General features: G+C 32.3%; 7 protein-coding genes across 13 annotated transcripts; 2 read left to right on the plus strand and 5 right to left on the minus strand.

Annotated features, from left to right (window-relative positions):
* The first annotated feature begins 9,603 nt into the window (after nucleotides 1-9,603).
* Nucleotides 9,604-14,408, plus strand: LOC140974130 (receptor-like protein EIX2). 3 transcript variants are annotated; one of them, XM_073437397.1, is made up of 3 exons: nucleotides 9,604-12,732; nucleotides 12,848-12,898; nucleotides 13,783-14,408. In XM_073437397.1, the coding sequence occupies exons 1-3, from the start codon at nucleotides 9,694-9,696 to the stop codon at nucleotides 13,855-13,857; spliced, it is 3,165 nt and encodes a 1,054-aa protein (XP_073293498.1). In that variant the 5' UTR covers nucleotides 9,604-9,693; the 3' UTR covers nucleotides 13,858-14,408. The 3 variants fall into 3 exon arrangements, 2 of the variants coding, with proteins under 2 accessions (XP_073293498.1, XP_073293499.1); XR_012174734.1 differs by having other exon boundaries at nucleotides 9,605-12,732; nucleotides 12,830-12,898; XM_073437398.1 differs by having other exon boundaries at nucleotides 9,605-12,732; nucleotides 12,819-12,898.
* Nucleotides 14,409-16,934: 2,526 nt separating this feature from the next.
* LOC140972319 (uncharacterized) lies at nucleotides 16,935-17,830 on the minus strand. The gene has a single exon (XM_073434764.1). The coding sequence runs from the start codon at nucleotides 17,715-17,717 to the stop codon at nucleotides 17,226-17,228; it is 492 nt and encodes a 163-aa protein (XP_073290865.1). The 5' UTR covers nucleotides 17,718-17,830; the 3' UTR covers nucleotides 16,935-17,225.
* Nucleotides 17,831-20,568: 2,738 nt separating this feature from the next.
* On the minus strand, nucleotides 20,569-22,384 carry LOC140974131 (protein HYPER-SENSITIVITY-RELATED 4-like). The gene is made up of 2 exons (XM_073437400.1): nucleotides 22,362-22,384; nucleotides 20,569-22,320 (listed from the first exon to the last, which is right to left on the minus strand). Exon 2 carries the CDS (start codon nucleotides 22,246-22,248, stop codon nucleotides 20,827-20,829), a length of 1,422 nt encoding a protein of 473 aa, XP_073293501.1. The 5' UTR covers nucleotides 22,249-22,320; nucleotides 22,362-22,384; the 3' UTR covers nucleotides 20,569-20,826.
* A 9,383-nt stretch (nucleotides 22,385-31,767) lies between these two features.
* On the plus strand, nucleotides 31,768-36,456 carry LOC140974132 (acyl-coenzyme A oxidase 2, peroxisomal). Its single transcript, XM_073437401.1, has 7 exons — nucleotides 31,768-32,388; nucleotides 33,191-33,306; nucleotides 33,629-34,509; nucleotides 34,976-35,155; nucleotides 35,235-35,401; nucleotides 35,491-35,614; nucleotides 36,068-36,456. The coding sequence occupies exons 1-7, from the start codon at nucleotides 31,931-31,933 to the stop codon at nucleotides 36,233-36,235; spliced, it is 2,094 nt and encodes a 697-aa protein (XP_073293502.1). The 5' UTR covers nucleotides 31,768-31,930; the 3' UTR covers nucleotides 36,236-36,456.
* A 130-nt stretch (nucleotides 36,457-36,586) lies between these two features.
* LOC140974133 (type I inositol polyphosphate 5-phosphatase 5) lies at nucleotides 36,587-40,782 on the minus strand. The gene is made up of 10 exons (XM_073437402.1): nucleotides 40,678-40,782; nucleotides 40,489-40,576; nucleotides 40,285-40,362; nucleotides 39,603-39,690; nucleotides 39,418-39,522; nucleotides 37,991-38,531; nucleotides 37,676-37,869; nucleotides 37,431-37,539; nucleotides 37,173-37,321; nucleotides 36,587-37,037 (listed from the first exon to the last, which is right to left on the minus strand). Exons 1-10 carry the CDS (start codon nucleotides 40,756-40,758, stop codon nucleotides 36,806-36,808), a joined length of 1,665 nt encoding a protein of 554 aa, XP_073293503.1. The 5' UTR covers nucleotides 40,759-40,782; the 3' UTR covers nucleotides 36,587-36,805.
* Nucleotides 40,783-44,721: 3,939 nt separating this feature from the next.
* Nucleotides 44,722-48,146, minus strand: LOC140974134 (2,3-bisphosphoglycerate-dependent phosphoglycerate mutase 1-like). Of its 5 annotated transcripts, XM_073437404.1 has the most exons (9): nucleotides 47,907-48,146; nucleotides 47,680-47,788; nucleotides 47,316-47,586; nucleotides 47,003-47,226; nucleotides 46,397-46,515; nucleotides 46,151-46,307; nucleotides 45,972-46,073; nucleotides 45,773-45,892; nucleotides 44,722-45,210 (listed from the first exon to the last, which is right to left on the minus strand). In XM_073437404.1, exons 2-9 carry the CDS (start codon nucleotides 47,689-47,691, stop codon nucleotides 45,166-45,168), a joined length of 1,050 nt encoding a protein of 349 aa, XP_073293505.1. In that variant the 5' UTR covers nucleotides 47,692-47,788; nucleotides 47,907-48,146; the 3' UTR covers nucleotides 44,722-45,165. The 5 variants fall into 5 exon arrangements, with proteins under 5 accessions (XP_073293505.1, XP_073293504.1, XP_073293507.1 ...); XM_073437403.1 differs by having other exon boundaries at nucleotides 44,723-45,210; nucleotides 47,680-48,146; XM_073437406.1 differs by lacking the exon at nucleotides 47,680-47,788 and having other exon boundaries at nucleotides 44,723-45,210; nucleotides 47,907-48,145.
* A 1,734-nt stretch (nucleotides 48,147-49,880) lies between these two features.
* LOC140974135 (inositol-3-phosphate synthase) lies at nucleotides 49,881-54,089 on the minus strand. The gene is made up of 10 exons (XM_073437408.1): nucleotides 53,782-54,089; nucleotides 53,589-53,657; nucleotides 53,152-53,287; nucleotides 52,810-53,057; nucleotides 51,800-52,026; nucleotides 51,609-51,724; nucleotides 51,338-51,514; nucleotides 51,016-51,204; nucleotides 50,852-50,914; nucleotides 49,881-50,282 (listed from the first exon to the last, which is right to left on the minus strand). The coding sequence occupies exons 1-10, from the start codon at nucleotides 53,967-53,969 to the stop codon at nucleotides 50,163-50,165; spliced, it is 1,533 nt and encodes a 510-aa protein (XP_073293509.1). The 5' UTR covers nucleotides 53,970-54,089; the 3' UTR covers nucleotides 49,881-50,162.
* Between the last annotated feature and the right edge of the window lie 7,085 nt (nucleotides 54,090-61,174).

A 61,174-nucleotide genomic window follows, 5' to 3' on the forward strand; every position in this document is an offset into this window, starting at 1 on the left:
GTGCATACGAAAATAATGATCATTTGATAAATCTTAAGATAATACCCTAATGCTAACAACAATCATAATAATAGTAATAGTAATGATAACGATAAGAGTAATAACAATTGTGTGTTGTTCATAATTATTATAACAAAAATAATTACAATAAGAATATATTTTTTAAGAATCAATTTGTGTTCATCCACGGTAGATGAGGGAAGACTGAAGATAAACTGTCAAAGTATTACATAAACTTGAACCTCTTTATTTTTTTCTGTGCGAACCTGGAATATATATTGTTCTGAATCTTTTACATATTTCATTTAATGAATTCTATCATGTATCTTATCAAAAGATATGTGATAAACATATACTTAATGCACAATAGATATGTGAATTATCCATTCAGTAGTTGGATTGAAGTGTAGATTTTCACTGATTTCAAGGCTTGGCCTGCCGACCTTCTTGACGGGCATAGGAACAGCAGCAGCATCCGTCACAGCCATACGTACAGCCATCAAACCAAGGGTCTCCAATTCGACATATGAACAGCACGTGCATTTGTAAGGAAAAAAGATTAGCTGTGAGCATAGAATTTGACATTTTTTTTTTGTTAGGAACAATTTTTTTTTAAAAAAAATGACATGTATTTTTGTTTTTTAAAATAGGGAAAAATAACAAAATTGATCCTCGAGTAAATCTAATTGTGATATTGATCCGATTACTTGGCAAACTGTCGTATCAATCCAATAATTAGCTGAGAAAAATAGTATCAGTCTTTTTATTTTATTAGAAAGTTTGGGATTGGCCAACAAATTTTTAAAATAAAAAAGAAAAAATAGCTAATTTAGTCATCTACGCTGTCATGATTGTTTTTTGATCTTCTAACTCGCCAAAGTTGTGTTTTAATCCTTGAACTTTGCGTATTTTTTTTTATTTTTAGTCATATTTCACCAGAATGAAGGTATGACACCGAAAAATGTTGATGTGACACTGAAAAATGCAGACATGACATCAATAAAATAATTTAAAAGTAAATTAAAAGAATCGATTAGTAATTAGATATTAACATATAATTTTTTTGTGATCAATTATTAAAAATTGAAAAGGATAATATATTAATCCGATAATATAGAATTTTTTTAGAATAACGAGTATAATTCCGCATAAAATATCTTTGAGTTTTGGATACAATAATGAAAATTAAATTTATTTTTAAAATAAAAACAAAGAAAGAAATACCACAATTAAGTCCAAAAACCATATTTTTTAAATATGACTTTTTTTTAAACTCGGTCTAAACATTATTAATGAGTTTTTTTAAAACAAGTGGGAAAAAAAAACATTTTAATTTGATTTTTCACATGTGTTTACTATTATATTATTATCTATAGATATCTATTAATACATAAATTCCATTTATATATTAAATATTATAAGAATCTTTAGATTCGAGAAATAATTCTAAATTTTGATATTAAACTTTTTTATTCTCAAGTTCATAGCAATTGTCTCTCGTCATCGTCAATTTTTAAAAAATTAAAATTTCACACCATTTCATTTGAATTACCAAATATTTGTTTTATATCGTTTTCATATATATACAAACTGATTATCCTTTCAATTTTCAAACAATTGATCACAAATAAACTATACTTTAGACAATGAAAATCCATTTTATTACTTAATTCGTTTAATGGTTTATTTTAATTGACAAAATTGGCGGTTTAATTTTTATAATTTGGGGAAAGATTTCAATTGAAAATAATAATAAAAAAAAGGTGCAAAATGATTGTTTTAATTTGATTTGAGGGTGGAGTCTGCCAAAAAAAAAATAATTTAATTGTAGAAGAAATGGTTATTATCAAATAGTGCGAGTTGTCAAATATTCTAACAAAATAGTATACACATTTAAAGTAAATATTCTTACCTTTATTATCGGTAATGGGAGTCTCAGTCAATTCCCTTGCAGCTACCTCGGAGGAAATGAGAAGAAATGTGGCAATTAAAATGCCAAGAGGTAGAAGTCCCTTCAACCACATATTCGGTTTTATTTTCAATAAGAATTAATGTAGGCATATTCAAGCCTCTGATTTATATTTATAGATATACAAAATTTTGATATGGCCCTTGTTTATTTGGCTGTTGGGAAAATGTCTTTAATTAGCTTTGTAAACTTCTAATTTAGTTTAATTAACGACAATAACGTACAACTCCACAAATTGTTCACTTTACCTCGGTGCACGCCAGCATATAATATTCGATATTACTTTCGTTCATTTTTTTATGACGTAAGAATTCACACTGAATATTTTCTATGTGAATGAAGTAAACAATCGAGATAATACAACAGTCTGTAAATCATGATAACCATGTAAACTAAACCGGACAAGCCTTGTACGACAGACTCGCCCAAAAAAGTGTGAGTAGGGTAATCGAACTCATATCAATGTTCAATTGCTCATGACCTACACCAACTTGGACACCCCCTTGGGCCGGCGGGAACCGGCGGCTTTTCATTTATGTTATTTGATGGATATAAGAATCAACTATTATCTATTACTATCTGGTGACCGAGAGATCGAGTTTTACAGATAAGTTAATTTTAGTGTTGATGGTAAATACTATTGTTATTTAAACTTCCTCTCTTATTTTAAATGAGTAAAATTAATAATTATTTCAAAATTTTTCAAGATAATCCTTATAACTTATTATTGTATTTCATTTAGTTTATTTCTAATATATATATGGTTGTGTCTTTTTTTCCAATTTATTTTAGATAGTAAAAAATGAAACATGAATTTATTTATGTTACACCCACTGTATAATATGTTGTGCGTGTGTGTAAAATACTAGTAGATAAATAAGAAAATTTGTTATCTGATTCCTTCTAAAGCGAACTTCTTGGTACTTTCTTCGAAAAAATGATCAACTTGTAAACATTATTGAATGTAATGCGTAGTAGTCTTTAATTAGGTTAAATACTAAGATGTCGTGTTGGAAAAATAGTTTTAGTATCCATATAGAATTTATGAATAATGCGAACAAAAATCATAAAATTTTATTATAAATATTTATTGGACAAATGGAATCGATGTCGCAAATAGAATTTCGGAAAGTAATTCTTTTCCCATGGCCAATTAAATTGAACAAGAATTAATCATGTCTGTGAATTATTACTATTGTATTTGATTATATTTAAATTTTTTGAGTCTTTTATGCTTAAAATTCAAACTTGGTTTTATTTTGAGTAAGAATTAATATAGACACATTCGAATCTTAATTCAAAGATTTAAAATTGGATGGTATGACTGGGCTATTATTTAACTGGGGAAAATAATTTTTTTTGGTCAATTAACTTTTTTTAGTTTGAGTTTTAGTCCGCTAAGTTTTCGAAGTTTGTTTTGGTACACTAACTTTTATTTTTTTGTTTTTCAATCATATTTGATAAGAATGATGACTTATCACTGGAAAATACTAATATGAGTGACATCATACACAAGTCATCAGTTGGACAAAAATAGCCGAAAAATTTAAAACCCGTGTAAAAAAAAATTTAAAGAACTTAAAAAGGACCAAAACAAAAAAAAATTAGATAAATTAATATAAGAAGAAAAAAAAAATTCCCTATTCAGCTGGCTATTGAGAAAATGTCTTTAAATAGTTTGTCTGAGTCAAGCGTATATTTTACTTCAAAATTCATTTAATGTCTAAAATAACAAATACTTGTTTTATTCCCCCACATTATCATATCCGTGCTAGCCTTCTTTATAATCCTCCGGTCTTTATGGGCGGACTTCTACTTCATCGACTTTCTGGCAATGAGCAGTCGTGACGGAGATGGGTATGGATCGGAGGTGAATGAACCAGCTGTCACTGAACAAAAGATGAAACGAGTTCTAGTTGACAAGCAAGCACGGGCACCTGTATCTTTTGCCTCCGTTGCTCCTTCATGTACTAGCAGCTGATTAAATTGTTCATTGAAATTGTTGACTAAGAAATGAAATAGAAAACAGTACTCCCCGTGAGTTCAATATATGCAATAGACTTATATTTTTAGATCTTTTGTTTTATTTATTATATTTTATGAAATTAATAATATATAAATTTTAATAATATTATCTTTTATATCTATAAAATAAACATTAAATATAATCTGGATGATGATAAATAAAGAATTGAATCTTGAATTTGTAAGTGAATATAATAAATATACAATGTTTTTTGTTGGACAGTCAAAATAATACCAAATTCAATAAATGAGTTTTGACGAAAACCAAACTCCAGCAGAGACCAAATATCGTTTAAGTCTTTAAGATCGTGAATGCTGACCCCTCATTTTCCTAACTACACCACAAAAAAAATAGTAAAATCAACATTACAAAGAAATAGGAAAATCCATCCAATTTGCCAAAATATAATAAGTCAAGTCATTTTTGTTCCTACAGGTATATATTTTTTTTCAAAAGGAAAAGTTGTTTAAAAAATTTATATTTTATTATGGCTAATTTTGGTTCTAGTAAATTTTCATATATCCCAAATTTATATGAATATAATTTTTAAAGTAATTGATAAATTAATATATTAAATATATTACATAAATAATTTTGCAAAAAAATGGAACGAAATCATGCACGTGTCTGCAGCCAGTCCATCATCATTTGTTTTTTTTCACCATCACGTAATTCACACAAATTACAGGGAATGAAGTGTTAGTTAGTAAGGGTTTATTTTAAGTGATTTTAAATTTTTAGACAATTAAATCTTTAAAAATTATATGTAGAAGTTAGGAAACACTTAAAATAATTTCTTTAAAAAACTACATAAGTTAATATGATCGATTTTATTATTTTTTCCCAATTTTTTAACAAAATGAAAAGCACATGTCAAATTCTTTGCTCACAATTATATAGATATATGTCATAAAATCTTCACTAAATTTAATTCTCTCAATTTTATTACTTATGGATTCTTTTCTCAGGCCTCAGCAAACTGTTTGAGGCCTGATAGTAGGTGGCCTGGTAGCAGCTGTAAATGGGGCTGCTGTGGTTGGGTCAATGACGGATGCAGGTGTTGTTCCTATTTCAGTCAAGCAGGTCCGCATGCCAAGTTGCCTTGGATTCAATGAAAATATACTTTTCAAATCTACTATTACATCTCATTGTATGTCAATTATATCGTATTGAATGGATATTTTGTGATACCCTTATCCCACATCTTAAAAATTAAAGATTTAAAATAAGTTTACAATGGGCTTCTATAGCAACTTGGGTTAATCATTTTCGTAAAAGCGAGGACGAATACGAAGTAGTTGCTATAGGAGCCCATTGTGTAGTCACGCAGGCGCGGGCCTGGGCTCGGGGCGTGACAGAATGGTATCAGAGCCGGTCACCAACAAGGAACACCGGGAAATAAGTGCTATGCGGGGCAAAGTGCTACGTGCATAGGAGCCACCTCTTGAACCTGCGGGACAAAGTGCTACATGATGGGAGTCACCTCTTGAACCTGTAGGAGCCACCTCTAGATTCTCGGCGCTGGTGGATCGAGTGGTCAGGCCGCGACGAGGACTTCGCGCTCTGAATGAGGGATGATTGTGATACCATTGTCCCACATCTTAAATATTAAAGATTTAAAATGAGTTTATAATGGGTTTACAATAGACTTCTATAGCAACTTGGGTTAATTATTTTTGTAAAAGCGAGGACGAATACGAAGTAGTCGCTATAGGAGCCCATTGTGCAGTCACACAGGCGCGGGACCGAGCTCGGGGCGTGACAGAATGGTATCAGAGCCAGTCACCAGCAAAGAACACCGGGAAATAAATGCTATGCGGGGCAAAGTGCTACGTGAATGGGAGCCACCTCTTGAACCTGCGGGGCAAAGTGCTACATGACGGGAGCCACCTCTTGAACCTGTAGGAGCCACATCTAGATTCTCGACGCTGGTGGATCGAGTGGTCAGGCCGCGACGAGGACTTTGCGTTCTGAAGGAGGGGTGATTGTTATACCCTTGTCCCACATCTTAAAAATTAAAGATTTAAAATGAGTTTATAATGGGTTTACAATGAACTTCTATAGCAACTTGGGTTAATCATTTTCGTAAAAGCGAGGACGAATACGAAGTAGTTGCTATAGGAGCCCATTGTGCAGTCACGCAGGCGCGGGCCCGGGCTCGAGATGTGACATATTTGACATTCGTGTCGCATCGTCTGGTGCGAATGTATCTTTATCTTATTCAACATTTACTCAAATTCTATAAGGGTCAGATTTATAAGTTATTATATTATTCATATTATATTGCTTTATCATCTATATATTATGTATATTTTGTCATCACATCTTTCGAACCAAATGATAACTCATATATTTTATCACAATATTATGATACGATACATGATAGAATAATTCTTTCAATGAAATATGTATAAGACCCAGAACAAGTTACGATTCGAGGTTTGGACTAAAAAAATAATATTGTACGTTGAAATTTTGGTATGAACGTTCTTATTTTAAAATCTGAAATAACATAAATATAGATGCTCCAATTAAATATAAAGGAACAATTTAGAAATCAAGCATACGTGTCACGCCCCGAAACTCAGGGTTGACACCAACGTTGTTTAACAATCACACAATTGAAAAACAACCAGCCTCGTAGCACAGTATAAACCAAAATCAGTTTATATCATAATTCATATGAAATAACCATTGTCTTTACAATCCAACTAAATCGTAAATAATGCGAAAACGTCTTAAAATTTATTTAATCATAAAATTCGAAATATAAATCTATTATTGGTCTTGCACATCACCAGCCCCAAAAGTGCTCAGACTCTTCTTCCTCAACCTGCTCTTTGGTTTTATATGGGGAGAGGGTTGTAAGGGGGTGAGTATTTTGAGAAATACTTAGCAAGTAGGGGGCGTATCGAGCACAAATAAACAACATGCATAAATTTCAAAAAAAAACATGACTTGCGTTCATAATTCATAACACATGCATAACATTTACCAAGCACTGAGATTCATCTACTTTCTATGTTTACTAATATCAGTCCCTAATTTTTACTCCTCTAAGGGGGCAAGGCCGTATAGCGGTTATGTCTCCCACCGCGTAAGGGTACGTCATGATTGAGATTCACACCCATATACAGTCGACTACTCACAGTGCTTAAAACCGTATGACAATGAAAGAAAAGAGTAGAAGAAGAATTGTACTCGATCGAAATTTTTATCCAAAAACCGAAAAATCACATATGCATAAACCGAAATTTTAAATTTTAAAAACAGCCCACTTACAGTGTTTGAATGCTAAAAAACGTGGATGCTTGGCTTCGGGATTTAGGTCGCTTCTCGCTCCTCGTCCGGGCAGCGCTTCGGCTCTATTTTTAGGCTAACTTCAGGACGATTTTCGGGCAGAGTTTCGGCTAGGAGAGCTGCTGAATTTCGAGATTTTCAGCAAAGGATTTTCGAATTTTGTGGTGTGAACAATGCTAGGGGTGATGGGGTATTTATAGGAGGGGAGGATGGAGCTCAATATGGTAGTGCAATCATGCCCAAAATTTGCTTCAAATCTCTCAATATTTGACTCCAATATCCTTGCCATTTTTTTGAAAATTTAGCTACCTAAGTTGTGAGATATATATTCCCTAATCTATTGCTCTTGATTAATTCGAAATTTAGGTTGCTAGGTGGGAAGGATTTTGAGCAAACTTTGATGATTTTATTTCAATTACACTAGTATCTATCCATTACAATAATTAGGAATTAATCTAGGAGGAATTTTCAAAAATTCCTAGTAATAATCATGCCTCAATTCTTTTAATTTGCATGATACTCAAATCTTGCAAAATTTCCTTCCCAATTTCGAATCCTAGAATTTTCGAAAATTCCTAGTAATAATCATGCCTCAATTCTTTTAATTTGCATGATACTCAAATCTTGCAAAATTTCCTTCCCAATTTCGAAATTGCATGCCTTGGTATAAATATTATTGCCTTGATTATAAAGATTTCCAATCTACAAAATTTTCCAATATCTACATCTTATTCTAGTACAAGGATCCAATGATCCTAATTTCCTTGCAAATGATTAATTCTATGGGGAAAATCCGGTTCTTACAATACGTATGATGTCAAGTTTTAATATAATGGTGAAAAAAATTGTAGTTTTACCGAACTAATTATAGCAATTACTAAATAAAATTATTTAAATTATAATTAACCTACGGTAACAAGAGTAACTAAAAATAAATTTAAATAACTAAATTTCCAGACCACGCAAGTAAGATAGCAAATGATGTTAAAAGTATAACATTTATTGATTCAACCAAAATACATAAACAAAGTAAAGATAGTTGCTTGGATTCTTTTTTGTTGGCTGATCCCTTGCTTTTCTCCTGGACTTTCTTTCATTTTTCTGCACAAAAATTCTTCAAAGCAGCCATCCTCACTCTTCTTCCTTGTGTGTGTAGAGTTAGTTATTCATCCCTCGTGAAAGCTTCTCCTTTTTTCCATTGTTTTAAACATTGAGACACATTTCCATCACCAAATATGGCATGGCATGGCATGTTGGATTCTTTCTTCTCTTCTCGTGTGGCTCTCCTTTCCATCTTTACGTTCCTCTCAAAATTATTTTCTCTTCCTCCATGTGTCTTCTCTCGTTTATTCTCATCCATAATATATGATATGAATATGTATTTGATATAGTTAAAATAGTATAAAGCTGCGATAAATCAAAATTTTGAATTTCATTTGCTCAAGGATAATTCACTTCTTGTGATTTTTTCATTGATTATTCAAATTAAACACAAACATTTATAATATTGAAATAGAAACAAACATTAAAATTGCTTCTAAAAGTTCAGGCAATGCAAATATATAATTTAGTCCAAACGGGTTCTATTATTTTAACTTTTAAGAGCGGTTTGTTTATCTGATCTGTAGCTGAAAATGTTTAATAAAAATTGTTTTAAAACCAATTCTAAAATATAAAACCATTACTCCTAAATGATCAATTTTACTGTTACACATGCACAAAGATGCCGATTTATTATATACCATACATTTTCATTTTACGCTCAAGCATTCTCTACCGTTCATTACAAGGAGAAAAGTCTTCCAGACGGAGTACATTCCTACCATATATCTTAAGTCTTCTCCATCATTATTAGAAGACTTTGACTCTAACCAGGGACGACCTATAAATTTTTTAAAAAAAATTGTCAACAATAAAAAAAAATATTATAATTTTGTCCGCCAAAAAATATTATTTATTTTCTGTCCATCTAATTCAAAATCATAATTTCATCCATGCACATATTTTGAAATTTATTTATTATCGACCAGACATTTTTCTTATTTTTTTTTCTTTATATATTTTAACAATCATATATATGCCAACTATTTGATGAAAGATATAAAGAAATATTTTAAATTATGTTTTTTTAAATAAAAAATAATAATTTGTTTGAATGGTTAATATTGACTGAAATTTTTGGCCGAACTATATATGATACGATATTGAAACATCGTAATCTCTTGAAATTTAGAAAATTATTAATTATAGCTATAACATATATACCATCTACCAATATTAATTAATGAAGACGATGTGCATGTGCACCAATTTTTCCAATGTAAAATAAAAGGACATTTGATGGTGATATGCACTGTTTTATCTCTTCGATATCCTGCAAACAAAATGATATTAAATAATGGTGTTGATTTTTATAATCTCATGCATGCACTTAAAAAACATCATGGCTACTCGAAATAGAATCTCAACTAATTTTCTTGTATTAATTATTCTGGTTTTAGAGTGTTTGGGAAGTGTTTTCGGACAAAATTCTTCTGGTAACATCAGATGCTTTGAGAGGGAGAGACAAGCTCTTCTCAAGTTGAAAGACGAGGTTGTTGATGAAAATGGCAGACTCTCTTCTTGGGCTGTAGGAGGAAATCAAATGGAGTGCTGTAAGTGGATTGGTGTTCTGTGTGATAACAGAACTAATCACGTCACACAATTGAACTTGAGGGCTCCACCAGGATTCAATAATGATGGACCCAGTGTTGCTCCTCTCAAAGGTAAGATTAGCTCTTCATTGCTGGAATTGAGGCACTTGACTTACCTCGATCTGAGTTTAAATGATTTTGGGTATTCAAATATCCCGGAGTTCATTGGTTATTTAGAGAAATTACAGTATATCAATCTTTCCTTTGCTAATTTCCATGGATCCATTCCGCCGAGTGTTGGAAACCTTTCCGAGTTGATATATCTTGATTTTAGTTCGAATTCTGGGCTCTTTAGCGAAAATCTTGGTTGGGTCGCTCATCTTGGTTCACTGGAATATCTTGACCTCAGTTTTGTCGAGCTGAGCAAAGCATCCAACATTTGGTTACATGCAATTAGCAACTTAACATCTATAAAAGAATTACACTTGGCGAACTGTGGACTTCAAGGCATCCTCCCTTCTTCTCTTCCCTCTATCAATTCTTCTGCTCCTCTTTCTACCCTCGACTTGTCGATGAATCCCAGTATCTCATCTTCCACGTTTTTGTTTTTCTTAAGCTTCAGTAAAAGCCTAACCTCCATTGATTTCTCATCTAACAATATGACAATTCTCACTCCTGCTTATGCTTTTGACAACCAGATATTTCTTGAACATCTTGATCTCTCTAATAATAACCTTGAAGGTGGGATTCCTAAATTTTTCGGAAATATGAGCAGTTTAACACACTTGGATTTATCCCGGAACAGTTTTATGATGCCACTTTCTGAAATTATGATTAACTTTTCGGGGTCCGTAGAAAAGAATTTGAAGTATCTGGATTTGAGTGATAATATGATAACTGGTTCATTATCTGATTTTTCTAAGTTCTCATCCTTGAATGTGCTAGTACTCGGGGGGAATAAGTTGAATGGATCCATTACCAAGGATTACCCAAATATCCCAAGTCTTATTCATCTAGATTTGTCATCAAATAGTTTTACTGGTGAACTGCCCGATCTTACAATTTATCCGCTCCTCGAAAAATTGTATCTCAACAACAACATGTTCAATGGACCTTTGAGAGAAAGCATTGGATCCCTTTCAAAGATGGAGGTTTTAGTTCTGGCTTCAAATAACTTCGAAGGCATCGTTACCGAGTCCCATTTGTTCAATCTATCTCGTCTAACGATACTTGACTTTTCTTCTAACCCACTGCTGGCAGTAAATTGTAGCTCAGATTGGATTCCTCCATTTCAACTAACAGCAATAAAACTCTCCAAATGTAAAGTAGGACCACATTTTCCGCAATGGCTTCAATACCAGAAAAATTTAAAGTTTCTTGATATCTCGTTTTCTCAAATTACAGACACCATTCCTAGTTGGATTGGTGATTTAACTTCCGGGCCAATAAATCTGAATATATCAAATAACCAAATCCATGGCGTCTTTCCGAAGATTGGATTCTTTTCTTTCAACCTTACAGGCTATTCACGGTCTCTTGTACATGATAGTGTCTATGGAATGGTATTAGATCTGTCAAGAAATAAAATTACTGGTCAAGCAACTTTTTTGTGCCAAAGTGAAGAGTGGGTACTGATTGACCTCTCAAGTAACCTATTTTTCGGTAATCTACCGAATTGTTTCGCCAACTCTACTCGGTTAAGATTTCTTAATTTGGCCAACAATAATTTCTATGGGGAAATCCCAAGCTCATTTGGCTCGTTACCATTGCTATCTTTGTTGAATTTGAGAAACAACAGTTTCTCAGGGGGAATCCCAACATCTTTGAGAAGCTGCACTGGTTTAAAAATGATCGATCTTGGAGAAAATTGGCTAACAGGCATCATACCTACCTGGATAGGAGATGAGTTGCTTTCACTGATTGTTCTAAGCCTACGTTTCAACGAGTTTCGTGGTATAATACCTTCCAGCATTTGCAACCTACAAAATCTCCAAGTGCTAGACCTTTCTTTCAACAAGATATCTGGAGTCATACCAAAATGCTTGGATAATCTTACTGCCATGACCGATAGACCAGGATCCGAGCAGAAAATTTCTGATTTATTGGGTACACCCGCACTATACTATACCTTACTAGATGCTGCATATTTCACGTGGAAAGGAAAGGCGATCAACTACGTAAATAATAATATATTTGTCGAACTCATTGATTTGTCGAGCAATGCCTTAATTGGTGATATCCCATCAGAAATCACAAAACTTCTTGGCCTAGTTTCGTTGAATCTTTCAAGAAACATTTTAAGTGGACAAATTCCTGCAAACATCGGTCTCTTGAAATACTTGGATTCCCTAGATCTTTCAAGAAACCAGCTCTCTGGGGGTATTCCGGCCAGCCTTTCTGAATTGAGCCTTCTTGGAAACTTAGACTTGTCATACAACAACTTGTCGGGTAGAATTCCGCCTCTGAGCTTTGATGAATCTACCTTTGCTGGGAATCCTGGCCTTTGTGGGCTTCCTGTACTCAATAAATCTTGCCCCAACGACAATGAAAACACACATAAATCAGATGCGAACTTTAATGGCGATGCCAGTGTAACGGACAACTTGAAGCTCGACGAAGATGAGTTGATTACCAATGGATTTTATATCTGTATGGCATTCGGTTTTGTTTTTGGAGTTTGGGGGATCTTCGGAGTAATACTACTCAACAAGTCAGCAAGATCCGCTTATTTCAAGTTGTTGGATTCAATTGAAGACTCTGTATACATGAGAGGAGAGCTCAAAAAAGCCCATCTGAGAGAAGAGGTATTTAAAAATAGTTTGTATTGTTTATATCTTCTCACTTGATAATAATAATGTAAGACTAATTGGTGTAAGTTTTGTTGGTTCAGTCTCCCTCCAGCCTATATATGATTAACAGGCTTTAAGCTTCAGAATACAAAATCCTTGGCCGGCGCTTGTGGATTCAAGGGTACGTGTGCAAATTACTGATTAACATCTTATTCCGAATCCAAAATTTCAGTTCGGATGTACATAGATATATAAGTGAATTGAATATGGAAAGTGAAATGTTGTAAGATCAGTTTCATATTTAGACGACTATATATATGACTGGAACGAATAATGAAGGTTTAATATATAGAACTAAGAATTTTACTTAAGTTTCAAATACTGCACTTTGCTCATCAATTGTTATGACATCGCTTCTATAATGGTTATTTCTACAGGATTGATATCTGTTTAACATGGTGAATCTTACAAATTCAGTGTATCAATTGTCTGTTTTTTGTTCAGACACATCGATTGGATAAAGTTATTAGGAGTTGCATATATAAACTTGGACAATCCTATTTCTTGAGCTAGTTTTTGGGGCTGAATTAAGTTCAAGTTTCGATCTTAAAATGGTATCACCGCACATATTTGGGTCACCTGTTGACAATCCTCCCACTTGAGCTAGATTTTGGGGTTGTGTTAAGTCAAAGTCTCAATCTTAACGTGATATCAGAGCTTAGGCCCAGCGTTGTGTGTTGGACTGCTCGTATTCGAGTCACCCGTTAATGTCTCCACTCTCCAGTTTATTCTTGTGTGTGAGGGAAGTGTGTTAAGATCGATATCTCACGTCATTTTGTTGGAGTTCCTGGGAGTTGTATATATGGACTTGGACAATCTTCTTCTCTTGACTAACTTTTGAGATTGAGTTAAGTTCAAATCTCAATGTTAACAGTTTCTAAGATTCTACGTCGTTTCCTCGACCTTTGCTGCGTATGTTTTTCCTCTATTCAAAGATATGGTTTTATACACTTGATATACTGCTCCCTAGCTGATTCATTTCCCAATACTCATTCCTTTTAACAGTTTCAGATGAGAATGAGATCGAAGAGAAGGAGCAGACCTAGTCTTGAGGTTGGTGATTGTTGTACAATATTATAAACCATTTTAAACGTCCTTTTCTAAGGGACGAGGGATACCAAATTTTGTCACTACAGTTTCCCAATCATAAACATCCTAATTTAATTTTCATAGGTCACAAGTTGTGATGGTCCGAAGTTTCTGATAGTGTAATTAGCTAAACAACTCTTATGTGGTAAGATAATTTTTTTTCTAATTTTCAAATTCAGTTCCCACGTTGGGCAACTTAGACTCGGGGCCAGAAATTTAAATTAGGGGGGCTAAAATAAATTTTTTCAAATAAATAATTAATGAAATAAAATATAGCACGTATATATAAAATATTAATCATTATTACATTTGTATATTTATTCTAACAAAAATATGGTTATAAAAAAAAAACCATTCTTAATTTAGTATGATAAAAATAAAAAAAATATATAAACCGTGATTTTCAAATAGATAACCTAAAGTTAGGAGCAACAATTTATTCAATGATCCATATATAATATGATTGTAAAGTATAAAACAATAATATTTCCGTCATTATAATCCAATTAGTAATATAAAAATTTCAGTAACAATATATAGAGTGGGTCTCATGTGAGACCGTCTCACGGATCTTAATATGTNCTGAAAGTTTAATCAATCTCTTTCTCAATGTATATTAGTAATTAAATATTTTTGAAAAAATTTGTGTGAGACGGTCTCACGAGTAATATTTTGTGAGACGGATATTTTATTTGGATCATCCATGAAAAAGTATTACTTTTTATGTTAAGAGTATTACTTTTTATTGTGAATATCGGTAGGGTTGATCTGTCTCACAGATAAAAATTCGTGAGACATTTCACAAGAGACATACTCAATATTTTTAATAAGATTAATTTCAAAAAGAGGTGATCTGAGATATTGTAAAAATTTAAAACATTATCACCTCAAATATTGGAAGAAATGAATTAAACATAGTGTCGCGGATGAGAGAGAAGATATTTGAGAATTATGGAATTATAGGTAGGAAAATTGGGGTAAATTTGAAACAGCTGGGATTTGTATTGTGCTTTTATTTATTTGCATTTATCTCCCATATATTTTATGTCATTGACACTAATCTTTCTTGATATATTATAATTTTTATATTTGATTAAAAAAAAAATAAGTGTCAGGTGCATAAAATATAATTGGCTTGTATCACTTGCTGACCAAAGATATACTCTTGAATATGGGCTCGTTTTTCATTGATTTCATGCTACGATCTTTAAGTTGTTTTTCTCCAGATTTTTACCTAAACATGTTCTAAATATATTCAAGAATCAATACAACTCGACTTATTTTTCCCACGACTGGTGTTTTCCAACAAAAACCCTTTTCATTACAGTATTATTGAATCTAGAATCGGATCGCAAAAATAATACCAAAGGTATAGAATCCTCATGAATCTAAAATTAAATATGTTTAACAGTCAACCTATTTTGGAGACTCGTGATTTGTTTTTCTAAGAAAAATTATATTTTTTGTCATGCATGTTCGTCTCTTTTCGATTCTGTTATTCTATGTCATCGAAATTTTAGTATTAATCTGTTATTTTTTTTGACAATTTTGATAATTTTGTCCTATGTAATGCTGACGTGATATTAATATGGTGTTAATATGTGCAGTTGTGCATATAACTCCTAATAAAAGAAAAGGAATAAAATATCAAAAATAGAAAAATACATGATTAAGACATAAATTTGATAATATAGATAACCAAAAATACAGAGAAGATAACAAAGAGAATTATTTATATTGTCAAATGATTTTAATGTAAATCTATATGTACTTGAATAATTTTTGAATCAGTGCTTCATGAATCAGTTATGCATATGGTTTCGGGTACGACTTGTGTCAAAATAAAAACATCAAACGTGTCAGCGCTTTCGGTAAAGAGATGTCATTGTACTGAAATATTCAAATGTCAACTTAATTAATTTACTAAAATCAAATTTTTACTGCTTAAAAAAAACTGAAATCTTAAATTAGCTAAAAAAAAAAAAGTAAAATCTAATAACCTTAATTTTATGTTAACTGATAAATGACGAAAACTTTATTGCATTTTGACTATATATGAAATACATATAATTCGGTGTACAAAGAGGCAAGGGTTCTCGCGCAACCCTGCGCTACTGTTCACAGAAATTTCTTTTTTTTTTTTGCTTCTGTTTTCTTGTTCGGTCTTTCATTCTTTTATTTCAAAATTTAGTTTATTTCTTATTGGTTACAAGTTATGCGACAATGTTTGATTACTACAATAACATAAACAACAGCAAAAAACACGTAAATCAGCTCAATAATCGCACACTTTCATGTCATTTTTTGGATAATTTAAGTGCAAAACTTGCACTTATCACCAAACGTTAATCGCTAAAGGTAAATCATCTAACATCTTATGTATGAAATATATAAAAAGCATCTGTTTTTTTTTATGTTTTTTTTAAAAAAAAATTGCTTTAGTATAAAAAAAAAAAAGCATAATGTTTGGTTTGGTTAAAAGGCTGTTTTAAAATACACTTAAAATTTTTCTAAAAGCTAGAATTTCGGATTTTCTGTCTTATAATTCTACTTTTATTTTTCTTTAAAAAAAACAAAACATTTTTTTTAACATAAAAACAAAACATTTTTCAGCGTTTGGATCAAAACCGCTTCAATTTTCTAATAAACACTTAGAAATTTACACTTAGTGTTCAATAATCACTTTTTAACATGAGGTTTTTTTTTTTTCAAGCCATACAATTTCTGCATAGCTTTTTCTTTTTTTAAATCCTAACTTGCTAACCGTATACTAGTTTATTTAAAAAGTCAAATATTTTGTTATTGAATAATTATTTTAAGTGTTAAATAGTAATAAAATTTAAATTTTTTCAATCATAGATAAATAATCATAATCCTACTTACAATATTTATAACAAATCAACATTATTTTTAAATAAAAGTTCATACAATTTGTAAATGTTTATTATTCATAACTCTCGTGGCAAGTATAAAGAAAAGAGAATAATTTATTTCCCTACTAACGTGTTCCATTTTTAATTATAATCCATCAAAATTAATGACACTAATTTTTTACTATTATTAATTAACAGAAAATATAATTACAACGTTTGTAAACCAAAACAAAATGTTTTATTACACACGAGATTAGAAACACAAGTACCCCTCTATTCACCCAACCAAAGCACACATCTTTTCCAAACACAAATCACACACATATTTCGACTTCCTCGAGTAATCCCACTTCCGAGAATGCATCATTTTTATTTGGAGCAAACTAATCAAAATTTTTTTTTTTTCAAAAGTCAGATCGAAGTATTATATTATATTTAAACAAGAACAAGAATACATCATGCGCTATAGCATCGTAGCAAGCTTTTTCAAGTTGATTTGTTGTGCTGGTGGCCTGGCAACTTCTCTTTAATCTTCTCCATCATCCCCTTCTTCTCATGGTGCCCGCCCTGCGGACCGGCGGTGGTCCCAGTGGCTCTGTGATCAGGATCAATTTCACACGCCCCGGTGGTGCCCGTGGCTTTGTCAGGGTCGGTCTGATACGCCCCGGTGGAGCCGGTGGTTCCCTGAGCACCCGTTGGATGCGCCCCTGTGGCGGCATAAGGCTCCGCTCGTATTGCCCCGATCGTGGCGCTGGTCACATGCGGGCTGGTTACCTGCGGGCCCAATTGCTGCGTCCCGGTGGTTCCGTAAGGATCCGTTTGATGTTCACCGGTGGTGCCATACGTTCCTCCGGCGCCAGTGGTGCCGTAGTCTACTCCTGTAGGGCGGTGAACGGGGTCTCCGTATTCATCAGTCTTCCTGACGGGATCGCCGTACTCGTCCGTCCGTCTCCCGTGTTGATCGCCGTACTGTGCCATATTTCTCAAATAAATCTTGATTCTTGATCTGTATCTCTAGCTGTGCATAAATATATTCGGACACTCTTTGCAATTTTGGGACCTATATTATATATAGATAGATAGATAGATGCAGATGTATAGAAATGGCTTGAAATCGACACGTTAGGCTGTGAGAGTTCAGCATGGCAATGGTAGGTTAGAACAAGTGTCCATAGAATATCGATAAGAACATGTTAGATGATGCTTCTTCACCGCTTAGCTCCAGCACGTGTTTGTAAGTATGCATAAATAAATATTTATGTAAAAATTGGTGTTTTAAAAGTTAATTAATGTATAATTAATATAGTTTCCGAATTGGTTGGGAGTAACACGTGTCAAAAAGGGTATTTGGGTGAAAAAATATAAGATTTTTTTTAAAAAAAAACAATGAAATATATTATAGGTATATTTTAATTGACTAGAAAAATGTACGTGGATTACTAACGTTGTCATAATATTGAAAAGTTTGTTAACCTGTCAGTGGCTTTTTTTTTTCTACATTTTTGTTATTCGGTGGTCTTCGTTTTTTCTGACTATATGTTATATTTTTTAAATGATTCGTCGGTTTTTCACATTGTTCTTCATTTTTGTAGCATCGTTAGTCAATGACTACATGCATCTGACCATGGAATCTCCTTTGTTGTGTCTCTGACGTAATAATAAATAAAATAATAATGATTTCTAATGTATTTATTTTTCTGAATGAATAATTCTTTTCTTGTTGAAAAACAATTTAATATTTTGAAAATATTGACATTTATAGGACATCCATATATTATAAAATATGAATTAACATCATAATCACTGTATAACTTTTAAAGGTCTATACAACAATTTGTTGGATTAAAGGTATGTTCTTTTAAGTATATGGGCTTTCCATGTGTGTGAATAGAAATTTGAAAGGTGGGTTTATCCCACATTGAAAAAATGAAGTGGTATAGATAAATTTATATTGTGTTACATTTTATGAAGGTGTAACAATGATTGGTCAAGAGGCTCTCTCTCGTACACGCCGGCGCAGGGGGATGCAAATCATGGGCCTGATTTGCACTGGAAAAAGGCTTGACTTGTGTGCAAGCATACGAGGGCGACTTGGATGCGTCGAATGTCGGACCGATCAAGGCAAAAATCGCCTGGCAGTCTATGCCATCTTTTGTTATTTTATTTTTTTCAGTTGAGACCTTTCACATGCCCTTGAGACCTTTCACATGACTTGGCTTTTGGTGATTCACCTCCCCAATTCTTGGTGCTTCATCTACCATCTTTAAGGCAACCTTTGACCTTTCGTATGGGTGGTGTTGACATGTATAAATAGGGGATGTGCATAGCCAAGAAATACACACCGAAAATCCACTTTCTCCTGCATTTTGTTTCCGTTTTTCTGTTGTTTTGCGTTCTGCCAGACTTCTGCTACTGAATTTCTGCTTTTGCTTCCTCCACTGATAAAGTTCAGGTACTGCTTTTGTTCGCTAGCATAGTGCTTTGTGCTGCAACTCTACTAGTCTGTCCGTTGTATCCTGGGAAACAGACGTCCGCTGGAACCTCAGAACACATACCGGAGGGGGCGAATCTATTTTAAGGAAACTGTACAAGCTACAGGCCTCGGTTTGGTTTTAGTTTCTTTTACACGATACTCATGCTGTAAACAGCACGCTTGTTTCTGTTACTGCTTTATCTTTACGAGTTCAATTTTACGCTAATGTTGTTAGCACTTTTTTCCAACACAATTTCTCTTCATTGAGTTTCTTTGAAAGTTAAATATGGATCATTCTTAATCCTACTATTTTTTAATTTTATATCTATGTTTCCTAAAACTTTATTATATCTAACTTCAAAGATCCGTAAAGAATGTACCTAAATTATATTATACACAAATGTGGACTTAGGTATTAGTAATTATATCACAATGTTAATTTTCATTTAACATATCGATATTTTTCCAACCACTTTGTTTGCCTCGACCTTCAAGTTCAAAATGCGATGTGCTTTTCACACTATATGTATTAAGAATATGAAAATTATATAATTCACAAAAACCTTTTATTACCTTCTCCGTAAAATTAAAAAAAAAAGGGCAAACCATAAAATTTCGGAAACCAATTACCACCAACACTAACCAAAATATATAAATAAATAATCATAACACAAACAATCTAATTTAGAAAAATGAGAGCTCAAAGTTCAAGAAGCATTTATTAAATACAATTGCAATGCAATTGGAATTGATAGAAACAACCAAAATCAAATAACAATATTCTTGAGAGCCGAACATGAAATATATTGTTTGTAGTGGGTTTCTTATGAGACGATCCCCTATATCTGTATTCATTAGAAGAGTCAACTTTACTCATATTTACAATAAAAAGTAATATTTCGACATAAAAATAATATTTTTTCATGGGTGACTCAAATAAAATATATGTCTCACAAAATTGACCTGTAATATCGTCTCATATATGTTTTATTTGTATTGTTTGTGTTACATCAATAATTCAAAAAATATATATTTCTTTCAAAAAAAACTAATTTTTGGCACTCATTTTCCATGGAAAATGTGCGATTAACTTAAACAACACGCAATTTAAGCGCAAAGTAATAATTTAAAATGCAAAAACTTTGTCATCATGTTCACACTTTTACAAATAAAATAGATTGTCCGAGTCATTCATTATTCATGAATGGAACATTTCTTTTCATCATTAAAAAAATAATTCATTTTGGAATTGATGTAATTGAATTCTGTGATCAAATTTTTATCCAAAAGTGAAAATAATCAATTGTCTCCACTATATAATTTAGTTAACATTATTATCGGCAATCGGACAAAATGTATAGATAAGAAGAATTTTTATTGAAGTCGATACATATAAATTTTTCATCATTATCCAACGTTACATACAACTCAAAAAATTAAGATTATATGGTATGCATATATATTCTCAATATTTTTTTATGAACTTCCCTATGACTTGTCCCGCTTATACATTTTCTACCTCAAAAAAAAAAATTCTAGACATTTTCAGTTCATGCGGACAACCCAGAGGTCTCACCATTACCGGGAATTTTCAAATCCCTTTGACACAATCTCTCACAACTTTTCTTGTTCAAGATCAGCTGATTCTTCCTTTGGCTTTTTAGCTTCAGGCTCCTCATTTTCCTTAATCTTGGAATGTAGGAAATCAACTAATCCTTGAAGGGAAAGATTAGGATTATCATTCTTGAGAAGCTGCTCGGCTATTTCGGCCGGAGTGACTTTAGCGATAGCGACCAGATCCTCGATTTTCTTGAACAGAGCATGGTCCTGGATACCAAGGTAATTACCCGCCATGAGTTTGAAGCCACTAGGAGTGCAATATGACATGTTTATATGCACGTCCATACGGCCAGGTCGTAACAACGCTGGATCCAGCTTCTCGATGTGATTTGTCGTGAAAATTATGATCCTTTCGTCTCCACAACTCGACCATAAACCATCAACAAAGTTCAACAAACCAGATAGTGTCACCTTGCTTTCTTCCTCCCGAAAAGAAGAATCCTCTGTAGTGGACGACCTATCTTTCAAGTCAATGGTGCAATCAATATCCTCCACCACTAATATAGATTTATTTGCAGTACCAAGCAGCAATCTTCTCAACTCGGAATTCCTCCTTAAATCAGTCAACTCTAAATCATACACGTCGTAGTGCAAATAATTCGCAATTGCTGCAATCAAGCTCGATTTTCCTGTCCCCGGAGGACCATACAGCAAGTACCCTCTTTTCCAAGCCTTGCCCACTTTTCTATAATATTCTCTCCTCTTGACAAACAGTTCAAGATCATTCAAGATCATCTCCTTTTGATCTGAATCCATGGCCAAAGTCTGAAATGTAGATGGGTGATCGAGATTTACAGGAGTCCACATATCGTTTATGTTGTACATATTCTCGTAATCAACTGTGAAAATCTTGATTGTTTTCTTCTCCTGTTTCTTGTTTTCTGCCTCGTTTATGATGTATCTCAAGTAAGACTCGATCGCCAGATCTTTATTTTTCCTGTGGAATGTGAGCTGGAATGACCTGATTTCGGATTTCATAGTCGAATTCCCGTCTCTGGGATTGTAGAAGTGCTTTGTTTCAGTCTTTCTACAGATCCAAACCCACTTGAATTTCTCTCCTTTGTAAAAATCTATTACTTCTTCGTCACTCTCCACTGTGATATTGAGACTCTTTTCTTTTTCGGGCTTGCTGACTTTGAGTCGACGGGTGTTCGGGCTGGCTTTCGAACCCAGATAGGTTTCTGCAGCCTCGTAGATTTCGTTGCTTTCCAATCCGTCGAACTCCTCGATCACCAGAGTCAACTGGTTCGAGAATCTGCCGAAGAAATTCCGAACGCCGGAGAACACATAGTCCTGGAATTCGTAAGGGAGGAACTCTTGGATAACGCCGCGCACCACCACCGCGGTGGCGGCAATGGATCCGACGATGGAGAGGATGGTCTTGGCGGTAGCTAAATTGGATTCCGACAAAGCCATCTTAATTTGTTTTACGCAAGAAATCAAAGAGGAACAAATTTCGTATATTTCAGGATTTGAGCTGAAATTTCTCTCTCGAGAAATGTAAGACTAATGTCTTTGCTAATATTCACGTACACAATTTTATAGGCGCACTCGCGAGTATTTGAGTTTTTCGGGTCAACCCCCACATATGAGAACAAGTCGCTACAATTAATTCGATCCAAAAATAATGTATAAAAAATATATAATCTTAACTAAAAAAAATATCTCACTGTTTTACAATATAAGTTATGTTACTATTTAACTAATATATATATACATCCCAAATTGCTAAGTTGGCTTAACTATTTTATTAATATGTATATATCTGATGAACAGTTGTATTGAATATATTTGAGATTATTTTGTTATAGTTTTTTAAATGTTTTTTTTGCATAATGTTTACTTTTCCGAGGAAAAAAATAATGCATTTATATTAAAATATATGTAACTGTGAAGATAAGGTGTGAATCTTATATTTTGAAAAGTGGATATGGTCTGGTAGTTATCGGTAAATTATAGATTTCATAAAATAGTTTTATGATGCTTGTTACTAAATGAAAAAGTATACATTTTTAAGTCGACAAGGGAGGTTTTGTAAATCTAAATTTGTGTCACATAGTCATATCACGAGCCCTCGAACAACCCATGTAAAAGCTCGAGTTCGAGCTTGAACACACATCTGGTGGATTCGTTCACCTTAAACCGATATAAATTTTGAGAGGATTATTGAAAAATAAAAAAAATGTAGACAATTCAAATCTCTGGCTTACTTTTTTTCTCTTCATATTTTTACTTTTCGGAAAGGAAACGTTTTCCAGAAAGAAGAGTGCAGCACAAGTCTGGACCGGCCGTAGACCGCGTTTAGCTTTTGGCCTTTTCAAACCTGCAGGTGCTTATCAATTTCAAAGATATTTCCTAGCAGTTAAGTTGGTGGCTGAACGGGATAATTACATCATCTCTGTAAAATAAAAAAAATAAAAATAATAAAAATAAAAATCTCGTGAGAGTATTTTGATTAACATAATGATAAAGACTTGTATATATCAAATATAATTGTTGTCTTGAATGTTATAATATTTTGTCACAACGTGAAGTGAAATAATATAACACATAAATAAATAATTTTAATTAAAAGTAACACATAAATAGTGTATATTTGTGCGATGTCTCAGGACTAAATAATTACTAGAAAAAAAATGAGTTTACAAAACTAATATTAGTGAAGAAACGAAAAATTAGCTTGGTTAACAAGCCAATGAAGTAAATTGTATTCTAAAATATTAATAACAAAAATAAGCAAAACACGAGAATGCAATTCTATGTAGCCAAAATTTGAAGCAACAAAACAATTCTTCAACCAACATTTTATATGATTGTTGTCTTCAAATGTGTCCAACGCGTCACGTCAACACAGTGAAATAGGTATACTTCGTCTTTGCAAGTTTTTCAGAAAATTCTCTATTTGTTCTCTTGTATCTCGCTTCACTCTGTTGCAACAATTATTTTTCAATATATATAGAATTATGTTAATCTTGATAGGATTTTTTGAATAGATTCCTATTGTAGGACCGAGCGCTTGCTTATTTACCAAGAATAATAGTTTATGGTAACAGTGCAACTCAAATATTTTAAACCGCACATCAGCTCAATCACCATGATTCGATTGTTCTTCCAACAAAGACAATTATTCTACCCAACAACGTCTCTCCTAATAGTTACACTCTTTGCAATCAATGAGAATCGAACCCGTGACCTTTGCTCTCATTCCAATTGTAGGATCGAGCGTTTGCCTCTTTACGAAGAGCTATAGCTAGTGATAATAGTGTGACTCAAATCTTTTAAACTGCACAACAGCTTAACTACCAGGGTTCAATCGTTATTCCAACAAAGACAATTATCATACTCAACACCTACAAGATACAAAAAATAGTCTTTCATATGAAACAAATTCTTTTAAATATTATAGATCAAATATAGAGTTTAAGAAACTCAACATTCTCAAAAGATAAAACTTTTATGCAAAATCTTATAAAAAAAAATAATTTAGGAGATAAATTGTGTCTTGATTTCCTTTGACATCATATATAAAAATATTGTATTTTAGATCTCGTTTTTTAAAAATCAAATATAAAATACTCTACCAGAGAGGTAAATGTGTCATGGTTTTTATAACATATAGGTTAAATGTGTTTGATTTTTTTAAAAATAAGAATATTTTAGCATATTAATATTTTATTACTATGTTTTATGATTTTTAAACTTTTCACAAATGAATTGGTATAATTAACCCGTGGATGAACTAATTTTGTATATAATTAAAAAAAAGAATAAATTATATGGAATCTATGTATTTGTTCTATATATATAACTGTACAGTACTCGGATGCATGTGGCTGAACTAATTTTGTACATAAAACATGGGCTTTGAAACATATGATATTCAAATTTCCTCTCATTTATTATTATCTTTTTTATTATTATACATTGAGAGTTTGTTTGGACTATTTTGACTCGGCGGGATTTTAAAAATCATTTCAATTATAAATTTCACATTTATTCAATAAATACCAAATCAAATGATAACTGATTTGCACGAAAACCTCGGCGAGAGAATCTCAGGGATTCAATTTTGTAAAACAAAAACTGAATTACAAAAAATATTATTTTTTATGTTCAATTTATTTTTTGTTCAATACAAAAGTATCCATTTTTATTAATTGCGTTAAAAAAATATTGTATAATAAATGTTGATTTGAGTGAAAACTGAAAAGTATTATTTTTTTAGTCAAAATATCAATTTTTTTTACTAATAATCGAGAATAGATCCGTAAAATTGTTGCACAAAAACTTACCCATCGAGTTGAATTTAAAAAAAAAAGAATTTTAAAAAAAAGGGGAAATAGTCAAATAGCTTATAATATTAATGATCATAGTATGCTGTTTCGTTCAAGCTTCCCTCTTGGGGTCCCCAAATATGCACGTGAATAATTTCGTATATATATATATATTTTTTAAAAAAAATCGTATAACATTTGTATATATGTTATTTGATATTTTAAACTTGAAAACAGAGGGTTTAAAATTATCTTCAACCATTAATCAATACGAGGTTAATTCAACTACAAATGATATTGAATTTCATAGTGTCATTTTAGGTGAAATCTGGAATTTATTCGCTCTGAATACATTTTTTTTAATCTAAATTTGTGTAGAATTATGTGAGTTGTCGATTAAAAACAAATCTATTAATTCCATAATCAGATTGAACAATAAATTAGATAATTTTATCATAATAAGTCAAAAATTTTAAAATGTTAACATGTAATCATGTCGCAACTCCAACTAATTTAAATGAAAAATTACACCAAAATGATTTTTTTTAAAAATTACAACAGTACTAGTTTATGTTCTTGGATGATCTTAATTTTGAGCTACAAATTTTGTTTGTTCATGAAACTTTCTGTCTTCTGCTGATGATATCATTTTGTATCTTTTTTCGCATACCGGATTTTCAAAATTTCAAGTTCAGGGTTTGATTCTTGAACAAAGTCAACCTTTTCCAAATAATCTCTTGAATATTTCATCTGTAAGTTGTATAAACTTCTATTTACACTGTATGATGAAATCCATGTTACACTTTTCCATCCTTCCACAGCAGGAATGAAACAATTTACATCAAACTGGAATGAGCGATTATGTATTCGAAATGTACGGCATGATAAAAACTCGGAAATGTTGAGCACAAAACCATATTAACTAAGCTTTCTCGTCGGAACTCTGACCGGCACGTCTCTCCGACTCTCTTTTCTTTGTCCTCAGAATTTCCTTAATATGAGCCTCTTTCCTATCAATAAAACCAATCAATTATGAATCATCATCAATGGCGGAGCTAGCTAGATTTTTTATTCCATCCGAGTTAGAATTTTCTAAGCCCTCTCGTATTATACCCAACAAAAAAAGATCATCGTGTTGAGCTAGTTAAATAAATATTGGCATATGAAATGAATTTATACATTATATTTGAAATTTTGTAAGCCATGAATTAGTTTTCGAATATAGATTTACGATTTTTTCAAGTTTAGCTCATCCAAATACAAAATTCTGGTTGTGTCAATGATTCAAACTCATTCAAAAGCGATGAAAATTACATATAATTAAACATAAAAGACCCGTTGATTGTTAAAATGATGGATTTTTATCTTGGTATTTATACTCCCATTTTGTAATTAAAATTTTATGGGCTACAATAAACCTTTTAAATAATCACAAAAATTTCGTGAGACGATCTCACGATTCAATTTCGTGATACAGATCTTCTACTTGGGTCATTCATGTAAAAATATTAATTTTTATAACAAAAGTATTATTTATTATTGTAAATATGATCATGGTTGACTCGTCTCACATATAATGATTTGTTATATCGTATCACTAGAGACCTACTATTAAATAATTCATCAATTTATTTTTATTTATTAAACACAAAAACTTATGTGAGACGATCTCACGAGTCAATTTTATGAGAAATATATTTTATTTAAGTCATCCATAAAAAAATATATTATTTTTATGTCAAAATTATTTTTTTTATAAAAATATAAAAAAATTGACATATATGACGAATAAATATCAACAATACTGTGTCACAAAGTATCTACAATTTATCAAATGCTTAATTTATGGTTTATAAGGTCTTAATTTAATATCTGGATAAGGATAAGGATGTTCGCACGATCCTATAAGGGCAAATTTGAAAAAAAATACATCTGTATAACTTTCATTTAAGATTCAGTACTTAAAAGATTTTTTTTTCAAATCAATACCTGACAATACTACAAACTTAATTTTAGCTCCCTACAGAGATAAATTTACATTTTTGCCCTTTTATTATTTAAATTAATATATAATTTTATCCATCAAATTAATTGTGTTTTCCATCTACCAAAATATTAGTACCTATTATGAGGTTTCAAATACTTGATTTTGTTATTTGAATACTCCAAATGTGTAAAAAAACAAATATTATATTTTCGAACAATCACCATAAATTCAGTCGTTGTTGGTTTTTCATTAAAAGTGCATTATGGTGACTTATTCATGTCATTTTATTTTTTAAAAAATATAGTTCATCACTCATCATGAAATAAGATTAAGTACTTATTTTGACATAAAAGTATCTGTTTTGAAGTTCCAGATACTTGATTTGGCTCTTTAAATACTTCAAATGTGTAAGAAAATACTGGATCTTGAACGATCACCATAAATTCAGTCATTGTTTGTCTTTTCATGAAATATAAATGGATGACAGATTCATCTCATTTAATATTTTTTTGTAAAAAAATCAAATTCCTAATTGAGCATGTAAATTTTAAAGTACTTAGTCTTACTTGAGAAATGTCTATTTTGAGTTTTCAAATACTTGATTTCGTAAATAAGATACTCACAATATATATTAAAATATTTGATATTCGAATAGACAATGTAAATTCACCAAGTATTGGTATTTCAATAGAAAATACATTTAGATGACATATTCATCTCATTTAATATTTTTTTGTAAAAAAAAACAAATTCTCAAATAAACATGAAAAATTTTAAAGTACTTAGTTTTACTTGAGAAGTACCTAATTTGAGTTGTCAAATACTTGATTTCCTAAATGAGATACTCACAATATGTATTAAAATACTGGATATTCGAATAGGCAACGTAAATTCTCCCAGTATTGGTATTATCATGGAATATGCATGCATTTGGATGAGAAGTACCTAATTTGAGTTTGCAAATACTCGATTTGGTACAAGAGATACTCATAATATGTAATAGAGTAATTGATATTCAAATATGCAACGTAAGTTCACCATTCGTTTGGATGACATATTTATCTCATTTAATATATTTTTTGTAAAGAAAAAAAAACAAATTCTCAAATAAGCATGAAAATTTTAAAGTACTTAGTTTTACTTGAGAAGTACATAATTTCATATTTCAAATACTTGATTTGGTACATGACATACTCATAATATGTAATAGAATACTGAATATTCGAATATGCAACGTAAGTTCACCAAATGTTGGTCTTTCTGTGGAAGATGTATTTGGATAACATATTCATCTCATTTAATTATTTTTTGTAAAAAAAAAAAAACAATTTCCAAAATAAGCATGAATATTTAAAAGTACATAATTTTACTTGAGAAGTACCTAATTTCATATTGCAAATACTTGATTTTGTACACGAGATACTCATAATATGTAATAGACTACTGGATATTTGAATATGCAACGTAAGTTCACCAAGTATTGGTCTTTCGATGGAAGATGCATTTAGATTACATATTCATCTTATTTAATATTTTTTTGATAAAAAATATTCTCAAATAAGCATTAAAATTTTAAAGTACTTAGTTTTACTTGAGAAGTACCTAATTTGAGTTTGCAAATACTTGATTTCGTAAATGAGATACTCACAATATGCATAAAAATACTGGATATTCGAATAGGCAATCTTTCCATGAAAAATTCATTAGGATATTTATTCATGTCATTTAAATAAATAAACATAATTCATTATTCATCATGGACTAATTGGGATATGCATTATGAACATAGTTCGTAAATGAGCTTGACGTTTGTACTTTAAGCATACTATCGATTCTAAGATTAATTATTTATAAAATACTCATCAATATTAATTTACAATATTTTTTGATATTCATTGAATGAATTATTTGACAATTATACTTATTTGACATAATACTTATTGGTAATTATTCATTATACTTATTAGTATTTTTTTCTTTATACTTATGAGTATTAATTTATAATATCATTAATATTCATTCACAATACTTGTTGGGATTCATTAAATGACAAGGCAATACTTCATTTGATATCATCTTCATTAGTATTCATTCATAATATTTATTGGTAATCATTCATTATATGTATCAATATTCTTTCATTATACTTATTATCAAATTTGAGTTTGTAAATGGTAAAATCAATTATCAGTGGAATCTAATTTTGTAATACTTGTAACAATTTAGGTATCACATTTTTATTTCACGGATCTCATCATCAAAGGCCACTCAATATTGACTTCAAATTAGATATTTTGACATCATCAAATAATCGAATTTGAGTATTTAAATAGTAAAGTCAAATATTTGTGGACTCGTATTAGGTATTATTTGTATTAATTTAGGTATCATATTTACTTCACGAATGTCATCATCAAAGACCACTCAATATTAACTTTAAACTATATAATTTGATATCCTCGAATAGTTGGATATAAGTATTTAGGGAGTAAAATCAAATATTTGCGAACTCGCATTAGATACTCTTTGTACCAATTTAGCTATCATATTTTAACTTCATCACTTTAGATACTCTTCGTAGCAATACATCTTCTATAGAAAAGATTAACACTTGATGATCTTTCGTTGTATATTCGAATATCCAGTATTTTAATACATATTGTGAGTATCTTATTCAAGACATCAAGTATTTGCAAACTCAAATTAGAAACTTCTCAAATAAAACTAAGTATTTTAAAGTTTCAATGCTTAGTTGAGAATTTATTTTTGTTTTTACAAAAAAAATATTAAATGAGATGAATATGTCATCCAAATGCATCTTCCAAGGAAAGATAAACACTTGGTGAGCTTACGTTGCCTATTCGAATATCCAGTATTTTAATACATATTGTGAGTATCTCATTTACAAAATCAAGTATTTGTGAACTCAAATTAGGTAATTCTCAATTAAAAATAAGTACTTGAAAATTCTCATGCTTAGTTGATAATTTATTTTTTTTAAAAAAATAAATATATTAAATGAGATGAATATGTCATCCAAACGTATCTTCCATAAAAATACCAACACTTGGTGAACTTACGTTGCTTATTCGAATATCCAGTATTTTAATACATATTGTGAGTATCTCATTTACGAAATAAAGTATTTGCAAACTCAAATTAAAGTACTTCTCATTTAAGGAGTAAAATTAAGTATTGATAGGCTCGAATTAGATACTTTTTATACTAATTTAGGTATCAAATTTTAATTTCAAAAATGACACATCAAAAGTCATTCAATATTACTTGAAATTATATTCTTTTATATCCCAAAATAATCAAATTTGAGTATTAAAAAGGTAAAATCAAGTATATGTGAAATCAAATTAGGTATTATTTGTATCAATTTAGGCAGCATGTTTTTTATTCACAAATATCATCATCAAATAACATTCAATATCATCTTCAAACTATATATTTTTAAATACTCAATCGAATTTAAGTATTTAAACGGTAAAATCAAGTATTTGTGGACTCGAATTATGTATTATTTGTATTAATTTAAGTATCACATTTTTACTTCACAAATATCATCATCGGTGTAATTTAATATTAACTTCAAATTATATTTTGGCATCCTCAAATAATTGGATATGAGTATTTATGGGGTAAAGTCATGTATTTATAGACTCTAATTAGATACTATTTGTACAATTTAAGTATCACATTTTAACTTCACAAATGACACCATCAAAAGTCACTTAATATTACTTGAAACTTAAGTATTTTCTTACACATTTGAAGTATTCAAATAGCCAAATCAAATATTTGGAACCCCAAAATAATTATGTTATCGATCAAAATAAGTATTTTTTCTAATTCAACAATGAGTGAGAAGCTATGTTTTTTCAAAAACTAGATGACATGAATAAGTCATCTAAATGTATTTTCAATGAAAAGATCAACAATTATTGAATTTATCGTGATAGCTCGAAGATCCAGTATTTTCTTATATATTTGGATAATTTAAAGAGTCAAATCAAGCATTTGAAACTCCAAAATAGGTATTTTGTAGGTCAAAATAAATACTTAATTTTATTTCAAGATGAGTGATGACCTATGTTTTTTTTAAAAATATAATGACATGAGTAAGTCATCCTAATGCATTTTTCATGAAAAGACTAATAATGACTGAATTTATGGTGAATGCTCGAAAATATAGTATTTTCCTATATATTTGGAGTATTCAAATAGCGAAATCAAGTATCTGAAACCCCATAATAGATACTTTATATGTCAAAATAAGTATTTATTTTTATTACATGATAATTGAGAAACAAAATTTTTTTAAAATTATATTTTAAATGGAGAAGACACATGTAATTATTGTGGCTCAAATAATATATTTATTTAAATAATAAAGGGTAAAAATGTAAAGTTTGGTTTGTGAGGTGTTAAAACTAAAAGTATAGATTTGTCAGGTATTGATTTCTAAAAAATTATGACTAAGCACTGAATCTTAATTGAAACATTGACAAATGTATTTTTTTAGAAATTTACCGATCCTATAAATAATTAAATAGTCAACAATTTTAAAAAATGTCAATTAAATGAAAATATATTTTTCTACAAATCCCATCTATATCACCATTACCTTGGAAGGCGCGCCAAAATTATGTACTTCCCTTGCTTTCATAAGCCAATCAAATCCCTCCACGTGGTTCTCTTTCATGGAATTACGTCACCTTTCTTCCCGTGCAAATCTTCCTGAGAACTTTCAGCGAACCTACTCATTTATCTGCAAAAAACCAATAAATTTCCCGAAGAATTTTGCACGTCGATTCTATCGATCGAAGGAATGGAATCCCAAGACGAAAACACCTCAATCTCAATGCCGCAAGATGGGTTTCAGGATCAATCAATCGTCACTCGACGCATCAAAAGATTGTTTTTTCACATACAACCCACGCCGGAATCGGCGTCCTCCGGTGACCTGGAGGTGCTGGAGTGCGCTGGCCGTGAGAAGATTGTAGTGAACAGGGATCGGTTGTCTGAGTACATGAGGGGGAAGCATAGGGACATACAACAAAGGGTTTATGATTACTTCAATTCGAGGCCTGAGCTGCAGACGCCGCTTGAGATATCGAAGGACGAACATCGGGAGCTTTGTATGAGGCAGCTGATGGGGTTGGTCAGAGAGGCTGGAATCAGGCCATTCGTGTATGCTTTGGAAGACCCGGGGAAGTATTTTGCTGTTGTTGAGGCTGTGGGAGGCGTGGACATGTCGTTGGGGATCAAGATGGGGGTGCAATACAGGTTATTGTTGCTACTTCAGACCTCTTTTATATATAAAATTGAATATTTGTTCATGGGAAATTGTGGTGTGTCGTTTATTAACGGGTATTGTTTAGCTAAAGTTTAAAATTTGAGGTTCTTTTCTAAGTGATTTGTGTGAGTAAGAAGAATGAATGGCTTGATGGATGTGTGATTTGTAGAACATGATCAGTGATTGGTGTTTTATATGCTTGGTTTCTGGAGGAAGATATTATGCTAGCGACCAACCAAAAGTTTAATCTGTGTCGGAGAAAAGTCTCTCAAGTTTATCATAATGCTTGTTTAATGTTCTGCGAAATCGATCGATGGTGGTGGCATTGCCAATAGATGTGAATGAATCTGGTCGCCTTTTGGGATTTGGTGCGTACCCTTACCCTTGTTGGCAAATTGATACCCCGTGGTGATCTCCTAGTAATGAGTATCGTTCACTTATTCTGCACCAATTGGATAAGGATACCTGATGACCTTGAGATTTGCTCAATCTCAGAAATAGGAAGAAAAGTAGAGCATAGAACAGAGTAGAAGGAAAGGTAGAAGAGAAATAGAAGGATCCTGAAATTTGTTATGATTTTATATCATTTTATCCTTTACACTGTAGAATTTATAAACATTAGGAATATCATTTTGCTATTGATGTATATGAGGTTTTTTTTCCCTTGATCGTATTACGATTGTGGGATATTATAAAAATAACACTATCTGGTTTGCTTTCTAGTGTTTCTACTATTTAACTCTCCACATAAATGATCCTAATCATGACCTTGAATTTATATGGATTCCTCAGCCTTTGGGGAGGCTCTGTACTTAACTTGGGGACCAAAAAGCATCGAGACAAGTTCTTTGAAGGAATTGACAACGTGGAGTATCCTGGGTGTTTTGCAATGACGGAGCTTCATCATGGTAGTTTCTCCTGCTTGGACTTGAGACCTAAGGCCATTTATCAACAATTCTCTATGGGTCAATATTTGTTAAGATTTCTTGAATGTCATTGGTACCATCTGTTCTCCATATTCTCAACCTATGCACTTAATCATGGTCGTTGTACATTCATATTTTCTTTTAGCCCTCGCCTTTTAGTGATCACCAGCATGGCGTGTATATGATCATTCAAGAAATATAGATATGCAAAAGATTAAGAAAATGCTATATGATTTTATAATTTGAACTGTGAAGATTTTGTTTTACGCTTTTCTTATTGCTTCTTTGAATGTTCCCTTTTAAGGCTCAAATGTTCAAGGCCTCCAAACAGTAGCAACTTTTGATCCACTCACAGACGAGTTCGTCATCGACACGCCCAATGATGGGGCCATTAAATGGTGGATTGGTAACGCTGCTGTCCATGGAAAGTTTGCAACAGTTTTTGCAAAGTTAATCTTGCCTACTCATGACGCAGAAGGCACTTCTGATATGGGTGTTCATGCATTTATTGTTCCGATTAGAGATATGAGGACCCATAAGACACTTCCTGGAGTTGAAATACATGATTGTGGTCATAAAGTCGGACTAAATGGAGTAGATAATGGCGCATTGAGATTTAGATCGGTAAGAATTCCTCGAGATAATCTTCTAAATCGATTTGGAGATGTCTCCAGAGATGGAAAATACACTAGCAGCTTGCCTTCTATCAGCAAAAGATTTGCTGCTACACTAGGTGAGCTTGTAGGAGGGAGAGTTGGTCTTGCATATTCTTCAGTTGGTGTCCTGAAGATTTCGGTCATAATAGCAGTCAGATTTTCTCTACTACGACAGCAATTTGGCCCTCCAAAGCAACCTGAAATCAGCATACTTGATTACCAATCTCAGCAGCATAAGCTGATGCCAATGTTGGCTTCAGCTTATGCTTACCATTTTGCCACATTGCACCTGATAGATAAATATTCCGAGATGAAGAAAACTCACGACGAGCAGTTGATAGGGGATGTCCATACACTTTCAGCAGGGCTGAAGGCCTATGTTACTTCATATACTGCAAAGTCATTGAGCATTTGTAGAGAAGCCTGTGGAGGTCATGGATATGCTGCTGTCAACAGATTTGGCAGCTTGAGGAATGACCATGACATCTTTCAGACATTTGAAGGAGACAATACCGTGCTTTTGCAACAGGTTTTCGTAAATTAGTCAGTAATAGATTTTTTATTCTTTTAACAAAATGTACATATGTTTGATGAATGAATTATGATAACAATAGCAAGTGGGCTCATAATTTTGCGGAATTATGTGACATTGGAGATACAACAGTAGCAGATGTGTTGTCTTGAGCTCTCGAGGCAGGAGTAACACCAGAATTTTTCACTGTTCTCTCTAAGAATAGAAATGAGTGGGATGTGGACTGCTTTATAGATTCTTGATGAACCTAGTCTGCCCTGATATCTTAATCTTAGAATGAGTTAGCTTCATTGGTTCTGTCATACAAGGGTAAAAGGGGCATTCTTTCTAACTAGTCTTGGATTATAAACAACAAAATTTCATTGAAGTTACCTGAACCGACACCAGACTTTTTTGCGTTCGAGAATATTGATGCAAGAATAATAGAGAACTCTTTTCTTTTCAATTTTTCTTTGTGATCCAGGTAGCAGGTTATCTTTTGAAACAGTACCAAGAGAAATTCCAAGGCGGAACGCTAACAGTCACATGGAACTACTTGAGAGTCTCCATGAACTCCTATCTCTCTCAGCCCAATCCCGTGACTGCTAGATGGGAAGGCAAAGATCACCTAAGGGATCCTAAGTTTCAGCTGGACGCCTTTAGGGTAATTATTATCAGGATGATTATATAAATGAGAAAACAATTAAATATCTTGCCATTCAATTTATTTTTTCCTGGTCCAGTACCGTACTTCCCGGTTACTTCAAAGTGTTGCTGTTCGACTTCGGAAACATTCAAAAACTCTTGGGAACTTTGGGGCTTGGAATAGATGTTTGAACCACCTTTTGACGCTTGCCGAGTCTCACATAGAATCCGTAATCCTAGAAAAATTTATTGACGCTGTACAAAGGTATATCCTAACCCTACACCTTTTTCTCCTAGTGGGAAAAAAATTTGGATGTATAAATCATAAGTTCATAACATATTCTTATCCTCCAGTTGTCCTGATCCAAGTTCCCGGGCGGCTCTGAAATTAGCCTGCGATTTATATGCTTTGGATCGGATCTGGAATGACATTGGAACTTACCGCAACGTAGATTATGTTGCTCCTAACAAAGCTAAGGTATATATGTTTATATTCTTGTGAAAAATCGAACTCTAGATTCTTCATGGGTAGATTTCCAAGATTTAAGGTTGTGTTTTGATGGAAGGATTTGGATTTCTTGTAGGTATTCAAATAAAAGGATTTGAGATTCATAGATTTAAAATCACTAGGTTTGGAGACTTTATTTGAAATTGTAGGGGAAAAAACATAATTGAGCAGCATTAAGGATCTCAAATCATTCGTTTTAGTTTTGAGCCAAATTAACACAATTGATTTGAGATGTAGATTTGTAATTAAATCCACTCAAATCCATCCATCCAAATGCAACCTAAATGACTCTATTACGTGATGTGTAACAGCAGTATAGATGTTGGTCACAGCCAATATAATCTTATGGTTTTGTTTGCTGAAAGTTGGTATTTTGAGTTTTGAATATAGGATTATCATTTGTTGGCATTTCTATATTTCCAGGCAATACACAAGTTGAGCGAATACCTAAGCTTTCAAGTAAAGAATGTTGCAAAGGAACTTGTGGATGCATTTGATATTCCAGATTATGTGACGCGGGCGCCGATTGGAATGCAGGCTACCGAAGAAGCTTATTCTCAATATACACAGTTCGCCGGTTTCGAAAACTAGAACAGTATGCTTCAATTTAGACAAAAAGAGGGGTATAATAATCGAAATGTATGTTACTAATTATATGTTGAAATGGGACGTATACTTGATCTGGCCATTAACAAGGGGCATTTTCCACTATTTTGGTTCAATTGTTGTACTTTAATAAGCCTTGTAAATGAATACTTAGCAGATTCTTCATTCTACCCTAATAAATATCAAATTTCATTGCTTATTGTTAATTGTATTTGCCACTGTTTTTAAAAAATGTACAATTCTAATATTATTCTTGTGATGAGAATGCCCAGGACACTACTATCTATAAAATAAAAACTAGTTGAAGCACTTATTTTTCAAAATGCGGGTCAACAATCCATGTTCTGATATACATAGACCTGAAAGACTGTTCGAATCATGAACTGAAACTGAAATGGCAACGCGAAATCTGGAACCACGAACAATTTTCCATTACGGTAAGAAGTTACTCAGTTACTAGAAGTTCGATACAGAAGTCTCGGCTGTTTCTCATGCTAGTTGCTAGGTCTGAACGTACTATATTTATTATAATTGTTATAAATAAGAATAATGCAACTAAAGCTCATAAAAGCTGTGCCTTTGGGGTATGCAGTCTTCGTATTCTAAATTTGTGGCTGTGCAGGAATAACCTTTTCTCAATAATTTCGAAATACTGTTTCTGTTAATCTTGGTCTCCACTTCCACAGCAAACACAGCACAAACTGGCCTATGATCGGAAAATCTCGATTCTCCTCGTACATAAGACAGTTGTTCTATGCCACTTCCACGCCATAAAATTCTGTCACACCTGAAATTCATGAACATCAATCAAGAGTTCAGAACGATGTACGGATAGCATTCGCATGACACTCTTACGTAATGACCCAAATCCATTGGATGATTGATCGTAATAAATAAAGGGTTTCGGAATGTATATTCATACCATGCAGGGGTTCTTCTTTTCTTCTTGGATTTGACAGTCTCTCCTGTGTATGAATCTGAGTTATGGGAGTATTTATAAGTAGGTGCGAATGAAATTTTACCCTCATTCCATCCACTGAACACTCTTCCACTTTCTCTCTCCGTATTCAGCTGTGTATCATCCATTCAGTTAGTCGGACGTATATGTAACTGATGAGTCATGAAAACCTTTTAAATAATTTGGTTGAGTTTAAAGTAAATAAGAACAGTGATAAACCACCTGATCTTTCTCCAGGAGTGAGTCCCAATCATTGTCCTCTAACAGGAGCCTCGTCTCTTCATAGCTCAAACCCACTCTATAATTCAAGTCCCCTAGCCAGATCATACGGCTGAAAAATTGAGACAGATTACCATTCATCAGTGGGGTTTTTATGTAAAATTACGTCCTATTTGCTCGTCGAAATATAGATATTAGAATGTATACTCGAGTTCTCGAAACGATATCATGCATGATGTAGTGCTTACTCGTGACCGATTATTCTTTGGGGCATTCGGCCAATAGGGGATTTGCAAATCCTAGAAAATTGTGTGGACTTCATGATCTCAGCTACATCGGCGTTTCTTCTCAACTCGTCTCCTTCCTTCTCTCCGGAAGCCAGATGACTGCATACGAAGCAAAAGCTTGTTTGGTGCAATGTCATGCTTATAGATATACAGCCCTGCAAAGAGATATATACATATGTTGAAACCCTTCAAACACAAGCCAATTGAGTATTTTTTTTTAGCATAATATATACAGGCCAATGAATCAAAGGGATATGGATGTTATATTTATATCACCTTATTGCCCAGATAGCCCATGATTCCTCTTCCAACACAAGAAATTCTTACATGACCAATATCTTTCAATAGTTGTTTTCGAGCCCATATCGAAACGAAGAGCCCCACCATTTGCTTGCTAGCCACCACTTGATACTTGAATTTTTTAAGCATACAACTTTCAGCTGTTGAAAGGAAGTCGTCTACATTCGGATCAGGAACATTAGGTTCCGATGCACAAGCTGGATCACTAAGCTTTGTTGCTCGCCTTCGATTCGAAACTGTGGGATCCCATGAGCAGTTGCACCTCTTTACGAAATTATTATCTGCCCTCAGATTCTTGTTGAGCGCTTTCAAAGATGGCTTGCTAAAGAGATTAGATTTCGATTCGGTTTTCGTGTAATTCGAATGTATTGAATTTGTGCTTGAATCTGAAGAGTAGGCTGATTCATGGTATTGTTTATTGAGTGCATGGCTTATAAGTGCAAGCCATTTTGATGCTGGCTCATTGTCTTCTATTACTAGTACATTTCCAGGGCTTAATGGAACTATTTCTTGAAACCTGAAAATACAACAACAGTAGAAAACCCACTCCTCAACAGTTCCATAAAATAAAGATGGCTAGCTAGCTAGCTAGCTACGGGCAGATATGAGTAAGGATACATAAAATTTAGGGAAAATGATTTGTTTGTTCTATTAACTTGTAAAATTTTGGGTTTTGGTTAATTAACTTGCATAGTAAAAGTTTGGTTTAGACACACTAATTTTTATTCGGTTATTTTGCTAGCATGCTATATGACAAATTAACAATTTTCGATGTTAGTTCAGCATTTTCCAGTGTAACGTTAGTAATTTGACCAAAATAGCCGAAAATTAAATTTGAAGTGTACCGAAACCAAACTATGAAAAATATAAGGAACCAATATCAAAATTGAACAAGTTAAGTGGACCAACAAAACTATTTTTCTTAAAATGTAACTATTTTCTTGAATAAACAAAGTTGGTTGGGTGGGTTAGAAATATAACTCGCAGGTTAAGCAAATTTTTTTTATTATAATCTTTGACCTTTACTTTTCTATTTCCTTCTCATTAGCTAAAAGCCTAAAACCACAGGTCTTACCCAAGGACGACGCATAAAAATCGAGTATTTCATATAAACACATTTCTAAGCGTAGAACAATATTTAAGACACTGAATCATATATCAAAATGACAGTTAAACAAAAAAAAATTTAAATAGCTAGTTTTTCTCATATTTGTTTAGTATTAATTTTAATAAACTATGCATTTCAAGATAGGCAATGGAAACTATTTATCCTTATACAAAGTAATATCTTTCTCTCCAGAGACATGCAAGATTTTTCATACGGTCATGTTCTCCTTTACGAGTTATTCTAGTACATATGTTGAGTTGAGTTGAGTATATAAAAGCGAAATTCGTGGGCGTACCCGAGCACGTAAATGTCTGAAGAACCCTCCAACTGCAAGAAATCCTCAAGATTGAGTTCGGGGTTAGGAGTCTTCCCCCCAACATTCCATGTCGCTGCGAAAACCCTACAGTTTTTCGATATATATAGCAGACAGAATCAAAAAATGTCTGAAAACAATATTGTATCACTTGCAATAATTTATACCGAATGTCTTGAATTACAGTAGGTTCTTCCATTGTTAGATCATCATAACACGACAGGTTCAGGCCTTCGATCCCGGCACCATGCCTTCCTGAGAGTGCACACATATACATACACACACAGAACAAACTGTTCAAAAACTAATTGAAATTATATTTAATTTGGATGAGTATTTGTTGTATAGAAAAAACATACTATGAATGTAATAAAACAACGCATGCTTCAGTGTAATAGTGTAAATTATCTGGAATAGAACTGTTTGCAATTAATAGAAATGTTCTATCAATATCTATGCATAATATAGCAAAACTCACTGCACTCAATTTTTAGTCTTTTGTTAGGTGACCAAACAAAAATGCGCGCACACACACACATAAATAAAGATTGACTCAAGTTATTTTGTTCTTTAATATATAGCATATAAAATATGATTTTTCCAAAGGAAAATACAAAAATCAAAGTTCGCTATTACTGATATGCTGATAATTTATCAATACTTATAAAAGCCGGAATAATAATACATATCTGAACACACACACATATATATTATTTGTATATGTTGACACAAATAAGATGATCATAATATTTGTTTTCGAGAAAACATGAAACTACTAATTTGATTTGATTTAATATCGTCGGTACGTCAAACACATGATTCTTTGGCCGTAATGCTAACGATTCTTACCTTGAAAACCTTGCCTTGCGGAACTTGACGTCTCCAAGAAAGTTTTCTTTCTTGATGTGATGATCTTTGTATCCAAATCTATATTCCCCAAACAATCCAAAAAAATATATAAATCTATATATATATATATCATCATCATCATCATCATCATCATCATCATCATCATCATCATAAATTTTCTGGGAAAAAAATGAAAGAGCTAACCAGTTTCATTTCCATCCGATGGAACAATGTCCTCTTCCGAACCCTCTCTGCTATCTCTCTTTGAACCAAAAATCTTTGGAATGATAGACTTCATCCAAAAATTATTGATATTATGAAGAAGCGATATCAAATATAATAAAAAAAATACTTATATTTTCAATAAATCAAGGAGAAAAAAATAATAATTACCTTCTTTTTCTTATCGCATTTGACAGAATTTTCTGGGGTGGTCGTGGGATTGCTGGAACAGCTGCAGGTGGCCGTAGCCATGAAACCAGACTTCTAACAATTTGCAGGATTCAAAGACAAACAATCTTTTATCTAAATTTGCATATTTAATTTTCACAATATTAATTAAAATATTATTAATATAATATAATAATGTGACAACTCATAATTAATGTATTTCCTTTGCAGATTTCCAATGTAAAATTCTAGTGAATCGTATTAATTGTCAAGAGAAGAGATTGTGCCTTAATTATTTAGTTAATCAAGATTGCGAATATAAATGTTATGAATTTTTGTGTTCTTTTATCGATTTTTGTGTTGACTTTTTGGTTTCTTTGTGAAAAAACATGTATTATTCCATTCACGAAATAATTTTTTGCGGAAATTTTTGTTATGTTTTGGCTGAATGTGATCAGAAATTGCCGCCAAGTCTTTCGGGGAATGGAGAATTTAAGTGGTTAAACACTCTTACCATTGGCTGTCCACTGGCCACCTTATGTATTGTGGCCATACTTCTTTTTCCAATATATTAAATTTTCTACCATAAAACGTACGTTAGATTCTTATATATATTGTTTCTATATCTAAAAAAATNCACTATTTTAATTTTCTATATTATCAAATTTTAGCTTTAATCCATTACTCATATATATTGTCATCTTAGTCTTTTTTTTACGTGACATTGATATAGCATCGACATTTATATATTCAATATCATGTAAATACTTTTATAATATTGACTAAAATTGAAAAACATATTATCAAAATTGCCAAAAAAATAAGATATAGTACTAGAACTTAATTTAGATAATAAAGCGGTCTAAAATAGGAAAGAGCCAAATATGAAAGATGGAAAAAACAATTTTATCTATCTGTATTATTTTTATATTATAAAGATTGAAAGAACATGGTGAGTAAAATTTCGGTTAAATAGAATAACCCGCTAAATCGATTTAATTCAGAAATTAGATTTGGATATTCAAAATTCTATTTTAATTTTTAAAAACCATTTGAAGCAATTTATTTGGTTTGATTTCGGTTAGTTTTATAAATAATTGGCTAAATAGGTCGTAATGAACCGAAGGAGGATTTCCATGTGAAATGCAATGTCGATGCAGTGGTTTTCACGAACGTCGGTAAAGCAGGCTATGGATGCATAATCCAAAATGACCAAGGAGCAGGAGTAGCAGCTATTGGTATATCCAATCCATGGATTGTTGAAGTTTCAGGGATTCAAGAGGCTCTCAGTTGGATAAAAAATTTGCAATTTTAGACATAATCCTTAAATCAGATTCTCTAGTGATTATTGACTCCATAAATGCTGCATCACAAGGCTCTTTCCCAATTGGATTAATATAAGTTGAAGATTGTAATATCGTAGCGTTGGATATTCAATATTTGTTCTTGTTTTTGTTAAACGATCAGCGAAGAATCAGGTTGTTCATGCATTATTTAAGGGAATTGTTTCTTTGTTTCGTCGAAGAAAGACGTTCTTTCCCACACTTTTTTATTTAATTTATGATGTAATTGTCTATGACCTTGTTTAATTATATTATCGTGTTTTACTCAAAAAAAAAATTAACTTGAGGATATAGTTGTTAAAATGGATTGGATTCGTCGGATTGGCTTACCCTATCTGCCCCACAAAATAGGTGGGTTGGGTTGCAATTTCCCAACACATCCAAATGACAGGCCGTCTTACCCCTCCAAATGATGGGTTGCGGGTCAACCCGCCCCGATTCGCCTAATATAACAAAAAATTGGCGAGTTAGTCTGCCTCACCCCGCCAAATAGGTGGGTTGGTTTGGTAATTTTTTAACCCATCCCAATGGCAGCCCGACCCAACTTGCCAAATGGTGGATTGTGGGTTGACCTGTCCCATGAGTCCATTTTAATAGTTCTACTTAGAATGTGTCATCACTAAAAAAATTTATTCTTAGCTTGTGACTTAAAAAAAATCATTTTTGTGTGTTTCTTAAGCGATAGTTTTCTCTTAATTTAATTGAAATCCGAAAGCTAGTGTGGTTTTTATTTTGCTTCTAGAAGTGCTTGGTTTGATTCTTTGATAACCTCCATTTTCATTTTCAAGTTTGTTTTAAATTTTTATTTATTGTCTGTGTTGAGTTTTAGTCGTTAATAGTACATCTTCATTATTTTTCAACTGTACCAATTTCAATATCTAATATGAACTCAAATTGAATTTTTGTCTTATGATATATTGACGTTAAACGTAGGTATTTCTAATGAAACCAAAATCTAATTTTTTAAATTTTATTTTCACTTATTTTTTCGTATTGAAAAAAATTTAAAAATGATTTAAAAGATAATTTCTGGATTTTACATTAAATTTTAAAAATAAGTTGTAAAACCACACCCAAAAAAAGAATAAAAAATGAAATTAAGGTTTTTATTAAGTTAAAATTTGATTTCGCTAGAATTAGCAGATTTCCGTGGCCCCTAAAATTTTTTAAAACAATATTTCTATATAAAAAAACAATTTTTCCCCTAGTATATGTATATTTATTGATACTCTAATATATATTTATTGGTGATTACACTCAGACTCAAGTTTTGTTTTTTTTAATTCTCGATATTTTTCTTTTTTATATTTATCACACTCAGACAGAAAGTTTCTGGAAACTAACACACATATCACAAGTCTGAAGAGCGAAATCGACAAATCACACTGGAAATTTGTAGTTTCGACAATGGCGCACACTGATGTCACTTAGTATTTGACCCCAAACCTAAAATCATGGATCACCCCTGCTTGATGTAATTGGGGCATCGCCATGCGGAGTGCACATTATGCCACAATACATAACACACAAATGCTTACTTCCCAACTGCTCTAGGCGATCCGAATTCCTGGACACCATTAAGCTATGTAGCCTACACACCATACAACAACCATATATACACAGATCACATGAGACGATTCAAAATTTATTATATATCATTATTTTAATCCTTTGTGTAATTATTAGCTTTGTCTTTCTTTTTGTTTCCATAACCAGAAAGTCTATATTTTCTAACTATTGTAAACAAATGTTGTTTAGTATTTGATGCGATATAATGATGATTAATGTCATTTGCAAAAAAAATTTCTTCATTTATCCTTCCTTAATTTAGTCAATCCTTCATCTATAGCATCTAACTCAGGAGATTATAACCGATGACTCAAAAACTCACATCTGATATTTTAGAAGTTAGATTTTGTTTCTCATATTTAACTTGGCATATTACGTAGTTAGCACACCTGCAAATCAATTTTGAGAGTGGAAACATGTAGAGAAGCCAAAAGAGCAAGTGCATGAATCTAATCATCAAATTTGTTTCAACCGATATTAACTGATAAACAATCATGTTGAAATCATTGATATGTGCCGCCACCGAAGCAGCTTCATCAATCTTCAAGTTAGACAACATTTCCATGAGATGCATCTTATTGTTTGCTAACGACTTTCCATACATGTCTGAGACTCTGATAGAAATGAACTTTATTTTTTACAATGGTTTTTGCCTCCGCCAGATAATGCGTCGCATTTTTCATTAGTATTAGTTGAATTACACCTAACAACTGTAAGTCAAGTAGCTCCCACTAATAAGCCTCCATCTTTTTCGGCTTCTTTCTTGTTACAGGCTGATGCAAATTCTTGTTTTACAGCTAATATTTAATCTATAATTGCTAGAATGTAAAATTTCTACGGTCAAACTTGTTGATTCAATGTCCCGATCTGTCTTCTCTAGGCATCAATTTGCATCTCAAGCTTGATTTTGATCACAAGGAAAATCCCTAGGAAAAACTGGTGAGGTCTTAGTGGTCTCTTTTAAAACCCAGCATCACTAGACAAAATTTCCTTAGGAATCCCATCAAACCTTCAAATACCGTAGGAACTCCGGCTCTAGTACCAGTTGTTATGAATTCAACAAAGAGATTGATCAGTCAAGAGAATAAGACACCAAGAAAGTGGAATAAAATCATCAACAAAAACACGACAAAATTATGTGATTCGTCCAATATAACACATCCATATGTCACAATCGCGACCTCGAGTATGACCAAAATAAATAAATTATCAAGCTCTCACAAGAAAACATCACAATTACTCTCAACACTCATATATTCCAATATCAAATCAACAACTGAAGTGAATAATCATGCTAGATTAAACATAATTCCATCTATGGAAAAAATGAAACTTTTGACAGAATAGGGAGGACAGAGTTTACTGTTTAGATCCTAACTAGATTTCATATTATCAGACAAATTCTACAGTAACAAGCTTTGTGTATTTATGTCTTCAAACTGGCCTAAAGAGTGATCATATCGTTCATCTCGTGTTTGAACAAGTTGCACCAAACGCATCAGGCCGAGCATATGTGTAGGCATCATCAGGATATGCAACTTGAGATTTACTCGAGCGAAAAATTTCAAACTTCCACTCTTCATTGTGTTGTTTCACCCAACTTTTGCTTATAAATTGCCAGGCTCTGCAGCAAAATAAATAAATTTGATCGATGCCAACTCATCTGTATGGATATTGACTGATATGAGTATTGAATTTTGTATATATGATCAAAAGCTCTTACAGAACCAGGAGTGAAAACCATTGCTAGAGAGCCATTTAAGTTATTTGAAGTAAACTTTTCCATAGAACGAACTTTGCAATGTCGAATTCTATCTATAATTTTGGCTTATTTACAATTATTTCTCATAATTATATAACATTTTAGTGATAGTTCATGTTTAATTGATCTGATTAGTAGAATGCATATTAATGAATTATATACACATTTTATAGAATCGTGAATTCAATCCATTATATAATAAATTATTTTACAGATTCCATTATACATCTTTTAGTTGATAGAATTTATATAGTTTCCATACTACCAAATTGAGTTTATACTGGATTTATTTAGTCAGTAGTCCTTCATTCTATTTTAGTACTAATATGCAATCAAATCAAGATAGGCATTGGAATAATTGTTAATATATAATGTAATATGACAATTACATGTGTTATATACTGCAATCAGAAAAAGGTAATACCTCTGAATAAGCATAAACACCAGCCTCCTTAGATCCAATGAGGCTTCCTCTCCGAATGAAGTTTCCTTCCTTATACATGTAGAGCATAGGTATACCAGTTGAGAGCTCTAAGTTAATAACCTGTCAATGAGAACGGTCGGAGAAATAAACCCGTAAAATGACATCAAATAACTAGTACAAGTACAAAATTGCTAGTTACCTCTTCAGAAGTCAATTTATCAAGATACATGATTATGGACCTCAGTGAATTTGCATGAGCTACAACCATCACATGCCTTCCACTCAAAAGCTGAGGCTCAATCTGTTAAATTGTTAACAACTCCAATCTCCATATGATGAGAACAGTCATAGCGAAAGAATTATAGGCATCACACTTACATGCTCTTTGAAAAAGGAAACTGCTCTTCCTAAGCACATTTCCAAGCTCTCACCATTTGGAGGACGGACATGATAACTTCTACGCCATTTATGAACCTGCTCACTACCATATCTTTGAGCTGTTTCCTGCTTATTAAAACCCTGTAGATCTCCGTACCTATAAATTGTTATGCTCTGCTCAGCTAAAATTAAAAGCGAAAAAATGGAATGACATGAAGCATAACCAAATTTCAGGAATGAAATTACATTCTTTCATTTAGTTGCCATGCCTTAACAACAGGAATAGATTGCTTCTTGGTGCCTTCACTGTAAATTTGAGTCCATGTCCTTGCTTGTTCAGTTTCACAATGCATCACTATTGGCACCTGAATCATTTTGGGTAGGTTCACCTCAATAATACACAGGTCTATTTCACAATGCATAACTATAGGCACCTAAAAGATTTTGAATAGGTTCACCACAATAATACACAGGTCTTTAATGAAAATGGTTCTTGTTCTCATTGTACATGTAGAGCAACTGCAACGTTACATTTGAGCGAAATGGCAGTTTGACCTATTTAAGGATTTCTATGTCAATAAAATAAATTGTGATTAACTTGTTCAATATGCTGAAAGAGTAATAATTATGTATGCTCAATAGAGTATCCCTGGATAAATATTTTGAAGCTTTTTCTGACCCAAGGCCCAATGGTGGTGTTCACTTGAAATTTCTAAGATCTTTCACAGGAGTTACATATATTTGACAATCAGCACTGAGCACAAATTTCAAATAATCCACGTCCAAGAAAAGCGGTAAAATGCTTAAGACGCTACAACATTATGTAAACAAAATAATCCGAATTTGAAGAACCTTCATGCAGCAATGTTGGGTCAAAGCAAGCATAGCTGTCATCTGAGAACGTATCAGTGTCGATGTATAGATGATATCCAAAGGTAAGGTGCTAATTCTTTTCCCAGCTTCAATTGCTTCTTCTACTCCTTTATTTGTTAATGGCACATCTACACAACCAGTGAACAGGTTCTTCTCATTCCACATTGATTGTCCATGTCTTAACAGAATCAAAGTAGACTCATCTGCAAATGTATATTGATGTGTAGGCATTATGCATGATAAATTCAAGAACACTGCATAAACTTTGAAAAATGATTCTGAGTGTAGTTACTATTTTTCGCCTGAGAAGCATTAGCATCATGGGGAGTGTGGGAGGAAGACAATATGGGATGTACATATGCTGAACGAGATACAGATGTATCATCTATGCACATTCTGAAGCAGCTGGACTTGTAGTTCTTTTGATGCTTTTTGCATCCAGTAAAGAAGCATTGAAATCTCTCACTAGAATACAGTTCACCGCCACTTGCAACTATCCAACCAGCGTTTAAGATTTGAGGAAGAGCAGGACTATTCATTCTTATAATATAACTCAAATGTACCTTAAAATAATAAAATGGTAAGATTAAATATCGATCAAGACAGAAAGGCGGATCATTTTCTTGAATACTTCTGCATCATTCATGTAAAATTACCGATGACGACATAATAGGTGGATCATTTTCTCGAATACTTCTACATCAATTATGTAGTCATTATAAACAGGATTACATACTGTGGACAGTGGATGATTAACAACCTTTCCTAAGCAAAAACAATTAAACAAACAGAAGACAAGTATAACATAGGCGGATCAGCAGTGAAAAGAAAGGCTACCGGATTAAAATAACATTAGAAATTGCGATCAAATCGATGTGATCACCGGACTGAAGGGAAATTCGGGCGGAGAGGGTGGCGCCGCCGCATCATGAATCCGGTTGTGAAATGTAACCAATGATCCTACGTACCCAACCTAAATTCCATCGTCAGTCGACGTCGACTCGTGAGCCTGCTCGATTTAACGGGTCCGGCCGAACATATTTGAAATTGCTTATGAAATTTATCTTACGAATTTGGGGTGCAATTTGGAAGCCCCCCAAGTTGTATCAAATCGAGGAGAGATATATAGTTTAGCTGTTTATTTATTTTTTATTTTTTTGTGTAGGAGTTTGCAAATTTGTAAAATCCATATTTGAATAAATATTTTGATTTTTTTATAATATAATAATATAATAAGATTTTTCTATAATCCTTAACAAAAAAACTTGATATTTTGAAAAGAATATCAGTAAGTAACTTTGGACATATCATGGAATCCATGTCATTTGTATTTGGGAAGTATATTATAATAATAAATATATTTTTATTTTTAAAAATATAATCTTACAAAATAAGTTACCATGATATGTCAATAACTACATCATATAAAATTTTAGGAAAAAAGTATAGTTTTTGTCACATATATTTATTTATTTGTGATTTGACATCTTTATTATCAATTTCAATCTCAATTTGTTATCTTTTTTTCCCAGTTTTATTCATTTCTCTATCATAATGCTGATGGGACGATGATGATACATCATCATGATAAAGATGTTTCTAATGGTATATCAGCACTCTTCCACCAAAAAACTAAAATTATCAAAATTTTGTAATATATAAGGCTTAAACCGAAATTAACCAATATAAATTACTAAAATCGAAAGAAGTAAATATACAAACCAAAATAGTATATTTATAAATTTTATTTGACATATTGTTTCTTACCATTTATCCAAGAAAAGATTAATTTGCACCAATATTTTGATCTAATTCACGAAGAAGTATATATGATCAACCTTATATTTCTCAATATATACGAGCTAATATCAGTAATCGTATACTTGAAAATATTAGCTGATTTGAGATAATTGGGTGAATCTCAACTATGTGTCATGGAACCTGACTAGATATGTAAACAAGCCGTCAAACATTATCAGGCTCGAGTTTGACTCGTTTAAGGTATATATAGGCTCGAGCTCGGTGTAAACGAGCTGAACTGAACAATATTAGGCTCGAGTTCGGATCGTTTAAAGTATATATATGCTCTAGCTCAATTCGAGCTTTTATCATAAACCTCCAGCACGACTCATTTAAAAATTATTAAGCTCGTGAATAGATCGATTTCGACTCGTTAATAGCTCTCGTTTATCATGTTTAACGAGTCTGACTCGAGTTCATCTCTTTAAGCTGTCTCGTTTTTTAGATCGTTAAACAATATTATTTTTCGAGCTCGTTGAACATTCTTAATCAAAAAGTCAACTAAGATATGAGAGTGTAAGGAGGTCAGCTTCTTATTTTATAGCATTTTAATAACTTTTTTTACACTCAAATTTTGATGTGAGACAAGACAATTGCACACTCAAAACCAAACAAAATCAGTCAAGTTCAAGCTCGTAAACATGCTCGTGAATTTACAAGCCAAATATTTTTAAATTCGATCTCAACCGAATAAGCTTAACAAACAATCTTGACATAATAAGCTTAACTTTATACACGTGTATGAAACAACCACATGATATTTTGGCGCTGCAACAACTTAAACGTTATTGGTTCTTATTCAATTTAAGAGCCCAACCAAAAGTTTCTTAACTCAAATTCAGTTCCACCTACACAAGTGACATTAAATTGGTCAAGGCATTCAAAATTTAGCCAAACAATCAACCTTTGGTGTACCAAGAGTTCAACCCAGTAGGTTTCTTAACTAAATAAATTTACATGATAGAAAATCATTTCTACTGGGCCGATACTAAATAGCGATAGATCAAATTTGAAACCAAAATAGATGTTACAGCCCAAAGATATCTTGGTAAAACGAAATCAGATAGATAGATATGTATGTATATAGAGAGAGAGAAAGATTAAACAACACTTCACAGCTAGAAGACTCCATGTGACTCGGCTTTCGCTTCGCCATAGATTAACCGAGACGAGCAAAGTCCAAAATGCATAGTTTTCTGTCATTTCATAACTACAATAAACTAAAAAAATACTACACACCAAAAGACACAAATACTTGTCTTAGAGAGTACTAAATTAAAGCCGAAAATAAACAAGAACGGGAAATATTTATATCGCTATAATATTTCCGCAATTTTCTTCACTTGTATTCTAAAATCATGTTGTTCTCTGGAGCTAATCCAACGCAAGCCCTGAGAATGTTCTCAAGCATTGCCCTTTGCTTTGAAAGTGCATTTACCACTGGAGTACCTGGAGGAACCTGTTTTTCAACACAAAACAACTCTATTATTATTATTATTATTATACCCTTTTCGTATCGGCTTAAAATATATGTTTGAAAAGAATGCAGTGGACATAGAACAAAAACGTATACAACAATATTATAAGTTATAACAGAGAGCCAAGTCCAGGGCGACACGATTAACATGTGAGCTTGCTCCCAAGCTTATAACCCTATATGATATATTTGAAAGTTTTATAATTTATAATAAGTTTTCCCAAAAAAAGTACCCAAAATAAAACCAAATTGTGATGAAGCGTTGCCTCGATCATTTAAGTGGTCCTTAAGATTTTGCGTTCATGTTCACAAGAATAAATAATTCAGAAATAATGAGCCACACGTTTGCTATCAACGGTGTTTGCAACATCAAAGGATCACATCAACTTTATCAGCTGCTGGTCCATATTGGACCGGGGGACCAAAGTCAGAATCTTCATAAAAAAATTGTAAATGAAATGGACTAGACTTGATGTCGATTTATTTTATCAAGAAAAATAAATTTTGAATCCCATTTGATTAAAATAAAAAATTCCTTGGAGTTCACTTACCAGAGGAGCTTTGGTAAGGTAGCTGAGGATGGTGGCCACAGGGTGGAAAGAGTGGAATTTTCCCTGTAAAATTGGAGATGAAAAGAATATGTAAAACTCTACAAGCACAAAATCGATATGATACTTGGTACTATACATTCGAATGCTGATATTGCAAGAAATACCTCTTCCTCAGATTTGAGCTGAATTCGAGTGCTGAGCTCCGCTATGAGGACCAAATCCAAGATTATTGGAGCTGCAAGAAGAGAGTCCTCACAAGTGTTGTGCAACACAATGGTACTTCTCCCTCCCATAAATATCTCCGACATGTACTCATCCATAGCTCTCTTGCTATCTCCCACGTATGGCACATACTATACGTTCATCCACCCCATAGGAAATGAGGTTATTAATCAAGATTTAACAAAATTTTCTATTACCAGAATGCAAATTACAAATATATATATTGAGTATGTATATGCAAATCAAAATTGATGGTGGTCGTACCTTGATAACCACCACATGGTCAGGGTGCTCTCCAGGTTCATAAAGGATGCCATTGCTAGCAACCATGTCGTCAACAACATTGCTTTTAGAAATCTCCTTAGACCGGAAAGTTTGAGGCGCCGACAGATTCATCCCATCATTGTTTCCCAAATGATTATAGCTCACTATCGATGTTGGCTGTAGCAGTAAACAAAATTAAATTAACACACCAAAAAAATATACAAAACAATCTTGAACATGATGCATAGTTTATCAAAAGAATGTGATGTACCTTGATACCAGCTCCAACAAGGAAATCAACAAGCACTGACTTCATCTTGGTTTGGCCGCTCTTAAAATCATCTCCGCCTATCAAACTGTTCCTTTGAATCGCCAAATCAATCAGCCCTGGAAAATCGAGATGACTATGATTAATTACCACTTTCGACATGAAAATTTTAGTTATAAGATGATTAAATTTACCTGGAACGAAAGTGTTTTGTGGGCTGCCATTGATGAAGGGCACATTTTCAAGAATACAAGCAATGGCAAACAAGGTTGAAGGAGATATTTCGGCCTCGTTTCTCTCAAGTGAAGCCATGAGGCTTTCTACTGTATCATTGAGACCGACAACAACATTACTGTATCTCTCGGTGTTGGCTGTCCACAACACCACAATCTTGTCCACCTTATTTTTCTCCTTAAACTCCCTAACAAAATCATAGAGCTCTCCAAGTTACTACAAAACTCAGAAACTCATCTTGACATTATTTTTTTTAAAAAAAAAAAACAAACAAATATTTTAAAAAAAAATTTGGAATATGTTTATAGGGTTATGGGTTATGATAGTTGCCTAGTTGTCCAAAAAGCGGATGAGTTCAAATAATTTAAGATCGGGACCAAAGTAGTTCGAGGCATAAGCCGTCAAATTACATTCTCTCTTTCCCCTGTCCCACTTCTTTTCATAATTTTCAACATTTTGCAAAAAGACATAAAATACCACCACGCCAACTGATTTTCTTTAAAAAAAAACTTATATATATCAATCAATGTATTAAGCGAAAATTAATTGGGGGTGTGATGTATATATAAGTTGTTTCATTCTACTTGAACTCTTAGTTATGGCATTGCCTGCTGCCCCAGCTGAAAAAGTGATCTTATGATGTTCCTCATCTCTTCTACACCACTCAAAACATATGTATTTTCTTAATTTCATTTCAAGATTATGTGTGGCACTTTGTGAACCCACCATCACTTGATCACAGCAAAAAATTTTGAAAAAATCAACAAATTCAATGCCATTAGCCAAGGAACAATCCTACATATTTCAGCATGCCCCACAGAATACACAGAGATGCAAAATCAGTAGAACATTGTCCTAAAGCCCAAGTTAAGTTCAGACTTATATAGCAAAAGACACCAACTTGAATCAAGTGACATGAATACCATAATATATTGACATGAAGAAATTAAAAAACATTAAAATTAAGTACCTAATATCTTTTATAACTTGCTCAACTTGTTGTTTCTTGGTTCCTGTGATCACGTTGTTTGCACGTGAGCCTTGATTTGCAGCAATGAAATCTGGGTCGTAGATTCCTGGGAGTGGAACCATGTGTTCCATGTAGGACCTAAGCTGCTTCTGAAGATCAATATCTAATACTTTAGCCCTTCCCATTGAATCAGCCAAGTTCATGTTACTTATATCCCATCCCCCAAATATGATATCATCTGGGTTCACCTATTCATATTCAAAACCAAAAATCATTTATAATTTATGTAAATTATATTAAAATATACATCAGAGATTCAGAGGAAACATAGGGGTACTGTACCATGGGGAGCAAGCTCTTGAATGGGGCATAGATTTCTTCCCCATTGAAAGAACCAACTCTGATTGAGGATGCCTGGGTGAGTGACCCAAAATAATTGGCTTGTTGAACCTTGTCTTTTGTTGCCCATGAAATCCCTCTGAAAATCATTCAACCAATGTCTCAAAAATTTTGTCACGCTTCCACAAAATGACAGAGAACCAAGGAAAAACCATGAAAAATCGAATCTTTTTGTTTTACAAGGAATACGGATATAAATTCCAAAAAGTTGTTTCCTTTTTCCGCAGAATCTTGTCTTGAAAATATTATACCAACAGTCACAGATTCACAGATTTCCTTCTGATATTCACCAACAAAATCTCACAAACGTTTGATTTTATTTCATTTTTCAAAACAAAAAAATTAACCATATCGAAATTTATATTTAAAAAAAAACTCACTCTCGATTCGCAATGACACCAGCAGTAAGGGTCGAACCATTGTTTCCTCCCCATCCAACAAGCATAACCCTACAAAACCCACGACAAGAAAAAAAAAAATCAGAAGAACCCACGAAATGAAACACAATAATTGAAATGCATGGGCCATAATCACGCAACAGCAACACATTAACGCTATAATCAACGAAATTACCCCAGTTTAGGCACACGGGCATCGGTCTTAAACTCGTATTTCACGGTCTTCGGCTTCACAATCCATTGATAGGTGCCATTTCTGTTCTCGTGAACAAGCTCCGTGGTCTCATAATTGTACACGGACTGAATCTCACCATCAGAATACTTGACATTCGGGCTGTCAACCTGAAAACTCTCGATAAACATCTTTTTCTTCGTTGAAAATCGGCTGAGGATTCAACGAAGGAGCGCCTAGAAACCAAGAAATCGAAGGCGCTAGGACCCCTACGCCTTTTAGTGCGTGAGCGGTGTATGTGCAATCGGTGGGCGGACTTGTACCTGGCATTTATAGGCGGATTGGGGGGACAAGTGGCATTGTATAACTGATACGGCCACACACAAAATGTGAACCTTGACCATGCAAATATACCAAAATTATAATTAATGAGAGAAAATCCCACAAAAAAAAAATTAGAAAAAATATAAAAAGTTCCCACGAAATTAAATTAAAAAAATAAATTATTATGATGTAATATAATAAATATATTAATATTTGGTTTTTCGGTAAGATTATATGTTAGAACTTTGGTGTGATAATCTACATGTGTGTGGCACACACTAAATATACACAATAAAATATACATTTTATTTAGCCTATACTAGTTAAAATTAACCTAACATGATTAATAAGGAAAGAAGTGTAAGGATTAAGATAATTGTTAACGAAAATTATACTCTAAATCTAATTAAGAATGTATATCGACCTGGATCAATCTAGAGTCAAACTGAGTATTTTTCTGCTCGTTTGTTGAGTGATAAACATACGACTCTCTAATCTAACTGAAAACGACGTTGAATAGGAGAACGAGAATGAAATCCAAGAGAAAGAAAAGACTGGATTCCATGTATGATAGATGAGGAACTCTATTGCTGATTTAGTTTCGATTCTAATATTTCTTTTATTTTCAATCCGCCATCGTGCTTATATTTTCCGTTGTATTTGAGATATTTCATCTTGTGAAGACAATATTTGATGTTTTTACAGAATGAATAAACTTGTTTAATGTTTCTGCAATACCGAGACTAGTTGTTTTCGAATATCTATTTGGAAGTAACGTCGTTGTCATCGACTCCAAAGCGTGGTTGGATGAATATAATTATTAAGAGAAAGATTGTTCTCTCATCTCTGCAATAATCATCTTTGTTCCGTTGAGAAATCAAAACATGGTTTTTGAGCAGTTTGTATGGTTTAAAATATTTGAATTGCACCGTTATCACAAAACGTAGTTTTTGGTAAAACGATAAGCGTTCGGTCCTACATCATGGTTAGTGTTGGTTTTTTTTTATTAAAATTTGTCCGACAAAAAAATTGATTTGATTCAAGATTTAGATGAAAAATAGCATTTAATTACATATTAAATAAGTTATTATAATTAATGGTCAAGAACACGCGATGTGTGTGATGTAATTTTTATTTTTTGAAAAAACGATTTTGAAACTTTTACGATAGTTTTCGAACTAGACAAATGGCAGAAATTTTTTTCTTTGTTAGTTTTTCCCTATTTTTTAGGGTTATAAATGTTAATTTAATTTAGTGTCACACCGACGATTATTATTCATGACTCAAAAATTTTTTTTAACGGTGATAACTATTGTAATTTATTGAAAAAGGGATATGTCTTTGATTACAAGATCAATCAACCAAAAAACAAAAGAAGAATGAGACGAACAAGCAAAAGTGATAATAATGTGAGTAACACAATTCGCGGAACGAATAGATCATTACTCAAATGTAATTAATAGTAATAGACGTGCAATAAATGGCCGACTTGAAAAAAACTAGGGATGTCAATGGGTCCGGGTTTTACCCAGACCCGTAATGCACCCGCGTGTATGGGGTGGGTTTGGGCATAATAAATGGGTCATGGGGCGAGTCTCGGGTCCAATTTTTCAGACCCTTCCGGATATGGGGTGGGTCATGGGTCCTATAAAACCCGTCCCATACTCACCTCATATACGTGGATATAAATAGTCTATGGTTTTATTTTTATTAATTTTCATTTTTTTAGTAGCTCATATCAACCATAACGGTCTTAGTTATTCATATGTCAACTGTTGCATTTAAATCTACTTTTAGCAATAGTGGAAGAATTGTTAGTTCTCATCTTTGTAGACTTAATCTAACGACTTTGGAGGCATTGATGTGCACGCGAAGATGGTTGTGAGGTGAAGTGAAAGGTAAATAAATTACAGTTTTATTTTGTTATTGTACTTTCATTTTAATTTTTTTACTGTACTTTCTCTTTTTAAATTACATTTTTTTACAATTTGAAATTACAGTTTTATTTTTTCAATGTACTTTATCTATTTAATTTTGTAGTTAATTCTTCAAGTAGTTTACCAACTTGTACCACCATTCTTGATGAAGAGAAAAATGATCCCGAAGAATGTGTCTGAAACTCGCTGATTTTATATTGATCTGTTTAAATTATGTTATGACTTATTTTTGGGGATGTCAAGATTTTTTTGGAGTGCTAGTAAATCTTTTTTTATGCAATTCTTTATGTCGTGAAAATACTCTGTTTGTTATTGTTAAGTGTGGTCGAAGACATGAATTAATTTTCCACAATGTTGTGTTTAGAGGCTTGTCTGTTTTTAATTCAGTCATGTGAGAAGAAAGATTACTTTTTTATTTTAAAAAAATTCGGGTCTCACGGGGCTCACGGGTCTACCCGACCTCGTTTCGTATTCGAGGTGGGGTGGGTCCGAAGAATATTTAATCGGGATGGGGCGGGTAATGGGTCAAAGTTTTTTTCATGGGGAGGGTCTTGGGTTTAGCCAAACCCGCCCCATACCCGTCCCGTTGACATCTCTAAAAAAAGCTAAGCAGGGGTCCATTGAATAAAATCTTTTATAAAATATGGCATACTTGTTAAAATTGACCAAACATAATTATTTAATTAATAAAGGGAGAAATAGGGATTAAGATTAGTTGATTTGATAATAACGAAAATGAGAGTCTGGAGCTAATTAAGGATGTTGGATGCTTGTTGAACCGATCAATCCGAGCCAAACTGTATCCGGTTCAGTTTAATTCGATTCAATCCGGAACTAAATAAATAAGTTCGAATTGAACCAAATCCGGCATCAATATTGAATCGGGTCGGATTGCTTGAAAAGGATCCAAAATAAATTTAATATGGTTCCACTGAATCCGGTTCAAAAATATGTGAATAATATTTAATTTATGATTAATTATATATATTTTTTTCAAAAAAAAAATCACTTATTTATTGTTTTGATATTTACTTATGAACAAAAAAAATTATATGTTTAATTTTGAGAATTTTGTTTGAAAATTTTGTTTGAAAAATAAGATAAAATATAATTCCTATTTGGATCCAATCTGTTTATGACTCGGTTTTATTAATTTCGATCTCGGATTGAGTATCGCTCTATATCTAATAAATTCAATATGATATCCTACATAACTGGGGTGTGATTATGTTACCCCATTATTCAAAACCGATAAAGCTGATCTGGTTCAATAACGTCTCTAAATCTAAAGGTGAAGCATAACACATAGCGTATTGTGTAACAAGAGATTTGATCTGAGAAACAGATAAAATATCAGGATAATAATATATCTTATATTACACTTATTAAAATCGGCCAAAGAAAATTAATAAAGGAAAGAAATGTATGGATTAAGGTTATTTGATTGGAAGAATAGTGAAAATGAGACATTAACTCATCTAAATCTAATAGGTGTAGCATAAAAAATAGTATATATTATGTCGGGAAAAATTTCGTTCGATCAGAGGATGAAATATTTCATTACATAATATACACATCTTATATTATACCAATTAAAAATCCAACAAAAAACATTGATAAAAGCAAGTGGAAGAATTAAGTATAGTGTATTGCACTACAAAAACATACAAGATAGAGTGAAATGGAAAGTAAATTAGAAGCGAAAATTCCAAATTATCGTGTGTATTGTATGAAACTTAAATGAAGCTGATTTTCACTTGACATGACGTTACAAAAACATACAAGATAGACGAGACGCTGATGTGATATCAATGGAACATTGATGTTTCGTTGACATGACATTATAAGAATGACTAAAATTATCAAAAATTGAAAGATGCGATATTAAAATTGATATTTATAACACAGATGATCGAAATCGCAATGTTACCAATTACATTAATCGTAATAATTTTATTCACGTAATGGTAGAATGTAATAGGAATATGTGGTCGTAAAATCAAAATCATATGTTTGACTTTTATGGGTAGTAAGAAGTACAATTATTTATAGAGGAATTCTCTTAAGAACAAATATTGCCTAGAAGAATAATTGAAAGTGGTGCTTGAAATAACCACTATATTATATTATTTTAAAAATGATAAGTATACTAATATATATTATTTTAAAAGGTCATAATTTATTACATCAACGTAATCAATTCCATAAATGTAATGAATCATTTAAAATAATAAAAAAATATATATTTTATGTAGTGGTTTGTATTTCGTTGTCTAGTATTTTGTTAGATAGAGACAAGAAGAGGCAAATGGAGAAGGCAAGGACGGGAGATCCACAGAAAGGAGGAGTAGGGCATGAATTGACACGAGCGAGATGAGAGTGACACGAGTGATAGACACGTGTGGGTCGGCATTCTCATTATTATATATAAAAAGCTCAAGTTAATAATTAATATATAGTTAATGAAAAATGCTTGATGTACTTATGTACACTTAAATTGAAATTCATGTTTATATTTTATATGATAAATTATAAAAGTATTTTTTAATCCAATTAAATCTTTTTTTATTCTTTATTATATTTGAAGAGGGAAAATGTCATCCGATGTGTCAATCTAAATAACTCATAATTAATTTCTACATACAAGCATAAAACATGTGACTTGACATTTAAAATGAGATTAAAAAATTTAGGATATAGATTCATTAGCCAAGTTATTAAATTGAGGAACACAAAAGTTTTCTGAGACCGTCCGTGACAAATCTCTTATCAAATCATATTAATAAAAAAATAATATTTTTTATGCTTATTATTCTAGACATGGATAAGATTAACTCGCGCGTCTCACAAGACACTTACTCATCAAGAAATTTACAAATACATATATTTATCCAATATTTTGTTATGAATGTATGATTATTTTAAAACTACTACTGGATCTCGATTCCATTCAAACCCTAAAAGAAAGTAGATTTGGGATTTTGTACTTTGCAGAGCGGGCGAGGGACGAAAAGATGGGCATCGGGGTCACAAATACAATGGGACTGAGCCTTATTTTATGAAAGAAAAACGTAAATTGTGGGATTTGATCAGGAGAAATGTTCAATTATAAAAGGAAATTTTGTTTTTAAATAATTGTTGGTTCATTCGCCTTTAAGGCCTCTAAGATTCTAATCCCATCCATTCAAATAAATTTCTTATTTGTTTTAATTTTATATTAAATTTTGATATCATGATGGGCAAATGCAAATGACATTCAAATTTTGTACATTAGGATTAAGATGAAATTTATTTGGCAAAGCCACATGAGGAGAAGAATACATGTTACATGAGTATATGTACAAGTTAGTGGTAACAAAATGTGTGTTAAGAATTGTATAATATAGTAATAATATGTATATAACTAACTGGGTTTGAGTTCTGATACCGACTCATCAACTGGTAACAAAGTGTGTCTCATTTGAATATTTGATCAATTTGAATTTTCAAATACATCAAAATTTATAATATATTACTGTTTTCATTCATGTTTCTAAGAATTAAATAATATAGTAATAATATGGTAATATCTCGGTATATTATGGTTATTCGAAATTCATCACTCAAATCATTTTATCTAAATCAAATTCATTAATCCAAATATGTGTATATTAATCTAGAGGTTTCAGCTGCTTATATGCTTAAGAAGATGTGTCTCCTAGTCCCTAGAGATCGGGGATAAGGTGTATAAACTATCGGCAGATCGGATTTCTTACTAGATTTTAGGTTGGCTGGCTGCCAAGCCATATGTCTCGTATCCTATAGTAAGAAAATTCGTAGTTAAAAGTTCTGAACCGGGGTAAAGAGAAAAAAATAATATTCATGCAAATATCCCAAAGATACATGTGTTGTTTTTTTACAACGTGGTAGTCCACAGGTCGTAGATACTATCTTTCAATCTTTATTGGATAAACCTTCATATAAACGTAATAATATGTAAATCACGTTAGTCAAATAAACTACATTGAACGCCTCCGCTATCGGGGGTAGAGATTTTTTTAAAGATGAGTTTGAACTCACACTTATCTTTCCAGTCGATATCTATTATTATTTTTTATCATTTTAGTTATTTCTAATCTAGTAATAAAATATAGAACAAATTCAAAACATTTCATACTTTCTAATCCTAATCTTACAATACAATCAATCTTATCATCCCTTTTCTTTATGTAATGTAATAAGATCATCTCACAGATAATTTCTACTTTGGAAAAGCCAAAAAAAAAAAAAAAATTGAGGCATCGAGAAGAGGTTCAAATGGATGATATTTAGCTTAATTTTATCATTCAGATCTTTAAGAATAATAACAGACCAACGAGGGGTCATCTTATTAAACAATAACACATCGGAAATTATGCCTCGAAGTGAGGGGGTGTGATGATTTGAAAATCTTGAACTTTCTATATCTAATTAGGAAATTATGCCTAGAAGTGAGGACGTGTGATGAGATTAAGCATCGCTTATGCTAATTATCTTGAACTTTCTATCANTGGACATAGACCTAAGATTTGATATACCTGGATAAAGATTTAAGCAAGAAGATGACTCAATCTTGGATTCCAAAATCTTGAAGAATATACCATAGAATTTTCGAATTTATTGGATAATTTATTATGGATTTTTGAAAATCGTTCACTACAGGGAAGTCTACACGATATAAAATACAGGCTTGGGAAAAATTTAACAGTTTAACTACCAGGATTTTTAAAAAGAAAAATATCAAAATCTTATCTTGGAAAAATACCACTAAATTTCGAATTTAGGTAGAGAAATAATTGGGATTTAAGAAATATAATTATTGGGGAATAAAAAGTCTACCGAATATTGAGAATTAGACACAAAAGTCGAAATTTTTGCAGCCTGGACAAGGCATAATTTCGAAATTCATCCAAAGAGGATATCCAAATTTCGAAATTATTATCTAGGACCAGGGATAAAGATTTAGATTAGATCACGATTCTAGATGAAGATTTGATTCAAATCCAAACGCGCGGATAAACTCGATCGAGATAGCAGCCAACCCCTATAAATAGGAGGGCCTATAACTCGAAAATTCACACCATTTTCTACTCCAAATTTTCGAGTTCCTCTCCTAG

This window comes from Primulina huaijiensis, chromosome 3 (assembly GCF_012295235.1).
Source record: "Primulina huaijiensis isolate GDHJ02 chromosome 3, ASM1229523v2, whole genome shotgun sequence".
Classification (NCBI taxonomy): Eukaryota; Viridiplantae; Streptophyta; class Magnoliopsida; order Lamiales; family Gesneriaceae; genus Primulina; species Primulina huaijiensis.

Bases quoted from the DNA above. Each gene is read 5' to 3' on its own strand.
- LOC140974135 (XM_073437408.1), bottom strand. From the start codon at position 53,969: ATGTTTATCGAGAGTTTTCAGGTTGACAGCCCGAATGTCAAGTATTCT. The intron at 51,515-51,608 runs GTACATCACATT...TTACTGCTACAG, and splicing joins TTGTTGGAGCTGGTATCAAG to CCAACATCGATAGTGAGCTA. The intron at 51,205-51,337 runs GTACGACCACCA...ATGAACGTATAG, and splicing joins ACCATGTGGTGGTTATCAAG to TATGTGCCATACGTGGGAGA.
- LOC140974132 (XM_073437401.1), top strand. From the start codon at position 31,931: ATGGAATCCCAAGACGAAAACACCTCAATCTCAATGCCGCAAGATGGG. The intron at 33,307-33,628 runs GTAGTTTCTCCT...TTCCCTTTTAAG, and splicing joins AATGACGGAGCTTCATCATG to GCTCAAATGTTCAAGGCCTC. The intron at 35,402-35,490 runs GTATATCCTAAC...CTTATCCTCCAG, and splicing joins TTTATTGACGCTGTACAAAG to TTGTCCTGATCCAAGTTCCC.
- LOC140974131 (XM_073437400.1), bottom strand. From the start codon at position 22,248: ATGGCTTTGTCGGAATCCAATTTAGCTACCGCCAAGACCATCCTCTCC.
- LOC140974134 (XM_073437404.1), bottom strand. The intron at 47,227-47,315 runs GTAACTACACTC...ATACATTTGCAG, and splicing joins TGCTTCTCAGGCGAAAAATA to ATGAGTCTACTTTGATTCTG. The intron at 46,308-46,396 runs GTAATTTCATTC...AACAATTTATAG, and splicing joins TGGCAACTAAATGAAAGAAT to GTACGGAGATCTACAGGGTT.
- LOC140972319 (XM_073434764.1), bottom strand. From the start codon at position 17,717: ATGGCACAGTACGGCGATCAACACGGGAGACGGACGGACGAGTACGGC.
- LOC140974133 (XM_073437402.1), bottom strand. From the start codon at position 40,758: ATGGCTACGGCCACCTGCAGCTGTTCCAGCAATCCCACGACCACCCCA. The intron at 40,577-40,677 runs GTAATTATTATT...TTTTGGATGAAG, and splicing joins AATGCGATAAGAAAAAGAAG to TCTATCATTCCAAAGATTTT. The intron at 37,038-37,172 runs GTATGAATATAC...CATGAATTTCAG, and splicing joins AAAAGAAGAACCCCTGCATG to GTGTGACAGAATTTTATGGC.
- LOC140974130 (XM_073437397.1), top strand. From the start codon at position 9,694: ATGGTGTTGATTTTTATAATCTCATGCATGCACTTAAAAAACATCATG. The intron at 12,733-12,847 runs GTATTTAAAAAT...TATGATTAACAG, and splicing joins AAGCCCATCTGAGAGAAGAG to GCTTTAAGCTTCAGAATACA. The intron at 12,899-13,782 runs GTACGTGTGCAA...TCCTTTTAACAG, and splicing joins CGGCGCTTGTGGATTCAAGG to TTTCAGATGAGAATGAGATC.